Source organism: Sinocyclocheilus grahami, unplaced genomic scaffold (assembly GCF_001515645.1).
Source record: "Sinocyclocheilus grahami isolate Dianchi unplaced genomic scaffold, SAMN03320097.WGS_v1.1 scaffold514.1, whole genome shotgun sequence".
Classification (NCBI taxonomy): Eukaryota; Metazoa; Chordata; class Actinopteri; order Cypriniformes; family Cyprinidae; genus Sinocyclocheilus; species Sinocyclocheilus grahami.
The window spans coordinates 462235-534056 of record NW_015505693.1 but is presented as its reverse complement, the minus strand read 5'-3'; the positions used below and the strand labels follow the sequence as shown (position 1 = coordinate 534056).

General features: G+C 36.5%; 5 protein-coding genes across 10 annotated transcripts; 1 reads left to right on the top strand and 4 right to left on the bottom strand.

The window, feature by feature from the left end:
* Positions 1–2775: 2775 nt before the first annotated feature.
* Positions 2776–8104, top strand: LOC107554817 (cold-inducible RNA-binding protein B-like). Of its 6 annotated transcripts, XR_001605104.1 has the most exons (8): positions 2776–2873; positions 3492–3604; positions 3687–3793; positions 3998–4115; positions 4289–4514; positions 4616–4674; positions 6861–6966; positions 7898–8104. XR_001605104.1 is itself a non-coding variant. In XM_016237444.1 (7 exons), the coding sequence occupies exons 2-7, from the start codon at positions 3505–3507 to the stop codon at positions 5027–5029; spliced, it is 618 nt and encodes a 205-aa protein (XP_016092930.1). In that variant the 5' UTR covers positions 2776–2873; positions 3492–3504; the 3' UTR covers positions 5030–5981. The 6 variants fall into 6 exon arrangements, 5 of the variants coding, with proteins under 5 accessions (XP_016092930.1, XP_016092927.1, XP_016092932.1 ...); XM_016237444.1 differs by lacking the exons at positions 6861–6966; positions 7898–8104 and adding an exon at positions 5016–5981 and having other exon boundaries at positions 3998–4109; XM_016237441.1 differs by lacking the exons at positions 6861–6966; positions 7898–8104 and adding an exon at positions 5016–5981.
* Positions 8105–8143: 39 nt separating this feature from the next.
* Positions 8144–11854, bottom strand: LOC107554807 (granzyme-like protein 1). The gene is made up of 6 exons (XM_016237422.1): positions 11822–11854; positions 11511–11613; positions 10848–11000; positions 9260–9381; positions 8934–9074; positions 8144–8185 (listed from the first exon to the last, which is right to left on the bottom strand). The coding sequence occupies exons 1-6, from the start codon at positions 11852–11854 to the stop codon at positions 8144–8146; spliced, it is 594 nt and encodes a 197-aa protein (XP_016092908.1).
* Positions 11855–12789: 935 nt separating this feature from the next.
* Positions 12790–14663, bottom strand: LOC107554811 (mast cell protease 1A-like). The gene is made up of 5 exons (XM_016237430.1): positions 14531–14663; positions 14140–14296; positions 13547–13670; positions 13160–13387; positions 12790–13068 (listed from the first exon to the last, which is right to left on the bottom strand). The coding sequence occupies exons 1-5, from the start codon at positions 14583–14585 to the stop codon at positions 12871–12873; spliced, it is 762 nt and encodes a 253-aa protein (XP_016092916.1). The 5' UTR covers positions 14586–14663; the 3' UTR covers positions 12790–12870.
* A 21561-nt stretch (positions 14664–36224) lies between these two features.
* On the bottom strand, positions 36225–50343 carry LOC107554806 (cartilage intermediate layer protein 1-like). Its single transcript, XM_016237420.1, has 8 exons — positions 50299–50343; positions 48485–48572; positions 43712–43864; positions 43312–43629; positions 43108–43216; positions 42862–43019; positions 39275–41703; positions 36225–39192 (listed from the first exon to the last, which is right to left on the bottom strand). The coding sequence occupies exons 1-7, from the start codon at positions 50341–50343 to the stop codon at positions 39287–39289; spliced, it is 3288 nt and encodes a 1095-aa protein (XP_016092906.1). The 3' UTR covers positions 36225–39192; positions 39275–39286.
* A 1440-nt stretch (positions 50344–51783) lies between these two features.
* Positions 51784–64408, bottom strand: LOC107554805 (yjeF N-terminal domain-containing protein 3-like). The gene is made up of 6 exons (XM_016237419.1): positions 64377–64408; positions 62617–62725; positions 56373–56483; positions 54574–54687; positions 54306–54456; positions 51784–52294 (listed from the first exon to the last, which is right to left on the bottom strand). The coding sequence occupies exons 1-6, from the start codon at positions 64406–64408 to the stop codon at positions 52098–52100; spliced, it is 714 nt and encodes a 237-aa protein (XP_016092905.1). The 3' UTR covers positions 51784–52097.
* Between the last annotated feature and the right edge of the window lie 7414 nt (positions 64409–71822).

The window sequence follows — 71822 nt, the reverse complement described above, 5'->3', positions numbered from 1 at the left end:
TATGTACGTTAGAGGTTTTGAAATACTATTTATTACTTTTTTAATTAGTGTCATATATATGTCATAACAATAAGTAGATGTTTTATTGTTGCATTTATTAACAATAGTTTTAATCTCTGTCTCACTCACACCAGTTCACTTGAGCCAGCACAATCCTGATGTAGTTGATTGTCCTACATTAGCACATCTAGAAGTACTACCCGACTGTCCTGCAGAGATAACCATCTCTCCACAATCATCTTGGTAATCTGCATCCAACTGTTCCTGGGTGGGGTCATCACTGCCCTGCAGGGGTCCTCAGTCTGCCACATTGTTTAGAATGCTAAAGAGGAGCATAATAGATGGGTGATAGATAGTGATGTATTGAAAGCACAATGGAATTCTTTGATGAACCATTAATGAGTGATACCAATGCCAGTATCTTATTTGTAGAATCTGTGCTGATTTTGGCAGTAAAAACTGCATTTAATGCTAGTGAAATTGGTACTATATTCAGTTTTAGAATGATCACATTTCTGAGATTGTATTTTAATTATTAAAGCAGAGAGCAGAATTGGTTTAAAATGTTTCAACTTCTCAATATCTAGTTCTTGCACAAACATGCAAATCTTTGTTTTTCACATTAATTTTTTTTTTAAATCAGAAATAACCATGTTTTTTTTACTCCTTTTACTATGAATCTGCAGTGAATCAGAATTTCATGACACTTTTAGCAAATCTGCACATGACCCTGGTTTACACATTATCTAAAAACCTACAAGTTTTAGTTAACAGAGATTTAAAACAGGTTATAATCAGTTCCTTATAAGGCTATACAAATACAATCAGATGTATAATCGTGTGCTCCAAAGGAAACATGAATTTTAATCTAAATGTTTAAAGTGGATTCAGCATGAATAAGTAGCCTAAAAAGATAATCAAATGTATTTAATATTTTAATTATTAAAGCAGAGAGCAGAATTGGTTTAAAATGTTTCAACTTCTCAATATCTAGTTCTTGCACAAACATGCAAATCTTTGTTTTTCACATTTAATTTTTTTAAAATCAGAAATAACCATGTTTTTTTACTCCTTTTACTATGAATCTGCAGTGAATCAGAATTTCATGACACTTTTAGCAAATCTGCACATGACCCTGGTTTACACATTATATAAAAACCTACAAGTTTTAGTTAACAGAGATTTAAAACAGGTTATAATCAGTTCCTTATAAGGCTATACAAATACAATCAGATGTATAATCGTGTGCTCCAAAGGAAACATGAATTTTAATCTAAATGTTTAAAGTGGATTCAGCATGAATAAGTAGCCTAAAAAGATAATCAAATGTATTTATATATGTTTCTTGCAAATATTTGAGATTGTGAAACAATGATTTCACTGCAGATACATTTAGTGGCCTTGTATTCCGAGCTTATGTTGATATAATCAACCTCTCATGTCACACATTAAAAAAAACAAAACAAAAAATCTCATGATGCCCACAGATTATGCCATATCAGTTAATGATTTTTGCATTTGGTATTGACTGATTCGGTTATGTTTACATTGAGCTTAACTGGCACTACTTTTTTATCGTCGCAGACAAATAGCCTACTGGCTATAGTACAAAGTACAATAAATAAAGCCTATTAGGCCTATAGAATAATCGAGCATTGCACATCCACACAAAAAAATACACTAAAATAAACTATGTTTTCAATCAAATTTTTGAAAACATATCAGTGTTGTACCTTATTCAAATATTTCCTAAACAAAAAATCTCATGATACCCACAGATTATGCCATATCAGTTAATGATTTTTGCATTTGGTATTGACTGATTCGGTTATGTTTACATTGAGCTTAACTGGCACTACTTTTTTATCGTCGCAGACAAATAGCCTACTGGCTATAGTACAAAGTACAATAAATAAAGCCTATTAGGCCTATAGAATAATCGAGCATTGCACATCCACACAAAAAAATACACTAAAATAAACTATGTTTTCAATCAAATTTTTGAAAACATATCAGTGTTGTACCTTATTCAAATATTTCAACAAATGCAAAAACAACAACAACACATTTTTGTGCACATTTTCCTTATGATATTGTAACCATGAATCTAAGACCTTTAGGCCTACGTAAGATTATATAATATCTTTAGATAAATTAAAATCGTATTTTTGTGTAAGAGCATAATTAACATTCACAGTGACAAAGTTAGGCTTTTTTTATTGCAAGAAAGCAAACAGTAGGCTACTGCATTGAAGTACAACAAAGGTAGCAATTTTTTTTATTTTATTGTATTTTTTATTAATACAAAGATATGCAACAGAATGACAGTATAGCCTATTATATGCAAGGGAGCAAGACAATAATGTAGCCTACCTTTTGAACAGATTCACAGTTTTTACTTTCTTATTAGTAGAGTCAGAAATCAAACACATACAGAGTTTTAAATCTTCACGAAAATTTCTATAGAAAGGCTTAAGCTTGCAAAATGTAGAATTATGCATAAAATATTAAGCCAGGAACAAGATAAGATTGAATAAATAAAAAACATCTGACTGTTTCTCTCACGTGTATATCCTATAATAACATTTTCATATTTCAAAGAGATATCAGGAATTACACCACGAAAACACTCGATATGTTTTTCCAGAGATTCTTAGTATAATCTCAATACCAAAAGAGATGAGACAAACAACAAAGGTAGCCAAATCTTTATGCATGTACAAGCCTGTGACGCAACGCGTTGAGAACACGCCCTCAGAGGGCTGCAGTCACGTGAAGCCTTTAAACGGGCGCCATTTTCTGTGTAGGCTCCTGTTCTGCCGCAGCCGGCGTCGCGTCCTGCAAGCTTTCTGTGTGGTCGAGATAAAACTGAGGTAAGCAATACTGCACTTCTTCGAATGTGTTTGGGCTCAAGTGAAACGTTTTATTCTGATGCTGCTTTATATTGATGTATAGTTTGTAATGGCGGTTCATTTGTTGTATGTATACGCTTTTTAAAATGTATTTATTGAGAAATTTAAGTAAAACCATTTTGTAGGCGTTTTGTGTTGTAACCGCTCTTTTACTTAATTCTTCGAGTGCGGTGTATAAATAGAGCTAATTCTGTCGGAATTTATAGGTTTCTTTGTTCCTCAAAGCACAACGTGACCTAGTTCTACTGACCTACTTTTAACCAAATTTGTTAATTTAAAAACGAATGGTTATTTATTCATGCGATATTTAATAAGTAACTTCGATGAAGGTCTGAAAACGTTGAATTCAAAGGGGTGTAATCTGTATCTGTGGCAAAATGGCTGCAGCACGCTGTGAAGAAGACGGGTAGAAAATGGCGTTTCCTTGTTGCGCACTTTAAAAAAAATAATACCACGCATGTTAAGCCGGGCGATTCAATTTAGTCTCTTCAGAACTTATTTGGTGTTTTAAAAAAAAACATTTTTTTTTTTTTTAAATATTGTAGTTTTTATGTAACTTATTGTTATAAATTTTTCCAGTAGGTGATTCAACATGTCTGACGAGGGAAAGCTCTTCATTGGTGGTCTGAGCTATGATACTACAGAGCAGTCATTGGAGGAGGCTTTCTCCAAATATGGATCAATTGCCAAAGGTTTGTTTTAAGCAGTTTAAGTGAGGTTTGTTTACATTTTCACTGCTTTATTCTTGATTATGTGGTGGTGTTTTTGCTTCAGTTGATGTCATCCGGGACCGTGAGACCGACCGTTCCAGAGGCTTTGGCTTTGTGACTTTTGAAAATCCAGAGGATGCAAAGGATGCCATGGCTGCAATGAATGGAAAGGTAAGATCAACACCCTTTAAGGACAGAGAAATTTGTAACCAAATGTTTGTTTATTTCTAGTCCTGTAAATGTAACCGTTTTGATACCTGAATGTGTACTGATTGCTACATTTTTAATGGTAAACTGCAGGAAGTTCATCAAGGCAAACTGGGTGGAGGCCTAAAGTGAGTTTCTAACAATAAAATGCATTTTTTTTTTTTGCAGTCTGTAGATGGCCGCCCGATTCGCGTTGATGAAGCTGGCAAATCTGGTAGACGGTCTGGTGGTTTCAGAGGAGGTTCTGGAGGTGGCAGGGGGTTCTTCAGGGGAGGCAGAGGTAGAGGTTGGTGTTCTTAATCTCAAATGCAATTGTACTAACAGATGGCTGCATTTGCATTTGAAGTAGCCTTGGCGGCTTGTAATTATCATGACAAAGCTGGTCTGAATGGGTGCATTTCGAGTATCTTGCATGGGTTTTATTTCATCTGTTTAACTTTTTTTGTTGTTGTTACATAGGTGGTGGAGGATATGGTGGAGACCGAAGCTACGGAGGTGACAGAAGCTTTGGTGGTGGTGATAGAGGCTATGGCGGAGGTGACCGATCCTATGGTAGTGGAGATAGAGGCTATGGGGGAGGAGAGAGGAGCTATGGTGGAAGTGACCGATCCTACAGTGGTGGCGGATACTCCAACAGGAGTAGTGGATACTCCGGTGGCAGCGGCGGTGGATACAGGGATAACAGGTAAGGGATTTAAGCATGGAACAATTTTGCACAATTAATGATTTTATGATCATTGTAACCATGAACACTTTAAATATGGCAAATAATACTTTTGGTTTTAGAAGCCAGAGTGGATATGACCGTTCTGGTGGATCCTACAGAGACAGTTACGACAGCTACGGTATGTATTGATTGTTCAGAATTACTCATTTTACTAGATAACTGCACCAATAGATCTCAGCCCACTTGTGTTTTAGAATAATGTCTAGACCAAAGCAGAAAGACAAAACTGCCATTTTCGAACTGAGTTCAGTCAACTTGGTTGCCTTTATCTTGGAATTGATGACCACAATCCAAAAAGTCATTTTACAATAGTAGTGACTAAAGTCGGTTTTGTGCACTTCAGAATAGTCCATAAGACCTTGTTGGAAAAGAATCATGTCTTGGTGTCAGTTCACTGTTTGGAATGGATGTACACAATGCTCCAGTGCCTTTACACTTTTGCCTACTTCTTGTCCTCAGCTTCACACGAGTAAAAAAAAAATCCTGATTGCAAGATCATCCCTTCGCTGGCTGTATATAAAAAGATGCGCTCTTGGAAGACCTTTTTTTTTGTTTTTCCTTTTTTTTTTGTTTTTCCTTTACGTTTTGTGTTCTGGTTCAAATGTTCTATTAAAGACAGACTCCTTTTTTACCGTGTCAAGTATCCGCAGGATGTTCCTCTCATTGAGGAGCTGCCTAATGTCCATGAGCATTCACTTACTGTAAGAGTTTCAAGCCCTGTGAGGCTACCTGTATCTGACATTTTTACCTTGCGATTGTGTTATAGATGCTCACAGAGGTTTGAAATTGTCCTTTGTTTTCCTTTTTAGTGTGTGTTTAAGAAACTCTGTCTCTGAAACCATGCGTGAAAATTGACCTGTCCAACACAGCCTGATAGCTTCTAAAACCAATTTCCTCAAAGATCTTTGGACCAATTTCTTAATATCGGCTCACTGAAAGTGCTTCAAGGGGCATTTGCATTTAAACTATTTTAAAATGGCACCTGAAAATATTCTAATCTGATCCTCCAATAGAAGCTTGATAAGCTGTGATGTGTTCTTTATTGCTCCTTGCCACCTCCATTTTGTGATGCATTCCTTTAGTGAAGCAAGGCAGGCATGTTGCATTGGAGTTGTCTCCGGCAAACCTCCTTGATGTTGCTAAAGATTTGTAAATATCCATTATCAAAAGAGTAAACCACTAAAGTGGGTCATTCCGCCTCACGTTAGGACCGATGGCCCAAGGTACTTTACTCTTTGACCAGTCTAAATTTTTTTTTTTTTAAAGTATGCTCTACTGTGGACTGAACTTATCCTCTTAAATGTCAAGATTTTGTTCCTCCTTGGAAAGAAATGTGCTCTGTTCTGTATATCAACACCTCAGAATCCTTTTTCTTTTTGTATTAATCTGGATTCATGAAGCTCATTAAAAAATGGTTGGAAAATGCTCTCTTTTGCCTTCGATATTAAAAAGCTCCATACAAGCCAGGTGAATATCTTGGAGTGGATAGCTGGGGTTTTAGCATCTGGGATCCTAAATATTTTTCATTGGGCAAATAAAACTTAGTATTAGATAAGCTAACAAAGATGAAACATTGCTGTTGTGGTTTAGCAAGCAATGGATCTGTATAATGCTTCATTGGATCCAAGAGTTCTCTGCTAGCAATTACGGAAATCAACAATGTCCTTGGAGAATGAAGTGTTGTGCCTTCCGACTCAAGAATCCTGAGATGAAAGCTGCTCTCTTGACTAGGTCATTTGTGGAGCTAGGCCTGTAATGTGAGGTAAAACCTTTTGCTCTCCTGTACGCATCCTACAACAGTTCTCATTGTCCATGTTTTCTTCGAATGTTGCCTCGACCAGTGATTACATCTCCAGAATCTGTTCAATCCTCTTCCACAACCCCTCCCCCCCCCAAAAAAAACACTTCCTGTTCCTCTAAAAAGCTGCATGATGACTTTTTTTTTTAGTTTATATATTGTGCTCGTGTTTGGTGGACAGTACCTCATGTGGCTTTTGAAATGAGAGATTTTAAGTCCCTGTTCTGATCGCAAATTTGTCTGCACCAACTATAAAGATTATTTTTGGTCCGTTTTAAGTCACCTATGTCAAAAGATTTGAAATTGAAGAGATGTAGCTTTTTCGTGATTATGGAGACTCGTTTAAAGTTTGGCCCTTCATATTTGTTTTGTTTTAACACAATTTTGTACTGGTTTTTTGCACTTTAGTCTAGAAGTGTTTGTAGCATCTTATTTTGGAAGATATTTTAAATGCATGATTTGTCTTGGTTTACATCTGTATACTAAAATAACCTTTTATTTTTCAGATTGACTCCCTGGACGTGTTGTATTTGAAAACTAGAGAAGCAAGATAACCTTTGAAATGACTTCATTTTCATGGCATAAACACGGGTATGGATATCCATATAGGAGGTATGGATTTACTTGTAGAATCAAATACATTACTATTAGTTTGATGTGGGTAATGGACAGATGTTCTGTTGAAGATTAAAGGGTTAGTTCACCAAAAATGAAAATAGTCAATTACTCTCCCTCGTGTCATTCCAAACACATACACCAACACCTTCGTTCATCTTCGGAACACAAATTAAGAATTTTTTATTTTTTTTTTAATGCATCCCATGAGCTCTTGGACCCTCCTATAGACAGCAAGGGTCCTTACATGATCAAGGTCCAGAAACGTAGCAAGGAGATCGGTAAAATAATCCATGTGACCTCAGGGGTTCAACCATAATTTTACAAAGCTACGAGGATGCTTTTTGTGCAAAGAAAACTTAACTTTATTCAATTCGTCTCCTGCATCACGCGGATACGTTTGCGCTTTGATCGGAGCGTAAACAACGTAGCCGCGTGACGCAGCTGATACAATAGCATATGTCGTTTATGTTCAGTGGATACTCCAAAATGGTGCTACAGGGTGATGTGGAGGAGATGAACTAGTGAATAAAGTCGATTATTTTTTTTATGCACACAGTATTCCCATAGCTTCGTAAAATTATGGTTGAACCCCTGATGTCACATGGATTATTTCAACAATGGCCTTGCTACGTTTCTGGACCTTGATCATGTAAGGACCTTTGCTGTCTATGGAGGGTTGGAGAGCTCTCGGATTCCATCAGAAATCTTAATTTGTGTTCCGAAGATGAACTAAGGTCTTTCGGGTTTTGAATGACATGAGTGTGAGTAATGACAATTGTTTTTTGGGTGAACCATCCCTTTAATTTCTTCAAACAATTATTGTATGTGGTGTTTGGCTGTTTGAGTAGTATTAATTGACTTGCATGCTTGTTGTTAATGTTCGCTTTCTAAGAAGACCTTTTGTTACTTGGCTTTGCTTTTTCAGAGCTCATGGAAATCCCTGCTGTGCAGATGAACCCATCTCTCCCAAAAGAAAAGCAGAGAAAGTGTCAAAATACTTGCAAAATATGATCAATCTTCCATCTAGATTGAAGTTTGATTATATTTTGCTTAAAACGGTTTCTGTAGAAAGGTGTTAACTTAATGTGTGAGAATGTCAAATCAATTCAATAAAGCTTTTTTTTACATCTGTTTTGTTCAGTACTTTGCATCGTTTATTAGCACGGGTTATTTAGTGGCAGTACTTTAACCACAAGGTGGCAGTGGTGGCCAGCTGCACAAAGGCCACATAAAATGAAATGCTTATTAGGTTTTGGCAGTACGAGTTGGGCTTTATACTTAAGTTTTCAAGTTTACACAGGTTAGTTCTTAAATGCGTTTGAACTTGCATTAAACTGATCAACTAAGGAAGTTTATCTAGCTTGCCCTTTGAATGATTCTTTATAGTTTTTTTTTTATCCTTAAGAGCAACCATGTTGTTTTCTTTTAATATCCATTTATTGTTTTGAAAGTTACTCAGTTTAATTATGAATTAAACATTTAATTTATGCTCTCATTGCTGAGCTGTTCATTGTTCAGAAGTTTTATTTTTGTTGCGGTTTAATCTATGGCTTCCTTAGTCAACATTTTGGCTGAATGAAGACTTAAAGGCACAATATGCAATTTTTGTCGCTAGAGGGCGTGTATTGAAAATGAACACATGGACAAAGGTATAGTTTGGTGACTGAGTGTGGAATCATGGGAGTTGTCATCTTCATCCCCTTAGCCGATGCAATCCGACGGGACTCGGGCAGAAATCATGTTCATGGATGAGCTAGTTGAAGCAGAGTGAGGCTGAAAGCCGTCGAAGCGAACAAGTCTGCAAAATATATAACGCTCTTCTAGTGGTTTTTGGATATTTTTATTAAAAAAATCTTACATATTGTGCCTTTAATACTGATTTGGCTACTAGGCTAAATGTTGTAAAACAATTTTTGGTACTAGACAAGACTTGGTATTTATTGGGGTTTGGGTAGGCCTACCAGACAATTTGATGGAGACGCGTGATCGTATTTCTTCCAGCCCCAACCCATGACCATGCAGGCCTTTGAGATTTCTTCATTCTCAGGTTTTGGCAAAGTGATTATATTCACAGTTCTGTTCAAAGTTGCTGGGGTTTTGAGCTGAAAGAAGATGTAAAGTTCTTGCTTGAATTAATAGCACCTATATTTCTTGCAGTTTTTTCTGAATTGTTCTTAAAATTTCAAGTAGAGCAAAAGTGTATTCTGTAAATGCCAACCATTTCCTACCATGAAAGGCCATTTTTCTAGTTGTGAGGGTAATGAAATTGCTCAGCATTATTTATTACCTTTAGAAGCAAGATGTCATGACCTGTTCTTATACTGAATTCTGGATGAGGAAGGGGATCTACCTCTACACAGTCCGGTAAAAAGTTGGTGTCATCGATCCCCAAATATGCCATAAGATAACAAAAAATTACAACAAAAAATAAATACATCATACAGGCCAGGTTTACAATATTTACAAAGTTATTAATATTTAAAATACCGCGATATGACTGCCACTTCGGACGTCAGAAGTCACCAATGTAAAAGACACTCAATATTCAGGAATATTGATATGACTGCACTGACACCAACAGATGACAAAACTTAAACTGAATTAAGCTGAATAATGACTTGTTTTCTGTAGAGCTGCTTTATGGCTGAATCACATCTTACAACATCAACCCTGTTATTAAACTACAACTAAGTTCATCAACATTGGAGTGACTTTAGCATATGTATTTACATAATACTTGAGAAAGAGGCAATAATTAAAGGTGGAGGATGAATTACAGAACACAGGTAATGATTCATGTGTTAGCTTTTTAAGCTGGAGATGGCATGGGGGAAAACAGTTTTTATGCCTAGAAGTTTTAATGCATGCCTAGATGTTTTAGTGCACAGAGATCCGTAGCGTCTGCCTGAGGGGAGATGTGCAGACAGGTTGTGTCCGGGTTGAGAGGGGTCTTTGATGATGTTTCCTGCCCGTTTCTTCACTCTGGAGTTGTACAAGTCCTGAAGGCTGGGCAGGTGCTCACCAATGATCTTTTCTGCAGTCCTAACAGTCCGTTGCAGTCTTCTTAAATCTGATTTGCTGGCTGACCCAAACCAAATAGTTATAGAAGAGCACAGAACCGACTCAATAACAGCTGAGTAAAACTTTTTTGAATTTTTTCAGCTGACGAAGGAAGTAGCCTACAACCTCTGTTGGGCCTTTTTCACAATGGAGTCAATGTGAATATCCCACTTCAGGTCCTGAGAGATGGTAGTTCCTAATCTGAATGACTCCACTGCAGCCACAGTGCTGTGGTGGTGAGAAGGGGGAGAGCAGGGGGGGTTCTTCTGAAGTCTACTATAATCTCCACAGTTTTGAGTGTGTTCAGCTCCCGGTTGTTGTGATTGCACCAGACCGCCAGCTGCTGAACCTCTTGTCTGTAAGCAGACTTGTCGCCGTCCTGGATGAGACGGATGACTGGTGTCATCTGCAAATCTCAGGATCTTGACAGAGGGGTCTTTAGATGTGCAGTCGTTGGTGTAGAGGGAGAAGAGCAGTGGGGAGAGAACACAGCCCTGAGGAGCTCCAGTGCTGATGGTCTGGCTGTTGGATGTGAGTTTTTCCAGCCTCACTAGCTGCTGCCTGTCTGTCAGGAAGCTGTTGATCCACTGACAGATGGAGGTAGATGAAATTTACACTGTTATTAAACTGAATTGAACCAACATCGAACTGACTTGAGCTGAAAAACGACACTATATTGCTGCAAAATTTGCATCATCTCCATAATTAAGTTTGCATAACTAATTTTATTTTCCTGTTTATTACTGTGAAGCTCCTTTGTCAGATTGTACACCCTGTCTGATCAAATGATAAAATCTGGCAATTTAACCTATACCTTTGTTTACAGTGGGCAGCTGTCATCACATAATCCTCTGTTACTAAAAAAACACAACATGCTTGTTTTGATACTTTGTCACGAATGTAGACCATGTAGGGTCGACTGTGTGAAACGGAGACTTTACCACCAACAATGCCATGTATGAAGAAACCTTAAAAAAGAGTTTGGTAACACTTTACTTGAAGGGGTGTGCATAAGACTGACATGACACCTTCATAATCATGACATGACACATGTCATGAATATGAAGGAGGTTTTATGCATGTTTATGACAACTGTCATTAAGTGTCATTCGCTCAGTTATGTCATTTTTAATGCAAATATTACATTATTTGACCTAACCCTACCCCTACCCTTACCCCTAACCATAGCCCATAACAAAGACATCTCAAACAATGTCATCTTTGCATTAAAAATTACATAACTGAGCGAATGACACTTAATGACAGTTGTCATAAACATGCATAAAAACCTTCATATTCATGACATGTGTCATGTCATGATTATGTAGGTGTCATGTCATGATTATGAAGGTGTCATGTCAGTCTTATGCACACCCCTTCAAGTAAAGTGTAACCAAGAGTTTAGTTCTGAAACGATTCAACAGCATATTCTGAGAAACAGCCCGTTGTAATTACTCAAGTAGACTAGATGTGAATACCTGGGGTGCAGGAACACAGCAGTAGCAGACAAGTGATATGCCAACAGATGCTCATTGTAGACAGCTCAGTTACACTCAATGTGCACCACAGAGATGTTGGGTTCTACTTTTATAGAGAGATTCAAGGGACCCAAACCCGGAAGATAATAGCAAAAGCTGCAGCATGCTCTGCTTCCAGATCAGTTTCACTGATGTAACAGCATTTAAGTTAGAGAATGTTAAAGGTTGTTAGAGTCGATCACAGGTCGGTTATTATCATCTTTCGTTGTTTCACAACTAACACTTTGGTGATAATATCAGAAAGTGCTCACTAGGGGCAGTCTTGATAGTTGTGAGAATTTCATAATCTGTAATTTTTGCAACTTCTGGCACCTGGATTACTGTAATTTTTTTATGCATAGTGGACACTTTACAACCTTAACAAATAACCTGAAGTCTTTGTGGCATGGATTTAGCAAGGCGCTGGAAAGTTTTTTTTTTGTTTTTTTTAGAAAGTCTGGTCTCTGTTGAGATGGTCAGATGATACAATTGCTGCAGATTTATCAGCTGCACATTCATAATGTCAATCTGCCCTTTCTCCACATCCCAAAGGTACTCTTTCGAGATCTGGAGACTGTGGAAGTCGTCTGAGTACACTGAACCTCTCGAGTGTGCGTGCATGTTTTTATGCACTGAAATTTCTCGGGTGCTTCCTTGTTGCTCAAGCTGTTTCACGACTTATTCAAGTGTCCTCATCTCTTGTGGTGGTAGAGACTCTGACATTTAACCTCTTTATAAGACTTTTCAAAATGGTTAGAGTCCTCCTTACAAAGGTGGGGATTACAGGTCAGTTTGCTTGAACTAGCTGCTTGAATAACATTAATTGTCTATTTTGTTTCAGATGCATGATTTTTGTTCTCAGCGTTCATTTATTAGCATTAACATATTTTGGATAAGACCTTTTTAAGTTACTTTTTTTCCAGAGCAATAAATCTGATGTCTAGATTCAGGTTTGACTGTGCTATATTTTGCTGAAAGTGGTGATTCTGTAGAAAGGTGTTCATTTCAAATGTTGTGATCTTGTGAATTCCATGATTTTTCTTTATGGTATTTTGTCCAGTAATTAGCATTGCAGGTTTATTAGCATAGTTGTTTTCTAGGTTAGTTCTAGCAGTGATACAGTGCACTTTGTGGCCAGATACTGCACAAAAACTCAAGTAGATTTTAGCCACAGAAAATGAAATTCTTATTACACGTTTGTGAAAGGGTTACAAATTAGCCTTTATTTTAAACCTGCACATTTAAAACCTACACATCTACACATGATTGGTGTAAAACTAAACCCAAACATAAATGATAGAACTTGCATTGAACCAGACAACTACAAGACTTTATCCAGCTTGCCCTTCCATGTTTCATATTGCTGCTGAGTAGGTGGTTTCATGTTGTCATGAATCCATGAAAAGTAGTTGGAAATATGAGTGTACACTGTGAGGTAGTCTGCATTTGTGTGGTTTTTGTAAAATGACACAATTCCCTGTGCAACACCTCCACAAACAAGTGGACCCCCAGAGTCTCCCTGTGGATTATATCATTTGATTATTAGTATATCGCAATGCAACGGCACTTATACATCAGAGATCATTTGTGAGTGGTGCCACTTGAAATACCTGTGCTGGTCCAGTTGATCCCTCAGTGCACAGAGTGTCAGCCGTGCCACAGTTTTCAGAGTCTATCAGAGTCACGTTTGCTTCTTTGAGCACATTTGAAGGAGACTCGTTATGGTAATCTTGCCAGCCCCAACCTATGACCATGCAGTCCTTTGAGATTTTTTCATTCTCAGGTTTTGGCAAAGCGATAGTACTCACATTTTTGTTCAAAATTGCTGCGGTTTTGAGCTGAAAGAGAAGATGCAAAGTTCTTGATTCAGACTATAACCACATTTCATTCAGTGTAAAATGAGCAAAAGTATATTTGGTAAATGTTAACAATTTCCTATCATGGAATTATGTTTTTAGGCATGATACCAATGAAATTGTTCAATCTTATGTTATTACCTTTAGAAGCATGATGTCATGACCTTTTCTCTTCATATTGAATTTTGGATGTGGAATGGGATCTACCTCTACACCGTCAGGTAAATGGTTGTTGTTATCGACCCCCAAATATGCCATAAGATTACTAAAAAAAAAAAAAGACATGACTTTGGATGTTAAATGTCACTAGTCTAAAAGACACTTAATTTTCAGTAATATTATCAGTATACATCCTGATGCCAATGGATGAGAACAAAACTTGAACTGAATTAAACTGGATAATAACACTATTGTTTTATGTAGAGCTGATTTATAGCTGAATCACATCTTGCAACATCAACCCTGTTATTAAACTGTAACTAAGTTGAATTAACATTGAAGTGATATTGCTACCTTCTGTAGAACTGCTTATAGCTGAATTAAACTTGTAAAAGGTGAAATGATCTGTATTGTATAAAGCGCTAAAGAAATGAAGGTCACTTGACTTGAAAGTAGGTTTTTTTTTTTCATACAGTTGTAGACAATGAGTGCCTGCACTTAGTCAGTTTGTATACTCTAATTTCTTTCTGATTTTCAGATAAAAAAAAATTCTAAAATATGATAATTTCACCTACCTTTGTATGCAGTGGGCGGCTGTCATCACATAATCCTCTCTTACCAAAAAACCACCACATGCTTGTCTTGTAAACTTGTCACGAATGTAGACCATGTAGGGTCGACTGTGTGGAACGGAGACTTTACCGCCAACAATGCCATCATGCATAGAGAAACCTAAAAGAGTTTAGTACTATTCAATAGCATATTCTGGGACATACTCTGTAAAAAAATGACTGCTGCCACGATTACTTATCATATCTTAGTTAGATTTTTAGGAAACTTTAGTTAATTTGGATATTTAAGTTATCTCAACAAAAAAAGTTAAATTTAAGTTAACTAATTGCAGCAACTTTTTTTTTTTTTACAGTGAGACTGTTTTAATAACTAAAGTAGACTAGATGTGAATACCTGGGGCGCAGGAACGCAGCAGTAGCAGACAAGTGATATGCCAAAGGATGCTCATTGTAGACAGCTCAGTTACACTCAATGTGCACCACAGAGATGTTTGGCTCTGCTTTTATAGAGAGATTCAAAGAACCCACACCCGGAAGATAATAGCAAAAGCTGCAGCATGCTCTGCATTCAGATCAGTTTCACTGATGTAACAGCATTGTGTTAGAGACTGTTAAAGGAAGAGTTGATCATCATCAGCTTTAGTTGTTAAAATAAAATCAGAACTTGATAGTTATAAGAATCTTATTATCTGTAATGTTTGCAGCTTCTTGGTACCTTGATTACCATAATTCATGGCCATTTTTTATGCATAGTCGCTACTTGATCAGGTACAACTACAAACCCAAGAACAACCTGATTTGTTTGTGGCATGGATTTAGTAAGGGGTTGGAAATATATTTTTTAGAAAGTTTGGTCTCTGTTGAGATGGTAGGATGATACAATTGCTGCAGATTTATCAGCTGCACATTCATAATGTCAATCTGCCCTTTCTCCACATCCCAAAGGTACTCTTTCGAGATCTGGAGACTGTGGAAGTCGTCTGAGTACACTGAACCTCTCGAGTGTGCGTGCATGTTTTTATGCACTGAAATTTCTCGGGTGCTTCCTTGTTGCTCAAGCTGTTTCACGACTTATTCAAGTGTCCTCATCTCTTGTGGTGGTAGAGACTCTGACATTTAACCTCTTTATAAGACTTTTCAAAATGGTTAGAGTCCTCCTTACAAAGGTGGGGATTACAGGTCAGTTTGCTTGAACTAGCTGCTTGAATAACATTAATTGTCTATTTTGTTTCAGATGCATGATTTTTGTTCTCAGCGTTCATTTATTAGCATTAACATATTTTGGATAAGACCTTTTTAAGTTACTTTTTTTCCAGAGCAATAAATCTGATGTCTAGATTCAGGTTTGACTGTGCTATATTTTGCTGAATGTGGTGATTCTGTAGAAAGGTGTTCATTTCAAATGAACGTGTACGTGCATGTTTTTATGCACTGAATGTTCTCTGTGTTTCCTTGTTTCTTAAGATGTTTCACGACTTGTTTAAGTGTCTTCATCTCTTGTGGTGGTAGAGACACTCTGACATTTAACCTCTTTGTGTTACTTTTCAAAATTGTTGTATTCCTTGCAGAGGTGGAGATTACAGGTGTCAGTTGGAGTGAAATTGAGTTGTAATGGCCCCTCTTTCAAAGATGATTGATTTATCACTTGCTTAGTCAAGAAGTGTGTATGTAGCATCTTATTTTGGAAAAAGAAAAAAAAGATGTTTGCTTGATTTTTTCCCCTCCGTCTTTTGTAAAGTATAAAATACGATTTTATTTTTCAGACTGATGGGACATGTTGCATTTAAAGGGGTCATATGATGCGATTTCAATTTTTCCTTTCTCTTTGGAGTGTTACAAGCTCTTGGTGCATAAAGAAGATCTGTAAAGTTGCAAAGACTAAAGTCTCAAATCCAAAGAGATATTCTTTATAAAAGTTAAGAGTCAACCACGCCTACCTAAAACGGCTGGTTCTCACACGCCCCAACATATCTACGTCACGATGTGGGAAGATTTGCATAACGCCGCCCAAATGTTCACGCAAAGAAAGAAGGCGTAACTTTTATTCTCGCTGTAGTATTGTTGTTGCCGCCGCCATGTCGTGATGGCTCTGTGTGTTTCGTTGTGAAAGCGAAACTACTTTGTTTGGTCTTCCAAAAGAGAACACGACTAGAAACATCATGCCTAATACACCAAATAATGTTCTTTTTAGCAACATCAAATGACCCCTTTAAAATTGAGAGCAGCGATGATGAAATTACATGCATTTACTTTTAGAATCAAACCACTTACTATTAGTTTGATGTAGGTATTGGCCAGATGTTCTGTTATGCATGATGGAATATTTGGCAAACTGAGACCTTTTGTGTAGCTAGCTGCTTGAGTAGCATTAATTGATTATTTAATGCATGATGCATGGTTTTTATTCTCAGTGTCTTCATTTAGCATTCACATCTTTCTAAGACCTTTTTTTTTTTTTTTTAGAGCAATCAATCTGATGTCTAGATTCAAGTTTGATTGTGCTATATTTAGCTGAAAGTGGGGATTCTGTAGAAAGGTATTCATTATAAAATCCTGTGAATTTCATTCATTTTCTTTACGGTATTTTGTCCAGTACTTTGTATTGCAAGATTATTAGCATTGTTTTTTTCCAGGTTAGTTCTAGCAGTGATAGAGTCCAGCTACTGCACAAAAACTCAAGTAGATTTTAGCCACAAAAAATGAAATTCTTATTAGACTTGTGTGAAAGGGTTACACACGAGCCTTTATTTTAAACTTGCACATTTAATGTCATATTGGTATAAAACTAAACCCAAACATAAATGATAGAACTTGCATTGAACCAGACAACTAAATGAGTTTAGTCAGCTTGCCCTTCCATGTTTCATATTGCTGCTGAGTAGGTGGTTTCATGTCGTCATGAATCCATGAAAAGTAGTGTGAAATATGAGAAATATGGGAAATATTAATCCCTCAGTGCACAGAGTATCAGCCGTGCCACAGTTTTCAGAGTCTATCAGAGTCACGTTTGCTTCTTTGAGCACATTTGAAGGAGACTCGTGATCGTATTTCTTCCAGCCCCAACCCATGACCATGCAGTCCTTTGAGATTTCTTCATTCTCAGGTTTTGGCAAAGTGATAATATTCACAGTTCTGTTCAAAGTTGCAATGGTTTTGAGCTGAAAGCGAAGATGCAATGTTGAGTTAATAACCCCTATATTTCTTAGTTTTTTAAATTTAAAGATAATGCATTCATTAATTTTGCTATATAAATTATTCACTTGTATAGTCTGCAAATGTCAACCATTTCCTATCAAGAAAGGTCTTTTTTTTCTAGATGTGATGGTAATGAAATATATCACCTCCTGAAGCATGATGCCATGACCTGTTCTGGCCATAGTGAATTCTGGATGTGTAATGGGCTCTACCTCTACACCGTAAGGTAAAAGGTTGGTGTCATCAACCTCATAAAGTAGACTGGATGTGAATACCTGGGGTGCAGGAACACAGCAGTAGCAGACAAGTGATATGCCAAAGGATGCTCATTGTAGACTGCTCAATTATACTCAGTGTGCATCACAGAGATGTTGGGTTCTGCTTTTAAAGAGACATTCAAGGGACCCAAACCCGTAAGGAGTTTCACTGATCTAACAGCTTTTAAGTTAGCGACTGTTAAAGATTGTTAGAGTTTATCACAGGCCAGTGATTATCATCAGCTTTAATTTTTTTTATACTGTAGTGATAATATCAGAAACTACACACTAGGGACTTTATAGTTCCAATAATTTATATGAAATGTTAGCAACTTCTGGTACAATGACTACCATAATTCCTGGTAGTTATTTATACATAGTCGCCACTTGATCAGGTAGCCTACAACATTTACAAACCACACTTTGTCATGGGCTGTCAAATAAAAATTTGAATTTAAAATATTCGTCGAATTTAAAATAAAAATCCACATTCTAATGCAAAAACGTTGCATTCGAATTTTAGGTGTTGGTCAGGCAGCCTTATCAGTGGTGTATGAAATGTGATGATGGCAATGTAAGTGTCGTTGCTTTTTAATGTTTTTGTTAGCCTATCCAGTTGAACCCACTGGAAGTGGTGATGCTGCGTTGTTCATTCAAAATATTGCGGAAAACAGAACATCAATGCGGAGAAGATCTTGTTTACGTCAAAACTGAAACCAAGCCGTTCACACAGAGCACATTTTCTAGAGGGACATCTATCACAGTTGTACTTGCGTCTCGCACAAAATAGCCACTTAAGAGATGTTTAGAAAGCCATGTAAAATTAATGCAAGTTCAACTTTAAAAAAAACATGTCTCGCACTGCATCTCACATTTTTAAATGAAAAAAGTACTCTGTGTGATTGGCTTTCGTCCCTTTAAACTATGCATACATGATACTGTTTTGTTTATAATTGTTTAAGCAACTTAAGTATATTTGGTTTATAAACATGCACTTTTTCACAGATAATCATGTTATTTTATTGCTTTAATAAACGTACATTAGTAATATTTTGCTCCATGTCCCCTCTTGTGACCTCAGGAGAGAAGCCAAAAGCCTTTTTCCCCCTAACTGAAATTATGCCTTTTAAATTTGAATATAATTTGAATATTGATAATTAATAAGTGCAAAATTCAAATTTAGTTTTTCAGTCATTTTGACAGTCTCCAAAGGTGGAGATTACAGTTGTCAGTTGGAGTGAAATTGTCAAGAGAAGCAGACAGTCAAAGCTCAAGATGACTGACTTCAGCCTTGGATGTGTTATCCATGTCTTTTAGATGCACTTGTCCACAACATCCACAGTTGTTTGGTTTCATTGAGGTAAATCTCTGAACATCACGCTTGTCCCACAGACTCCTGTTCACTCTTAAAAATAAAGGTACTTAAAAGGTTCTTCACAGCGATGCCATAGAATAACTATTTTTGGTTCCACAAAGAACCATTCAGTCAAAGGTTCTTTAAAGAACCATCTCTTTCTTACCTTTTTATAATCTGAAGAACCTTCTTTCACCACAAAGAACCTTTTGTGAAACAGAGGTTCTTCAGATGTTAAAGGTTCTTTATGGAACCATTTAGACAAAACAGGTTCTTCTATGGCATCGTGAAGCAACTTTATTTTTAAGAGTGTTGTTCTGGTGGTTTGAAAACCCCCAATATTGCTTGTTTGTTTAATTTAAAGATCTTAGCTGCTAATTTTGTTCTAACCAATAATAGAATTTAAACAGAAGCCCAAACCCATTTCACACATGTAATCAGCAGCAACTCCAACAGTTAAATGTCTTGTGAGCCATATGTTGGGGAGTCTTTACCATTGGTCTACAACTGACGAGGCCACTCAGATAAAATGTAAAACATCTTGAAAAACAGGAAAGTGAAGTTTCATAAACTCAAGGACATTTACCTGTGCAAATAAATATGCAAATAATATGTTCAGCAAAAAAACTGTGCTAGCGGGTTGGCAGCGTATGCGTGATTATCCTTCAAGCATGCTTGTTTAAAAATAATGGTTCAGCTGCAGAGTTCATTGGGCCAGAGGTTTTGTAGCTCCTTGTAGAGTCCTCCAAAACAGGAAATCCATTTTCATGGCTTTCATTACACGTCTTTGATGGATGTAGTAAAATGCACATTCAACAAAAACGCTGTTTTGAATATTTGGATATTAGCGATGCGGTCACATAGTTCCTAAAGGCTGTAATACTATATGCTTGCTTTAGCCATGCAAATACGCCAAGCAGTAGCACAGGAATGCCCATTAAGAAACTTCCTACGTCTAGACTGAGGTATGTTCTTCTCATACCTGAACCACAAGACGTTATTATAATTATTGTGAATGAAGCGCAACCGAGGTTTCTGAGAGAGAAGGATGGTGGGGAGTGGGTTGCACGCAGAAGACTGGGTCGCGAACAGTAATGGGTATTACAGGAGGAGGTTTGGAGAGGCCGAGCAGAAGGGGGGTGTCCGAAAGGACGTTTACCGGCAGACAGTCAGCTTTATTAGAACCAGGGGGTTGACTATGGGATGGTTAAGCAATTAGACGTCATGATAGAAGCAGGGAATGAAACGAGAGTTGTAAAAAGTCCATCAATCACTGCGCAAATCATGATTATTAGGAATAAAAGGAAATGACAACAGTGTGCTTCCAAAGAAGAAGGTAACATGTGACACACTGCGAGGTCAGGATCTAGGATTGGGTTTGTGTAATACACTAAATCACCTACATCTTCTGGATTTGAGGGATCTCAGTTGATATATGTTGTTCCTAACTTCATATTTGCCCTGCTATCTTGCATCGCTTTCAGCTCTAATCAGTATCTCTGCTCATGGCATTATCTACCCACACTGAGGAGTTCGCAAGTTTATTTTGCAGTTCTCAGAAGATCACCAGATAAAGCCTCCATCCGCAGTGTTACGTGCTGCATTGAATATGTGTGAGTATGTGGTTTTGAGCAAGTCTTTTGATACACAAGACCTGTCTTTGACCATTTGTATGCCTCCCTGGAGCTCATCTCTGTCCCGGTTGAGACCAAAGGAGATAGGAATTAAGGCAAGACGAGCACTGACAATGGGTTCCAGACGTGGTTAAAAATCTGTTTGTCTGAGCACTAAATTCTCCTTTTGCTGCTTCCCCAAAAGGACTTTATAAGTTGATTTATCCTGTAAGTTTTTATGTACCTTTACTACATCATTACTCATAAAATGGATCACGAGCTTCTGTCCCAGAACAAAACAGAGGCCTTTATTTTGAGAGATGAGCCAAGGCAGTTTTAAAAGACAAGACTTGTGCACTATATTGCTAGTTAGTGTAAGAAAAACAGTTAAATTTATGACATTATTCATTGACAACTGCTTAAATTTTACTATGTTCCTCACTCAAAGCTATCATATTTGTTTTAAAATAGTGTTAATTTCGTTAATGAAAAGCATGTTCATTGGTGAGCTTTTTCCCCATGACGAGATGACAATAAGGTCAATAAACGATAACTGTGACTATATCAACATGCAATATTGTTGATGATAAAAGAAGATACTAAAATGTGTTTTAAAAAATAAAAACTATACCAAAATTTATTTTTATGTTCATCGACCGCTATACACGCCTCTACTACATGATGTTTCATTCTCGGGGTTCGGGCTCTATCCCGCGCTCGGAGCCCTCACTCTGGACAGCACGGCAAATATGCTATACTCTTAAGAAAAATGGTTCTAAACAGTACCAGAAAAGGGTTCTTCGGCTTGTAACAATAGCAGAAGCCTTTTTAGTGCTAAATAGAACCTTTTTTTATAGGGTTCCATATAGAACCTTAATGGCGTTATAAATAACCTTTTTAATTATAGTTTTTCATTAATATTAGCATGTGAATATAATTTAATATTAGTATTATTTGTATATATTATTTATTAATTGTTTTTTACCCCTCTGTCTGTCTGGTTTTATAATATCTTGAAGTGTCTATTAGGGTTTTACATAAAATCAACAACAACAACAACAACATTATTGAATGACAATGGACATTGAACATAAATAAATAAACAAAGTACATTTGACACCAAGACTAAGACTAATTTAAAAATGGCTGACAAAATGAACACTATTTTAGAAGTCTACATATAGCACACATTTTATTATTTTATTGTTTTGGTGGTGCAGGATGAATGTCGCTAGATTGACGTTTTCGAATGTGTGTTTCCTCAAGAAGAAGCCAGTTCATTTGAACTTGTTTTCTCAAATGCTAACTTGAACTTGCGTGCATTCATTTTGGCTCTTTTACTTTAAAAGAATCCAAATTAAAATGAATTTTTGCCTAAACTCTCATCCTGTCTCAAATAACACCTGCTGTTACTGTGCGTGCAGACTGAGTTCTCACGAGATGGATATGCAACATGGGAATATGCTCCCTTCCAACAAAATTATATCTGGTATTTTGATTGAGAATAAAACAGATGAGCATTTATTTTTAAATCTAAAAGCCAATGTACGTCTGACACAAAGCAGAAGTATTTTGCAGTTTGCTACATACCCAAAGTGTGCTGACACTAGTCAACCCTACATTCATCCAGCACACATGACCTTTGGTGTAACACATACACCAGAGTTTGATATGCCTTTTCACTTGGTCAGACAGCCAATTAGGTGCCTTTTCAGGTTTCTAGAGCATTTCATGAACACTGAGTGCCCTTGACTCGTGGTTCATGGTGACTGTAATTTGCATAAGTGCTGTGGTAAGCTGTGCAGTGCCGTGAATGTCACCAGAGCTACCACAAATGAAGCCAATACCATTGCAAAAATGTATTTCGTATTGGTTCTGTTTCAAATCCTAATACATACTATTTATTTATTTATCAATTTATGGTTATTCATATGAACTATTATTAATTTTATTGAATATATATATATATATATATATATATATATATATATTTATATATATATATATATACACTGTATATATCTATATATATATATATATATATACAGTATATATAAATATATATATACTGGTTCTAAACCGTTCTAATAATAGCAGAACCCCTTTTTTGCTAAAGAACTCTATAAAACAAGAACCATTGTTCTGCACAAGAACACAAAAAAACATTTCAGCAAAAAAGGGTTCTTCAGGTTGATATGATTCTAAACAGAACCTTAAAAAAACATCTATTTTATAGTGTACATTACAATAATGTAATGCCTAAATTCACTTGTATCATTTGGTACAATTATTTGTAGTTTCTATTGGTTTATTTCTTAACTTGTTTATTCAAAATAGTTCATAATTTCAATATCTGCCATTTACAGTTATCAGCCATTTCATGAATATAATCATCTTCCAGATCATCGCTACTCTCAGTATAAAAGCTATTCCAAAAGCATCTGAATTATGCAACGTCCTAAAGAACTTAATTAAGCAGTATTGCACGTTCTTCATAGAGAAGGTGATCCCAGAATACATTGCGGCTCAGGAAAAAAAAATATTCCAAGAGAATCACTGATTTAAATTATACTTATTAATTCAATATTAAAAATAATGCAAAATAACTTAAAATGTAAAATTTTTTACAAGTCTTCCATCAGCTACACCGTGTTGAGTGCTATTTTTTATGATGTGCAGACTTCCTGCACATGGAAAGTGCTTCAAATCACTCACTTACCGGGTTCCATTACTTGTGAGGCAGTAGGCAGCGAGGGAGCTCACTAGGTTGTGGAACAGAGCTATTAAGTTTATCCGGCACTCCGCCTGCCAGTTCGGTCATACATACCGAACCAGAAAATAAGATTTTCTTTTTTGAATAGGTTTCTCAACGATACCTGGGATACATTCAGAAGCTATGACAGAGATGAAGCAATATGTGGGCTGCACTATCAGCCAAAGCACACTGGGACGATTTTGTACATTTTTATTACTTTCCTCTGGACCAAGACACACTTTCTCTTATTCACCGATCTGTCTTTCTCTCTTCCTCTCAGAGCGATAAGACATCCATCACAAACTGCGGTTGAAGGTCTGATGTTACATGAGCACATCAAGTGCATTTTAATTAGCTCTGGCAAGGATCGAATGTGCAACTGTGCATGATTTCATGGCGCTGTAAACAGAGAACCCGCTTCATCTGGTTTTTCAAACTGGTACACCGGGTCCAAAATTAACAGTCGCAAGCACCAAATGGAGTAAAAACTGGCTTTTGTGAGTTACTCGCCAATTGGCTGGTAGGAACTTTAAGGAAGTCAAACTGTGAGAATGATAGTCTGATCCTTGCTGCCTAACTCATGTGAGAGAAAGTCGTGACTTTTTCCTCACTGGAAAAATTGACTTATATAATTTCATCTAGGAAGCCTATACTGTAAGTATCTTATAAGTAAGCTTGTGGTGATACATATATGGAATATTTCTTACATTAAAACTAAAAAATAAAAATATGAGGAACAGAAAATAATTATATTGTGCTAAGGACAAAAATATATATTAATATTATATTTTAATAAAAATACTGCATTATTATGAAATAATGATTTATGGCAGTAAAACATTATTTATGGCTGGTAAATTTTCTCAATTCCAACAAACTTTCACGGTGAGTCAGAACTATTTTTAATTTAGCGAACTTGTGGTAAATCCTTATGAATTTGTAACTGCATTCATATATTTTCATAGACACACACACAAAAATCAGCTAACGCCCCAGTGATGGTTAGCGGTTAGGTTTAGGGGTGGATCTTCATTCTTTCTTTTTTTTTCTCTAAAAAATAATACAAATTCATAAACAATATTTACCTTTTATCATGAGGCTGGATTACTGAATTCACATGACAATGGCAGGAGGGGCAAAAAAATAATAATTTTGGACCCTAGACTTGACTTACATAGTCAAATTAGCTAAATTTGGTAACACTTTATTTTAAGGTGTCCTTGTTACTCATGTTACATGTACGTACTATTATAATAACAATGAATTATTCATATTACATGCAAGTAACCCTAATCCTAATGCTAACAATATACTAAGTACATGTAGTTAATTAATATCCCTCAGTGCTTAAATATATAATTACACTGTAACAGGGACACCTTAAAATAAGGTGTAACCCAGAATGTCAGTGAATTTTCACATCCATCAAATGTAAATAGCGTAGAAATGTATGAAGCACAGCTCACACAGAGGTCAATTTTAAACCAAGCATGGCAAATTAGCAAAATTCCAGATTGCTTAGATTCCTATTTCACCTTTGAAAATTTGCAGAACGATCTGCACCTTTACAAAAGTTGGACCGGCATCTGTTCCACTGCTTGCTTCAACTGAAACTAACAGGGCTGGTGTTGATCTAATCACATGGTGCCAATCATTTTAAACTGTGAACATGTAGAACTTCATGACCTGCATGCAAGTCCTGACAGTGGTTTAAGGCAAATGTTACATTCACTGGAAATAATGATGCTCAATAAAAGAAACTCCTGGCTTTGCCAAAATGAAGCTTTTCTAGAAAGCCCTCGAGACCACGAACAGAGATCAATGACATGTTAGAGTGGAGAGGTATAAATTATGCCGAACACTTGGATGTTCTACTCTTCCGAATTTGATTCATAAAACATATGGTGTCTGCCCGCATCAAAGAAGGCCTTCATTTTAAAAATCACTCAAATGATGACCAAAATGACATATTGCAAAACAATTCTCAATCATAATCCCAAAGCCTATTGAATTAGCAAGACTCAAAGTCTCCGACGAGCCCCAACCTCTGCACCGAGACGCACGCACTCAACTAAGGGAATGTAAAAATCGCCAAAAAAAACCTCCCCTCATCTTCCTGCAGATGTTGTTCTTCTAGAAGGTGTGGGTTGATTAGAAGCACGGAGCTATGAGAGAGTTGAGATAAGAGACAAACTGCCAAACCTTCAAGCATTGCTCTTATGTTTCAACTTAATGCGATAGACATGGAGATGAAACACACTCATCTCGAAACACAAGATAATGGCTCAAAGTTCAAAGTCTGCAATGTGCAACTCGCATTCATTCCTGCGACAGACATACAGCAGTCTACAATGAGCTCTCTTTTGAGTTTACCTTTGTAATTTGTGGTTTCCCCCTTTTTGTGTAGTTTGTGAAGCATTGGATCATTATGAGCCAGACTATGGAGAAAAAAAGTGGAGATAGGGCCTGGATTTATTGTAGGGTTTATTTGAGTCACTTATCTATTAACCAGACTGACTGTGGGCATGAGCTTGTAACTGGAGGCGTGATAATCAATTGTTGTATTTTTAGAAAGTCTGCAAGGAGTCGCTGGCAATTATTTGGTAATGTAAGCCGATATTTTTAGACAGTTCTTTCATCACTGTTCGGACCAGGAGGGTAATTGTTTGTCCAGATGTGGTCTGGACCAAAAGAATGTGATCGGTAAAGGATTTATATGTATGGAGGATAAAGCTATCGCTAGTTAAGCCAAGGCTGCTGTACAGACAGCATACTGTAACCTATGACTCAAGCACATCAAATGACACATATCATAATATATGTTCAAATGCTGGGAACTGGTGGATGAGACAAGCTAATAATGTCAAAACTGCTTTGGTTAAATTCAGTTTGATAACATAATGTTGTTGCATTGTGCAAACCCTGTCCCAACCCAGCATTTCCTGTGACTTTCACACAGGAAAGGCAGATAACAGAATACGATTTTTGCTTCATTTTTCATTAATAAATATTTAAATTATTTTAAACTAGAAAGATTTACTTGAGAAATAAAATTAAGAAAACGAGACATTAGAGAATGTCTCTAATTAAGTTTTTTTTTTAAGTAGATTGGCATTTTTCTTGTTCTAATTATAAATCTAATACACTCTAATTTAAGAAATAAAGGTTCTTTATTGGTTTTGATGGTTCCATGAAGAACTGTTAACAACCATGGAACCTTTCCTTGGCACGAAAGATTCTTCATAGTGGAAAATTGGTCTTTAATTGGTATTTCAAATGTTAAAATTTCACACTAAATTATTTTAAAAACTGCTCACTGAAAAGTTCATTTTTGGAACCTTTATTTGAGTTCATAGTGAGTTCATAGTGGCCCCAAAAAGCATTTGGACACTTTAGCCACACTTCAAATTTTCATTCAGGATTTCATGCATCATATAACACAATATCAAGCTATATTTTGAAGGTTTATCAAAATATCACGATATTTTCTGGTTGTCAAACATTAGTGCAAGTTAGTTCTGAGAAAAGCTTGAGTTTATTTATTTATTGCAGAGTTTGGCACTTGGTGGAATGCTATATTATTACTATTAACTAACTATTAACTATGACTTCTGCCTCAATAAACTACTAATTATTACTGCTTATTAATAGTTAGTAAGGTAGTTTTTAAGTTTAGGTATTGGGAATAAGGATAATAATATAATAATATAATCATTGCTGTTAATAGTGTTCGTCGTCTGTTTGATTACGTCATTAACTGAATTTTACCGTACATTTCTGCCATATGTACATCAATATGACATAATCAACAAGCTACTACTAAATATATTTTAGAAACTTAATTTTCTGTAAAGCTGCTCTGCAATGATTTGTATTGTGAAAATATACAAATAAACTTGAATTGAATTGAAGGATGTAGAATATGGTCATGTAGAATATGTGCTTTATAAGTACTAATAAACAGCCAATATGCTAGTAATATGCATGCTAATAAGCAACTAGTTAATAATGAGAATTGGTTCCTATGCTGAAGTGTTACCATGTTTAGATATTTTTACTGTAAAACAAAAATGTGTTTATTTTCAGTATTATATTGTAAATATATATATTTTTGTCAGCGAATGTTATCGTCTCAACTTAATTGCCTAAGAAGAATCTGTTTACTCAACATACCTTTTTTCTTTTTTTTTCTTCAGTTTCCTACAAGTATGTTCTCATTTGAAACAAACAAAACCATATTTCTTTTTCTTAATGGGGTCTTTTACGTGGGAAATCCAGGGAACAGGTATTCTAGGTATTTGGACAGGAAGAGCAGATATTTGGGAATAAAACGCGAATGAGTGAAACAAAGAAGAATGGATCATGGTATTGTTGGGGGCGGAGGGAGGGGTCAGGCGAAGCAGACAGTCTGCATTGGTCATTAGAAGAAGGAGCGGATGGAGAAAACAGACTGACACCTTCAGTGGACAGTCCTTAAAGAGTCTGCTGATGGGAAGAATGCTATGTGCTTCAGTTGCTCAGCAGAAATCTCCCGATCACTTCCCTTAACCTTGTTATTGTCGTTACGATGGACGAAAACATGCTCATGTTTCACTTCACAATACATCAATCAAATCACACATCCTAGACTTTGAAATGCAGTGCGTGACGACGATGAGGTCTTAACAAATCACTTATTTTCAAAGCATTGACAGATACTGGGGATGATCCTTGAAAAAAATATATGAACGATTGACTTTTATGCCATTTCCAAGAATGACTGTCCGTTTGGACCATGACAAAGAAAAAAAGACTTCATTTACCCTGTATGTGGTAATCGACAGCAGCTCACAGATTCTGTTGAGATTACATCGTATTTGACTTGGAACTGATTTTAGTCTTTAGCCTTTATTATAGGTCACTTTGGTAAGGAATTGTCTGTGAATGTAATGCTTTTAATATTACTCTACACTTAAAATGAAAAGCAATGTTTAAATTTGAAAATTACATGGCCACGTATTGTTTATGGAAGCTTAATTCAGTGTAACAATGTTGAGGCTAGACATCGGTCCGACAAGCCGTCACCATATGTAAGTGCTTCTGTATTCGATTTCAGCGGGGTACTTCTTGTTCATAACTTTCTGTCCAGAGCACCCAAACCTTTGACCAAAATAACAACTCTTGTCCCAATGGAAGGACATTGGAGAATCCATTATTTTATACTGCACTTAAGAGACTTGTTGCCTCAGGATTATCAAGCATTTTGCATTGCCTGTTACTGAGGAGTGGTATATATTTCATTGGTGTTATTGTTTTATTTTCTAATTTTTACTACGAAACTGTACCCCGTTTTGTCATTTAATGATTCATACCACAGATGTTTGGAATTGCTGTGTCTCACTGGATTTTCATTCCCATGTTGATTGGGGACAATGGTATTAGATTCACACTGTGTCAACACATGACGCGCCAAAACGTTCTGAGGCTGTCTACACTGAATGTTTCAAACCAAAGTTACAGAGCGCCAGATGTTTGGAAACTTCAGATATAGAGCAGGGCATCCGATTACATTCAGAGCTTTGAGAGCAATGCAACGCATCCAGTTTTAGCATTAATCCAGATACGTTCGAAAATGCCGTCCACACTAGCATTTTTATGTGCTTTCCCAAAGTATGAAAATTTTAGAAAGTAACATATTTAACATCTTTAGCAACACTGTAAGTAAACAGCACATAACAGGCACATGCCGGTATAAATATAGATGCATGAATAAACATGCATCGTTGTTTTCAAATACCTTAATTTTCGCTTGTTCACACTACAAACGCAAAAGAAAAGAAGGCCAATATATATATATAAAAAAGTTTTCAACTAAAAACAGAAAACGTTTCATGCGTTTTTGGCCGTTTACAACAATGCCGTTTTGGGGGCCTGAAAACACAAACTTGAAAACGACACAGTTATTGTCTCAATGTAAACTACAAAAATGTGAATTTGTGAAAACGTTGCTGTCATGCGCATGCGTATTATTTGTTTGCATAGTGTTACTTTATGAAGTGACATCGCCAACTACTGGCCTGGCATGCGTAATACAGCATTTTAAGATATTTTCGTGACTCCGTGTGAACAGGGATCATTTTGACAATGTTGTCTTCTGTATACAAAAAGCATAGAGGAAGAACATTTCTGTTTTTTTTAGCACATCATTGTTGCATTTATTATTATGGATTTTATTTGCTTTTAGTGTGATGCAGACCTTACTGGATATATTCAGTCACTGCACACGGTTTTGATGAAGACGATGCTGGTATTGTAAATGTTGGTAAAGAAATTTGTGAAAAAGGTCAAAGGTTCAGCTTAAGTTAACATGATGTAATCATGTAAGAAGTGTCTATGAAGGCATTTAGATGAAAATATATCAAATAAACAATGTTAAACTAATATTTTTGTTAATTATTTGAATGGATGGATGAATTAATTAATGAAGTTGATCAAATAAAAAATTTTCTAGGCATTTGCAAATGTCAAAATCTGAGAAAACGTCAGCAACCAAACAAACCCTGACCTTTTTTCATACAGATAGTCATGTCTTAATTTAATCTAGTACTGAATAATGAAATTACAAAAGATTCTTTGTTAAAACAGGAGCCAACGTGTCTCTGGTGTATTCAAATTTTGGTTTAGTCAGCATTATGTGGATTAACATCAACCATTTGATCAAAAGGTTTCGAAACGCTCTTTTCAAGGGGAAAAGCTATCGTGCTCGATCTCAACTCATCAGCAACCTCAGATGCTTTCTTATCAGCATATCCTGTAATGATGATGCTGATAATACAAAGGAAACGTGCTGGGTAGAAAACAAAAACAGCTGCGTTCAAAAAAACTATAGAGGAAGTTAAATTTGATTCGTTTATTTGATTCAGTACAATTTGGGATATATATATATATATATATATATATATATATATATCCTGACAAAACTTATTTTTATATACAGTATATCCATCAAAATGCACAGATACTTTATAAAGGCCATCAATAGAGAAGAATGATTTTTGCAGGCAGATGGTGTAGTTACAACATCTACCAGCAGGGGTTAACAGGACCTTGCTAACTAGTAAAATTTGACCCCTTGGGTAAGACAAGTAAGAAAACTGTGCCTCATTCAAAAATGATGAATTGCATAAAAACATACATATGTTAATGCTATTTGGGAATTTAACAGGGTGTAACTGTCTGGAAAGCGGTTCCAATATTTTTCAGGGCATGTTATAAAAATGGTCACGGTGACTTTGCTTTGTACCCCCAACAGAGACGAACTGTTATTTGGGTGAGTGGATCTATCTGTCATTTAACCACATCTGAGAGTCAGTAGAAGCATTTGTCATTCCCTTCATCTTGTGCTGGTTTACAACACTCCTCTTTTAGACCCCTTAAAGCGTGAGATTCAGATAGGCCGAGCACATTGTTCTCCACATGTCTCTGGGGTTCACTGCGATGATCTGTGGCAGCGTGCAGGTTTAAAATGAACTGAGGCGGGGGTGAAAATGTAGAAGCTCTGGCCGAAAAGTTGCCCGACTTTAGCAGAGAAAGACCTGTTTTGACATCTGTCTAAGGCCTGAGAAAAATGAGCTTGGCAAGACCACTGGAATCAAATGAAGAAGTAAAATAAACTTTTGAGGCTAATGTCCTGTCATTCTCAATTAAGTGCAAAGCATGTCATGTCACAATGGAAGATTATTCTGATTGACACAAGGCTGTTCGTTCGGGTTTATTTTGTGGAAGATCCAGAACAGAGAGCAACAACACAGGCAGTTTTACTCACTGTTTAAAATGGGAAGTGTTTAGGAGTGTACCTCATTAGTGCACAGGGACGAGATGGGACTAAGGGATTATTAGAGCATGAGGTAGGATAGAAAAGTAATATACTAAATATAGTTAGAGGATAAAATAGATTAAAAGTTAATAATTTAGAAGTTAAATGTAATTATTATTAATTATTTGCTTTGTTGAAGTATCTAACTTTACTGAAATGTTAATATGAAAACATAAAATATATATATATTTTTTTTTTTTTACAAATCCCAGCTTAACGTAATTAAGTTACTCATAAAGCCAAATGGCAGGAGCGGATCAACCGGGGTGGCACAGGGTGCTAACTGCCACCCTAAGAAAAAGCTGTACAATGCCAAATGCCACCCCAGAATTATCACAGAATAAAATATAAATGTAAGCAGTGTTTCAGTAGTTTCAGAGTAATGCAAAATAATGGCAAAAACACGTCTTTTAATAAACTGTGCGATGGTTGCACACACACGCAGCGTGCCAGTGTAGTCGGCTTCATTAACAAATGGCTCTTATGAACCGGATCTTTTTGAGTCAAAACCACAAAACGCGGCCCAGTTCACTAACAAATTGTTTTTACATTTGTTCGTGAATCAGACAATTACTGCTTTTTGGGTAACTCAGAAGTCCTCTGAGAAATCTAATCCCGTATGATCCCGATATGTCTGAGATTCATCGCGTAATTGTTTGGTGATCCGATTCTCCGACCGCTACACTTTCATCATGGATATAAGCCATAACAATTACATGAACTCAATAAGAAGATGCCGATCACAGAAACTAATAGCAGAGTTAAAGAATCTAGTCATATTGCAGTTTTCTCGATTGTTAATATAACTGATTTTAGTTGGCACTTTTTTCCCCCAAACGATTAATTCAGTTTTCAAAACAAAGACACATTTCTCAAAAAGTTTAACAATGAGTAAGTTAAACATTAGGTAGCAAAACTGATGACACACCAATCAGAATCTCTGCATGCTAACAACGGAGAGAGGAGAGAGCTGAGCCAATCATCTACAGGGGTTTTACACTTACACATACAGTATAATTACAGTACAGTACCAGTACATTAATGGAAATTTCACTATAGTAAACTGAAGCTTTGCTACAGTGTTATTGATCTCAGTGTTCACTGGGCAGGAAAGACATCTGTGTATTTGAATTGTAAGCATTTACCATTTTTTTCAACTGCTTACACACAAAATCTTTACTTGTCACACAATTTCTGAAACCTGACACTCAAACACCAGAACCATACACCAAATCTGCAGAACCATACACTTATTCTCGGCCTTTGACTCAGTTTTCAAAGTTTTGAAAAGTTTGAAAGACAAATTTATGCTGGCTTGTCTTAAAGTCTTGTTTAAAAAACGTAAATGTTTGGTCAGTTAGATGTTCTAGATGTTTGCTAAAGGGTTGCTAGTTGGTTGCTAGGATATTCTGGGTGGTTGCTAGAGTATGGTTGACTTTGATAGAGTTTGTTCTGGGTGATTAGACATTCCCACCTCTGTTCATAACAGAAACTCAAACATTGTTTTCAAAACTGATCCAGTTTCAGTGCTTTGATATTATTGTATTTCTTTCTAATGTCAGGAAATTCAAAAGTTTTTGTTGCTCTTAAACTTGCACTAAACGTGATTATACCATCTAAGTAGCCTATGTAATTGTAATAGAACCGCATATCTTCTTTAGTGATACAAGCTCAGAAACATTTATAACCTGTTGAAGTTTTTTATATATTGTGTATTGACTTGGTGTCATGATGGATATTGAAATACTGTTTATTTTTCATTTAAACAGTATAGATGATTACTTAATGGTAATACAATATTTGTGAACACAACTGTGTATGTCAGACCATAAATCCCCAAAAACTATGCATGGGGGCTTTCTTTGGTGTTGCCACCCTAAAAATTATTTTCTAGATCCGCCCCTGCCAAATGGTTTGTAAATACATTTAAATAGAATAAACAGTGTGATATAAAACTTTTATAAATTAAACTAAATTAATAGTTATTTACTTTGTTGAAGTATCTTATTTCACTGAAAAATTATTTGCAAACCTGAATCTAACATAATACTTAAGTTTTACATTAAAAACCTATTACTTCGTAAATAAAAAATAAAATAAGCTGTGCGATAAATCATTTAGAAATTAAATTAATAATTTTTCAGTTTACTGAAGTACCTAACTGCGCTGAAACGTTAATATGCAAACATAAAATATTAGATTTTTTTTTTTACAAACCCCAAAGTAACAATTCTTGTTACATAAAAACCAATAGATTTGTAGAAATAACAATATAAAATAGTGTGCAAAAATAATTTCAAATTAAATTCAATGTAATTATTTATTATTTAATTTGATAAATTAGCAAATTTCCTTGAAATATTAATGACAACATAAAATATTGTAACTTTTTTTTTTTTACCTCATACAAGTTATACAGAAAACTCAATGGTGTGTAAAATAAAATACAATTACATTAGTTTAAATTAAATATACAGTGTTCAGTAAATAATTTAGAAATTAAATAAATGAAATTAAAAACAGAAAATAAATTAGTCACATAATGCCAGAATTTATTTTTATATATATACAGTATATATATATATATATATATATATATATATATATCTAAATATATAATATACATAATAGATTTTAAAAATAGCAGATAAAAAATTACCACTTACACCATGGCTCAACTGGGTTCTGAAAATTCTTCATTTGAGGAGAATGAGAATGTGAAGTGCTTTTAATTATAAATATTCTTTGAGTGTTTGTCTAGAGCTTGGATTTAATTGACCAGAGAGCCTGTTAGCCTACATTTAATGCTCATGCTGTGCTGTGTGAAGCTGTCTTAGCATTTGTTCAGAATGGTTCTCTCATTTAAGTAGGTCTATTCCGCTCACTCACTATTAAAGATTAGTGCAGGAAGAGAGACAGTACAAAGCTTATGTGTGTGTGTGTGTATATATACACACCTTGCTACGTGTACTGCGTTAGGCTAACCGAGACTTGTCATTTGCAGTTATATATTGTTGCTCTTTTGTTAGTTTTGACTGCTTTTATTGTCCTCATTTGTAAGTCGCTTTGGATAAAAGTGTCTGCTAAATGACTAAATGTAAATGTAAATTAATTGCAGTGGCGACAAATAAGAAGTTAGCACAGTTTGTTAGTAGTCATAGTGTCTTAATATGAAACTGATGCCTTTTTATGTTTTGATGTGATTAAAGGTAAATTTTTGTAAGATTTTAAACATTCTGTCAGACAAGTAGAATTTGTTTAAGTGTTCAAATGGTTTGACTTTCAGGAGGTCCGCTGTGTGATGGAGATATCGAGGAGGCCGATGGTGTTCTTCAGGTGTTCTGTCCTTGGCATGACTATGACTTCAATCTCAAAACGGGGAAATCAAGCACAGGTTTACAGGTAAGACACTTTTTGTTTGACATTTTAGCTCATTAAAGGAATATTCCAGGTTCAGTAAACGTTAAGCCCACTGACAACATTTGTGGCATATTGTCGATTACCACAGAAAATGATTACCTAAGCAAAAAAAAATCAGTTTCAGTTACAATGGAAGTAAATTGGACCAGGCAATAAACATTACATTAAAGTACACACTTTGTGTTTTTTAGCCAAAAATATTGCTAAAATATTATACATGTTAAAATGAATATGAGGGAATCACTTCATCATCTTGTCCAATCTTTCATGAAACCTTCCATACAAGGATACCAAGAAGGATAGTGATGTTACTCTCTTGCTTACATGGAGTTAAGTGGGTAATTTGTTCTCTTTAATAAGAAACACATTAAACTTGTCTTCTTTTACATTTATACATATATTTATATCCAAGAACGAAAAACAGAAGGCAAAAATGGTCTTCAAAATACCTAATATTTAGGCCAACACACCTCTGTTCAACACCCACAGATATTACATTGCTGATAAATAACTAGGCCTAGAAGTTTCATGTAAAAATTAAAAAATGTCTAGCTTTTTAAAGGAAGAATTAAGTTCTTTAACAATAATATGAGCTTCACATTTCACCCTTTAAACCCACCATATGCTGGCACTGTTCACATAGTTTTTTAAAACTAAGGGATGAGTCAAAATAATTGTATGTGGTAACTGACATTATACAACAAATGCAGTTGAATAAGCCTACTTGGTATTGATTCCAGAAGATTCACTGAAGTTAAATCAGATTAAAGACATGATTATGTTTTGATAGAAGATCTATCTTGCTTTTTGTTATCATCTTACATGAAGTAGCATTCTCTTTAATCAGTGAATCAGCCTGAATGTTCCTCCTAAATGTTAAATGTATACACCAAATTTCATTACTCAGCAGTAAAGGGGCAGTAGGCAGCCAGATGAACAAGTTAAGTTAGCCAGTGATTCAGTCGATGATTCAGTGTCCCCGAAAAGCACTTGTATTTTCGTATTAAAACCACATTTGTTGTGCCGTCACTTTAACTCAGTATGACACCAAACATTATCTCACGCGGTAATGGATTGCACATCACCAGAATCATACAGAAGTAGGTATTGCCAAACAGACAGACATTTGGAAAGTCTCGTTCCTAAGAATTAAACTGCCCTCATTTCGGCACGTTTCAATTTAGCCACACGTCTGCTTTTTTAATAAGCAGATGAAATGTGTTCTCTCATGCTGCGAATATAAATAATAGGGCGGTTGGAAGTGACAGTGAGCTTGGGCCAATCAATATAAGGCAAAGACTATGTAAAACAATCCGTAATTATGACAGTCATCCTGGGGGACTCGGGACACCTTGAAATGTTCAGTAATTAGACACTATTCCCACCACCGCTTAACATCCACCATGCTCGTATATCAAAGTTCCTTCCTAGCTGTAGGCTTTTACAGCTGTCCAAGCAGAAATAGAATCAGATTCATTGCAGGCGTGCTTAGTTTTATTTCTTTGTCAAAATGTAAAGTTTTCTCTTTTCTTTTTTTAGCAACAAGTTTTTGAAGTGAAATTGGAGGACGGCAATGTATACATCAAGCACGCAAGTGAGCTCTCGTTACAACCTTTCGGCCAGGTCAAGGAGAACTGAAGTTCTTGGTTACGGCAATGTTTTGATCCCTCGAACTAAAACATCTGCTTGGATCTCGTAATATTTGAAAAAGATGCAGAATTTTAGTTGAATAAACTTTCCTGTTCCCAATGGAGCAGTTGTTAACATTTGTGACAATTTGTATATATACACTACGAATCAAAGATAAATTGTTCTTTAATGTTGTACGCAAATTACTTCCAATGAACTAAAATGAACATTGTTTTCTGACATTTAGATGATATATTTTATGATTTATTTAAATTGTGAATATCTTAAAATGTAAGTTGGCAAAATGTATATGCAAGATTGATTGAACTCAGGGAAAATGGGGTCACAGACAGTTTATTTAGTCAGCTGTACATTTCAGCAGCTCAATTAGTTATAGTTTTAGATTCATAATTGTTAGCACTCCAGAGATGTTAATGTGTTTCTCTCTAGGGCCATAATAAATGTTTGCAGTTGTAACTTTCCTTAATTAAACCAGAGCCAACCCTCTTGAGTGTCAGGTAGAAATGACTTTCACCGCTGGGAAAAAAGAAAAAAAAAAACATCTTTTTTTATTTAAGTTTAATGGAATAAAGCAATGTCAACAGAACATGTTTACAAGAGCTCTTTATTTACATTCTAGTAAAATTGACAGACATTGTAATCCACAATTTACACATAAAACTGGCTTTTGAGATTGCAAGATGGGAAATTTCATGCAGTATAAGTTACAAAATGATTTGCATAGATTTTCAGGATGTGTTGTATGTAACATATTTGTGAAGCAAGCATGAAAAGAGATTTCTGAGAGCGCAAAGGCAACTATTCAACTCACTTTGTAGTGTAGTGGTAGAGTTATCAATGCACATTTTGCAAGAGGATATTCCTGCAAAAATTGTAGTCTCCCTGAGACCAGCCAGACAGTTGAAGCGAGGACAAACACTTTTGAAAGCTAACTGGAGGCCAACACATTTTTTTGCACCATATTCATCCAATATCCAACTCCATCTTTCCTCTGAAACAGAAATGTACAGTATAGCTAAATATGCTACATGTAAAAGACCAAAGGCTACTTTAACTGGATATATTACACAATCACAGAAGTTTAAATTTATTCAAGTTACAAATGTATGACTCAACATCACTTACAGGTGAGACTGTCTGGGATAGAAAAAAATATTTTAATTCGCTTGAAGTGTGTACTTGGCCTAAAATAATGTGTTTTATAGTTACATATTTTGTTTCTTCATTAGTCAGCCATGACTAAAAATGTTCCTGTTAATGACACATTTTAACATACTTTTTAAATATTGCAATGTTATTGAAAAATCTCAGATTTTAATGACTGATTACAGTTGGTCTGTTATGAAACTCAGCAACTTTGTGTTCAATCAAAAAATGTGCCACAGTATTATACATTTCTCTATTGGATTATTTCCCAAACACTTTATTCTGTTCATCTCAATTTTATTCAGACTGATTTTTCCAATTAATCCAATTTTTTTAGGTATATTTTTGTTTCTTTGAAGATTTGGTTTTAGAATATTATTTTAATATTGTTTATATTCTACCTGCATTGGGCCAGCTGTACATATTTGGATACACAGACAAAATAAGCTTTTGCACCATTATCTATTAAAGCATGCACTGTAATCCCTCAACTCAATTAACTTTCTGCTTTGAACAAATACAGAATACTGAAAGCGTAAGGGATTAGACAAATCAAATCAGAATTAACATAATGAAATCCTATTTGCAATGCTACCTACAAAATATACCTCAAAAGATACAAATGTCCAGCTTATGCAGGTCCACATGGTTTTTTATGGTCCATTAATTGTTGAAATCACACAATTGGATTTTTGTTACTTTAGGGTGGAGTTAAAATACTGCAACTGCATTTATGTTGCATTGTCAGCTGACTATATGAGAGGAGGTTGAATCGGATTAGCAAGCTTAAATTCATTAGTATTAGGTTTAAAAAACAGGTGCTATGTAATTTGAAATTCAGATATGCAATTACTAAGGGAATAGCCCAACATTTTAACAGACCTATGGTTGATTGGCTCATAACATAGGACGTTTTTGTCAGGACTCTCAAGTCATTATTGGAACACAATATTGCACTTTAGGAGACAAACAGAAACAAGAAACAAAATACAATCAGTTTACTCTAAGATCTAGACATCATACACTGAGATACTGTATTCGTTGGATTTCATATCAAAAGAAATTTTGATTAGGCCAGCCATATGGTCAAAAGAATGAAGAGGGCATTTAAAAAAAAAAAAAGAAACATTAATTTGTTTGAAGTTAGGGCCATTATATTATTCTTTGTCTCACCACAGATTTGTTTAATCTACCTTGGTGATCCATTCTGTTAAGGGATGCTATTCTTGGCAGGGGTCAGTCATGCTTTGGTCAGACCAATAGTTGGCCAAATCACAACTGGAATGGCGACGTGGAAAAGGAGGCGAGACAGAACGAGCATCTTTGCTGCCTCGGGTCTTGTTCATTACATCCAATAGAGTAGAATATGTGGTTGATGAAAGCATTAGCAGCTGTCACACTTGACCTCAACCCATACAGTCTTGTCTCAACTATTTAGCCTATCATCAATGGAAGACACTGATCAATTAGAGAAAATGAGTGAATAATTACAGATCTAAAAGTAGGACGCTCCACATAAGCAAGTTTTGACTTTGGAAATAAATACATGACATAAGTCTGTATGGACCTTGTAGAGTATTTGGCCTAATCACTAAAAATAAATGTCTTAAACAATGAAGTAAACTTTGAGGAAGTATGAGAGGACAGTTTTCCATACACATGTAGAAAGAGTTTAAATGTGTTCGGATAAATCAGGTGAGGATTTTGCTCTGTTAGGACAGAGGATCCAGTATCACCCGGCTGGCCAAGTTTGGTATTTCCATAGCAGGTTTTTTGAGTCTTTTTTCTTCACTCTCTTCAACCCAAAAGACCTGCATAAGGATGGAAAACATACACTTGATTTTCATCAACATCTTGAAATTATTTTTTAAAAAGTGCACTCTGAGAACTCACCTAAAGAAAGATCTACTGTCTTGGTTGTGTCCTTGTAGCTGGTCTCCTTCTGTTAGTGTTCGTGGCTCTGCGGTTCTGGCTCCTGCCCTGTTGGCCAAAAGGGTAGGCCACCATTTGGGTTGACCCTCTTCTGACTTGCAGTCCCTGGGACTCCCTCATCTCCCGTGCCATCTGTGTTAGTGTTAGGCCAGGATTTGTTTGCAAGCGCTGGAATAAGCTCTCACGATTCACAGTTCTTTTAGGGCAGCTGAACGTCAGTGCCACTCCAGAATCTGACTTCATCTCCCTGGAAAAACCATCTGAAGTTCCATCAAAGCAGCGGCCAATGGCAATTTCTTTGGCAACCCGTGGGTTCTGGTCGGTGACGGTGTATATTCCATAATTGTGTCCAAGTGGATCAACAGGAGCTAACATATTGAATGCATGAGACTCATTGTTTTGAAGAACAGGAGGATGCTTTATCAGATACTCTTGCAGGAGACCATTTATGCCTACACGACGGCAGTTACCTTGTGGGATGATAGAAATTAGTGACCGGTCTACAATACCTTGATCAAAGAGCATCCCACTGCACTTGAACTCAAGACAAGCAGCAGAGGTGTTAGGATGGTGTAAGTCGCGGGTACTACGAATGTCTCTAATGCCATACAACTGACCTCTTGTCTGAGGATGAGTGCCACCCAGGTTTCTTGACCTTACCATGATTTCTGTAGCTCCATGAATCTTAACTTTGATGTAGCAAGCCCTGAACTCTTGTGGATTTGGCCACCAGGAAAGATAGTCTCCAGTCCAAGATGTGAGGTCACTCTCCTCAAAGGGTACCACATTGTACTCATATTTATCTTTCTCGACACGGAAGAAACGAAAGTGGTTGGCATCAACAGGTGCATTTTCACATGCAATTAAACTCTGATAAGGATAGATTGGTCCGTTCGTTTCATCAAAATTGTTAGGGTTTGGTTTGGCTAGGTTGATTCGGAAAGCTGTTTTCTTAAGTGCTGGATCCTCATGATCGGAGCGCTGGTAATCTAACTTCCCTAAGTACGGCTGAGACACACCAATAATGTTTGGGTTCATTTTTGGCATTGAGGGGGCTGCTTCCAGTTCCTCACCTCCCATTATAGCCGTGACGTAAGCCGTGTATGCGTCAGACCTCTGGGCATCACAGAAAGCTGGAAGACAAGCACCGTTTGGTCCTGTTATCACACTATCAAAGCGTCCCCAAGCCCTCGGATTTGACGAGTAGCCAGGCTTAGGCTCCAGGTTTATCAAGTTTATTACCACTCCTTCTAGTTGCTCGTTGGGCAGGAACTTGTCGCTCATGTACGCCCTCACTTTGACATAGCACCGGCGATTCTCAGGTACATCGAGATTGAACAACCTACGCTCCCTGATTTCCATATTCCCTATCAGGAAGGTGCGCTCCTCTCGTTTGTTCCTCCCGCTGCCAGCAATAGTAGTTTGTGTGGGTTGAAAGTTACTCTCCTCCTCCCAAATGCCTGTATCGGGATTGAGGGACCAGAGTTTCATAGCAGGGATGTGCTCCTGCATTTTTACATGCTCCGTATCAAGGAGAACCTGGACTGCGCCGGCTCCTAGAACCTCCTGGTTTGCTCCATCTCGGAAATCTACTGAAAACATTCCATATGTCCTGAGAGGTAGCATGTCTCCTTCATTGTCTACAAAGTTGAGATCGCCAGGAGCGGCAGCAGCCATGGTAATGTTGCGTGGGTCAAGGAACGTGACACTGGCCTTAACAGTCCCTTCGTACACTTCCCCTGTGTTTTTATGGAAAGAGTTTGGAGGTATGACCAGTTGACCAATGGGGTCCTCATCTTTCATTTCACCTAGGTAAATGGTATTGCTTTCTGCAGCATTTATATCAACAGGTTCCTGCTTCCTCATCACTTTTACATCATGATAGACAGAACCTCCTCTCTTGTCAAAGATAAAAACCTTGATTGTATCAATGAACTTCTGAGAAGGGTCCACAAAGTTTACCACAAAACGCTGTGTATCTGGAGACACCTGGATTGTGAACCCACCCTGATATCCTGTGGTACCTATCCGTTCCTTCCCTATGTAAATATGTCCAAAGCGCAGGGATTCATCATTGTCTGCTGACACCACCCTGCCCCGTACAAGAATTTTGGGCTCTACACAAGTCTGGCAGCCACACTCAGTAACAACCTTGATAGGCAAGGTGTAACGGCCACATTTGATCTCTCTAGCATCCATTTGTTTGACCCCACAGCAGAAGCCAGATCCATCCCTGCAACGCATGTCAAAGTCCAACGATCCAGGGCATTTGTTGTGTGGACAGCGACCTGCATTGTAAAACTTGGATTCTGTTCCAGGCTGCTTGCAGTCTAATGGCAATTTGATCAGGTGAGTGTCAGGTGTTGAGTTGCATGCTGGTGTTCCTTTAGCTGTGAAATACAAAATGTGAAATCAGTGTGCTAAATTTTCAAAGAATGCATAATATTTATTTATTGCAAAAACAATGTTCTTGATTTTCAGTAAAACATTCAATTTACTTGAGAAGAAAAAATAATTTCAGAATAAAGGTTTATTTATTTTATCCCAATGGCTTTTTTCTTCATTTTCATAGATTTATGCTTGAAAGACAGAAAAAGAAAATAATTTTTATATATATATATATATATATATATATATATATTGTTATGAAGATACTTGTTTTAAAGTAAAAAGGATTTAGAAATATATGTTTAATCAGATCACTGTGAACAAATAAAACTGGGTCACTGAACTTGAAAAGGAAGTCTGATGACTTGCCAAAGTATTAGTTCTGATTAAAATGTATGATCTCATTGTGTCATCATATTAATGACTGCAGTCATTATTGTCACATTACCACTCTACTGTAAATGCTGCTCATTTATTCAAAAGAGCGCTGTGTTTCCTTTAAAATTACACTTATTGGAGAGAGCAACCATGTAATCTTATTTGAGGTTGATGAAGTTTAATTTATGGAAAACTTTTCTCCTGTAGCTGTTGTTTAAATGCAAGAGTGAATACAAAACACATTAATCATCCTCCATTAAGAACCCTGCTGTGACAGGTGTTAGTGTTTCATTCAGCAAAGCACATTTCATATGCCAAAATGATTAAGAAGCAAAGAGATCCCTCAGACAAAGTCTAAGGCTGATTGCTTTAGCACACGTTTCGGCAGACTATTTCTGACAATCTATAACTTGGATAACAAGCATCATGGGAATTTTCACAATGTGTAGTTATGTGTGCAAATGTGGAAATGCATACTTGTCTGAGGATGAAAAAACAGTATTTTTATTGACAAGGTTGGATTTCACATTAATATGGAAAGCGGGTGGGATTTAAGGATTTTAGTCTGCCCACCACGACTTCTTGCCAGTCATTCCTTGTTTAGAAAGTGGTAATTTCTACCAACTTAAACATAATAAAATATTGTACCGCAGATGTCACTAGACATTATAGACTTTAATAATTCATTGGAGACCACATTGGGGTTATTTTTCTTCTTTAGGGACATTTTGCAAAAATACTATAATGTTCCCTGTTGACTGGTAAAATGGTTTTGCACTTACCGAAAACAGTGAGGACGGCTGAAGTAGACTTTATGCTGCCTGTCAGACTAGTTGCTTTGCAGTGATATTGCCCTGACTGCTCTGGTTTCAGGTCCCGCAATATCAAATCTTCATCATACTTGTATATTGTGCGATTCAGTAAGGTTCCATTGTAATACCTTTGGATCAAACAAATAAATTTTTATGTAACTATAAGATTAACGGCATTTGTTCGAAAACCTATAAAGAAACTTCATTGCTTTTTACCAGTAATATTTGTCAGGTTTTGGTGATCCTGTTGCTCTACAGCAAAGGGTTGCACGTTGTCCCTCATAACGCACTTTGTCTTCTGGGTGCTTCTCAATATATGGCTTTTCTGGAAGACATAAAATGGAGAAACCAACAATGCAACAGTGCATGAAATTATCAATGTGGGATCATCCATATCCAAAAGTTTCTTCTTTTCTTTACCTGAGGATCGTAAGATGGCCCGTACCCAAAGTTCATCAGTGCTGTTGTTGGAAACAGGGAGAGTAACGGGTGCAAATTTATCCTTTCTTATGACCACTCGGGTCTGTGGGCTGGTGCACAGTCCATCAATCTTGAACTGACCCTTATCATCAGTGTGGGCGCGGACAACCTTGGCTTGGCTAGCCAGAGCCACTGTGGCGTTTGGCACAGGGACACCCGTAACACTGAAGACCGTCCCATGTAGTGTTTGCCCATCACAGATACAGTAGCTACAGTCCTTACTGGGACGTCCCCCAGGACAGACACGTTTGCATGCCACTGTAAAAATAAAACGGTTGTTTTCATTGTAGCAAAAAATCCATGGGTTTTCAGAGATTGTGTGTTTTGTAATACACAATACCTGGACATTGATTTCCACACTTTTGGACCTCCACATGTCGTCCTGTACACTGAATCTTAGTAGAAGATCTGTGACATGTCCTACGTCTTGTTCTGCGGCCCTTCCCACAGGTCACTGAGCAAGCACTCCATAAACCCCACTGGCTCCACACAGCTGTTTAGTCAAGATTTGGGGGGAAATAAGTGGTTAATTAACAATCATAGTGGCAAGTTTTCAGAAACTGTAAAAAAAAAAAAAAGATGAATACCCTACAAATGAAAAAGCTATTCTCTTTAATTGTGTTATTTTACTATTTAAATATTGTATATGTGTGTGTACGGAAATGTCAGAGTGCATTCTGACATCTTTGCCAGTGAGATTACATAGATTTTATGATCAAAGACAACAAAGCTCTGTACACACAGAAACATGTTTGGGTTTAGCCAAGCAGGTAATTGAGCACCACATGTGTCATGTAAATGTCAGCAGGATGTGATTGCTCTTGAGAACCATGAGTGGAAAATAAGCCTAATTTCTGAGTTTGAGTGTCAAAATGATTTAGGTAATTACAGATATTTGGACACATCTGATATAAAGGGCACACAATGAGCTTTTGACACCTCACTGCTCTGTCAAATCAAAATCTGTCGTTTTGCTCCTGAAAAAAGTTTTAACCATCCTAAGGTAAACCATGTTAACACTATCTAGTCCAGATTTGGAGATCATCTAAACTATTAAACCAACTAAAAACTATCTTTGGTTGATATAAGTGTTTTTTTAGGAGAGGCTCTAGTGAATTCTGCCAATGAAGGCTAGGGAATGCATATTATATCAGTAAATGTCATGAGCTGGGTTTGCTTCTCTTTCTCTCTCTCTCACACACACATACAGTGGGGCAAAAAAGTATTTACTCAAGGGGGCGATAAAGTTGACTTTAGTTATTAGAGACATACACTTATTATTCAGGTAGCTAGCTAGATTCATTCCAAGCACAATAACTTAAACAATATCCATAACTAGTTTGTTCTAATTCAGTGAGAATAGGGAAGTCCATACCACAGCTATAACGACAACAACACAGAGAACAATATAAATGGAATCACTTTCAGAACAGTGTGTTCCAGATGATGAAACATGTCACTTTACAGTGTCGCAATGACCGTCATTTGTCAGTGCCTCACTCCTCAAAGTTTAATGAGTGTGTAGATGACACAAAGCTGCCGATGTTAGCTACATTAAAAACAGATGGGCATTATTTGAATGGGTTCCTATGGAGACCGGAACAGAAGAGCATCCAATCGGAAGTTAGAATTCATAATGGCGGCACTCATCGTTTACTCAGGAAAAAGGTGTATAGAATTTAAAGAGGCACAATATAACTGCCACTCAAGGGGGCGATAAAGTTGACTTTAGTTATTAGAGACATACACTTATTATTCAGGTAGCTAGCTAGATTCATTCCAAGCACAATAACTTAAACAATATCCATAACTAGTTTGTTCTAATTCAGTGAAAATAGGGAAGTCCATACCACAGCTATAACGACAACAACACAGAGAACAATATAAATGGAATCACTTTCAGAACAGTGTGTTCCAGATGATGAAACATGTCACTTTACAGCCTCACTCCTCAAAGTTTAATGAGTGTGTAGATGACACAAAGCTGCCGATGTTAGCTACATTAAAAACAGATGGGCATTATTTGAATGGGTTCCTATGGAGACCGGAACAGAAGAGCATCCAATCGGAAGTTAGAATTCATAATGGCGGCACTCATCGTTTACTCAGGAAAAAGGTGTATAGAATTTAAAGAGGCACAATATAACTGCAGTGTGCGCTTATAATAAATGGAACGTTATCGTCCATTAGTGTGGATGTTAATATAGTTATCATTCTTGGTGACAAGAATGACAATATTCGCTCGTGCCTAAAACTGCATCATGTTGGTTGGTGAACTTTGCCAATTCGCAACAACACGTGACGTTGAGCTTGTATACCAAACATCTGCATTCATCTACTTGTATAACCTATGGCTTAAAGCCAAAATTATCTAAAATCTTGAACAATAAACCTTTATAACACCTACTAAGGGCACCAATGTAATTAGCAATAACCACATCACATACTTTAGTCTGCTTTATTCCAAGAAGAACTGTGTGTCCATGTCCATGTAATATCTGCACCCAGTAACGGCATTATTAGGATCAGGTGTTTAAAAAGCATTTACTTTGAAGTGGAAACTATAAGTTAACAACATCTAAAAATATACACCTATCTATATATCAGTGTCCTCCCAACATAGAATGACACCCTGCCCTCCCATAACAAACCACTCGTGCCAAGTTTATTTTGGGAGAGGGTTCTCAAACAAAAGGGTAATTTAAACATGGTACAGCAATTCTGTGATTATGTTGTACCTATCTTATTGCCAGGGGTTTTACCCCACAATATAAAGTGCAGTATCATTACCCTTTTAGGACTTCTCGCATCACCTCATAAAGTCTGCACAGTGTCCAATAGCCATCCTCAGACAATTAATCCATAAACAGTCTGTGGCCTTTTAATAAAACATTCCCCCTTTTTAATGTGCATTTGGAGAATTGCTACCCAAGCCAGAAGCTAATCAAAATACATGTGACGGTTGAGTTTTAATAAAAGAGCTACGTCAAAGCTGCAGCGGAGTGGTTAGCGCACATGCTTCTTATACGGGAATCATTTTTCGGTCTCTGCTGTCTGTAAAGAAAAGCCTTCAAAAAGGTTAGACACAAAAACATGCCCAAATTTAGCTGGCATTCAGCTTTCTGAAAGTTTTTCCCTTGTTTATCCGAAAAGGAAAGGTAAATCATTTTGGCATGTTATGTAATCCCTTTGACAAAGCGCTATAGTGCTAACCCACATACTCGTATGTATTAGGGCGAGTGCGAAAACACTGTGATGGCTTTATTGCAGTATACAAGTGTGGTAACAAGTAGGGATTTGTTTGAAATCAGAGGCATTTCATTTAAGAAGGCAGTGTGCCCGGGCAATGGTCTTAAAATTGCATTCCACATCCCATCGTGTTTTAATGAATGCAAATGAGAGCTCCAAAGTGGTTTTATCTGTGTGTTTATCCTGCGTCGGCAAACATGTGGAAGTAGTTTTGTGCATCTGGCACATGTCCTGGCTGAGGTGTGCTCGAATGGAAGATGGTGAGCTCTGTCTGATTGGGTTGAGAAGAAGATTAGGAGACAAGGACTGTTCCATAGACTCTGAAGTGGGCTGCATCTGTGCTCCATTATTCTAAACTGAACTGCTTCATTGTCACTGCATAATAATGAAACCCCAGCCAGATTTGTGTGTGTTTAAAATGATCTGGATTGGTTTTCCTTGTCTTTGAACCGTTTCATCCAGAAATTTGATCTCAAGCGTCGGTTTTAATGTAGAAATACACCAATACCCTGGAGAAGAGTAGTTTTCTAAATAAAAAGACATTAATTAGTCCTTTTTTAAAACTTGTTTTCTGTTAATAGAATACCTAAACATTCTTGAAACAATATAAAACTAGATCAATTATTATTAATAACTAAAATCTTGTTTTTAAAAGCATCTTGAATATTTTATATAGATTGTTTACACCACAAAATAAACTAGTATTAGACACCTTTGAAAACAAGTCTTACATGTGTTGCTTCTAGAGTAGACATATGTTTATATATTTTAACTAATTAACTTTTTCCTGCTGTGACTTTACCTCTATAAGGGGTGTAAATTGGAGTAAAATCACGGTAACCAAGAATCGAGTACTACATGAGGTTCGTTTTTTAACATTCAGTTAGCGCTCAGGTAGTGGCCGCTCACGGAAAAGAGCGAAATTGAGACATGTAACCTCGCATATTACCTTTGATCCCTCTTTCCACTTTCTTTTTCACTTCAAAGCATCAGAGATTGATGTACCGGGCAGCTGAACTTCAGAGCAAAGTGAAACATCTGGAGGATAAATCGTTTGAATGGAGCAGATTAGAGAGTGGCAATATTTACTTTGGAGCGTTGAAAATGGCTTCGCCGTGCCCTGGATGAAGCTGGCACGGACGCGCGGGCTTGTAGCTCATTACCAGATGACTGAGCGACATCTGGTTATTTAAAACCGAATTTTAGTCCTAAAGGTTTTTAAAAGGCTTGACTTAGAGCTCAGCAATGTCAGGTGCTATTTTCCGTGCCGGCTGTCTACGCGTGTTGGGAAACAGGTAATAAATTCTGTGGAGAAGTTGAGGTGGACCGGAGGCGAGATGGAGTGACAGTGAATGGAATAGAGGCAAATGAAACGGTGCTGCTCCAAATTTCAGTCTGGGTTGGTGGGCAGTTTCCCAGTATTCATGACAGTCAGTCATTCAAATAATGAATTCCTCAACAGTCCTAGCCTACCTTACTTTTCCAGTACGAAGACTTTTGGGAGGAATCAGAAATAGTTTGCATTACGTTTAAAATAATGGTGCTTTGTGACACACTATTTTGAATAAGACTTTTGAAAGGAAATTTCATAAATCACAATATGATAAGATACACTTACTTTCAAAGTGTCCATTAATAGCAGTGAGGCAAACAGAAGCAGTTCTGTATGCAACAACTGTGTGATTTACTAAACATCACTCCAGCCATGTAAGTTGATTAAGCTTTCACAAACAAACAAGCTCTCACTGTTTCCCCCCCCCCTTAAGTCTTACGTGCTGACGGCTGTATCCAAACTGTTACATAATGAATAACATCCTTACATGTTCTAATTAAGACAATTATGAGATTATTTAAATGACATTACCTTGTGCCAGAGACACAACAAAGACGGTAGACAGCACCAACGTCCCGACTGTGAAGTCCCACATAGTGCCACAGCCACAGATGGGCAGCTGTTGGTAACAAAAAATAAATTAAAGACACAAGTTGTCAAGTTCTTGAGTGGCTTGACCAATGAGTTTGTTTCCCCCCCGTCCTTCAAAATCAAGTCTGATAGTTTCGTGAACTTCCCAGAGTTTTAAAAGACAGGATGGAGTGGAGAGTGGTCCAGACCAGCCCCCTCCTGCTCGCCATTGGCTATTGCGCTAACATCTGTGTTCTTATATCATTCCAACAGACAAAAAAAGACCTCTCAGATGTAGAAGAGAGGTGAATGTTGCATCAGAAAAATGTTATGTTTGTGTTTTTAATCAAGATATTCTGGATTACTGGGTGTTTGAGCAGGACATTGTGTGTTTTATTATGCTCTGGCCATTTACTTCAATTCAGCCAAGAATGAAGATGTTAATGTGATGACAGCAGATTAATTTAATAAAAAATCTGTTTAAAAATCTGTTTATTTCACAATGGATTTTTCTTATTTTACTCACATGCAACTATGTCGAGCATTGCAGGAATGTTCGTCCAGCATTCATTGACGCAACAGACAGTAAAATGACTGTAATGTGACGCACCTTTTGCATACAAAGGGAGTTGTAAACAGCCAAAAGGTTTAAAATGTATAACTGTCACAGAAACTGATCCATAATAACTATTTCACATTGCTTGAAGGTGAAATGTGTAATTTTTTTTCTTTAAAGGAATAGTTTATCCAAAAATGAAAGTTGACTCACCTTCTGACCATCCAAGATATAGATGAGTTTATTTCATTGGAACAGATTTGGAGGAATTTAGCATTACATCACTAATGGATCCTCTGCTATGAATGGGTGCCGTCAGAAAGAAAGTCATCTCAATAATCCACAAGTTATCCACATCAATCCAGTCCATCATTAACTTCTTGTGAAACAAAAAGCTGCATGTTCATAATACAATTTTTAAAAATCCTTATTATATTGCTTTCCCCATGTGGCAATTCATATGAATCAGGAGAGAAATATGCACAGATCAAGCGCCATTTATGAGTAAAAACAGTTCTAAGCAAATATGTTGGTGATTGTTTTGTTGGGATTTTGATTTTTTTGATGTGAAAAATCTATTTCACATTTTGATGTTTTGATGTGAGAGGACAACAGGGGATGGACCTTTTTGCTGGAGGAAGCATTATTATGGATTATGGATATTTTGGCCAGAAACAATAATTTGAAAAACACATTGATGGATTTGTTTCTTACAAACTCACAGCTTTGCTTCACAAGACATTAACTGATGGACTAGAGTCATGTTTATTATGATGTTTTTATCAGCTGTTTGGACTCTCATTCTGACGGCACCCATTCACTGCAGAGGATCCATTGGTGAGCGAGTGATGTAATGCTACATTTCTTCCAACAAAGAATCAAACTCTTCTACATCTTGGATAACCTGATGATGAGTAAATGTTCATTTTTGGGTGTCATATTACAGCAAAGATAATCTAAATGTGAAATTAATATGCATAATGAAACATCCAATACTTACTGATAATAAACTTTTTTGAATTGCAGATATGGTATGAATATTGTGCATCCCATTCTAATGTCATTTTCAACTGTTTGATAGAGTAGTGAAATATAGGTTTCAAACCAGCGTGCCACACTAAAAGTGTTAAGTCCAAACTTTGAAGTCTAACTCATGGTTCATAAGCAAAGGTAATTGTGTTTAACCATTTGTAAATATTCCCATGCATGCTACATGTACAGTCCTGTTCCACTGTCTAGGATCATGCATGACCAGCACATCCATGACGGGGAGATGCATTCACACGCCAATCCATGGTGTCGTCCAACATTTCGAGTCATTTTTGCACAGCTGTTTTGAAAGCTTTGAGAAGCACAGCAAATATTTCACTAAATGGGTCTGACAAAAAAATCAGGATAAGAAGTCAGAAAGATGGTAGATTACAGGCAATTGTGCTATCAAAACAGAATAAACAGCCAAATTTGCAAAGAAAAGCACAGACCAATATATTTCCCTCAATTCGTTTGCAGTCTAAACAGATTTTCATATTTTCCTTTGTCACCATATTGAGTGCATATGGCTTCTTTTGCCGGTTACCTTTGTGGAGCTCTCTATGCGTGTTTAAAGACAATAAACATACTTTTTGGCCTTCAGTGGGGTGGATAGAAATGTAAAATGTTTATTGGCAGACTAAGAAATATGATCTCCGGATGAGTTCATGTCCACCTTTTGATGAATATATCTGAGTTTACACAATGTCCTAAAATGGCCTATAATGCGTTTGCGATGAATCATTACGCTGCTTCGGTATTCCTGTCCACATACTGTAACTGTTGTTGCTTTAGGCAGAAACATTCCTTTATATCACCCACGCCTTTTCCTGACTTTTGAATAAATCTCTGGGAAGAAATAATATACTGTATGGTCTAAAGAATATCGTAGCTACCTCTTGTTCCCAAATATTGGCTAATGGAGCACATTTTCCAAGGTTTGGCTAAATAATAACATCCGTGGGTTTTCAACATCCCACGTTTCTTTAAACACCCGACTTTGGCATCTAAATGAATAAACTCGGTTTTTACATAGATAATTTATTCATTCAACCTATAAGAACTAAGAAAACACATGTACATTGAGCAATGTAAAAAGAAAATGATTTACACAGGTTTGTCATCCTGGGATTATTATTATACTATACCACCTTTCTAATAAAGTACAGATAGATAAATTTGTAATTGGAGTAAAATTCCAGCAGAAATGTGTTGGGTTTGTAGGTGTCGTGCACATTAGACTGGAGGCACTATCAGGGTAATGCACTTTGAATATATCTAACATTAAAAAGACTTATGTTTTAAACAAAACTGAATATTGGCGGTTTTGAGAACTCAAAAGTTAGACATACTGTAAATGTCAAAAATTTGCCAAATTGAATCATTCTAAACCCATCTCTTAGGACTGATTGCTTGTTTCTGCCACAAGATTAAACAAATTAAAAGGCAATTACGATTTTCTTGTAATTCTGAGGGGGGAAAAAGTGAGAATTGCGAGATATAAAAACAGAATTGTGAGTTTATAACTTGTAATTGTGAGATATAAACTCATGATTCTGAGAAGAAAAGTTACAATTCACAATTGTGAGAAAAAAAGTCTGAATTGTGAGATAAAAAGACACTAAATTATCATTTAGAATTAGTTTTTAATTCCGTAGCAAAAAAAAAAAAAAGAGTCAGAATTGTGTGATGTAAACTCTAAAGTGTGAGAAATCTTTTTTTGCTCTCAGAATTGCGAGTTTATACAGCCGGATTGTGAGATATATACTCAGAATTTCAAGACAAAAATCATAAATGTGAGATTCATTAGCAATTACCTTTTGCATTATTTCATTCTGTAAAAGAAACAAGCTTCCACAGAAAACTCACCTTAACTATCCAAAGTATCTAGTCATATTTGTCAGTAACTGAATGCCACAGAACAATCTATAAAATACAAAAGGGGGAAAAAACATCCTTGTTATTCAAAATACAAGTCTGTATAAATGGCTACAGTTCTATAACACATTCCGTGCCGGGGAATTCTGGCAGATTAAGTTCATATTTTTTCTGAATGTCATAGGGCAGGAATCGTCCCGCCAGAAAATGCTTTCCTGAGAACCCCGTTGCGCACTTTTTGGGAGCTGTCAGAGAAATGAGAACTTCTGGATTTATCCCATCTTTGGCGGGTTCGTCAACATCACAACCTTTAGGAAAGAGAGATAGAAAGAGTGAATCCTTTCTCACCATCACAAGCCACTGGTTTTTAACTGAAATATAGCAATGTTTCTATATTCTTCCAGATAAGATGTGGAAAACTGGCTCGTAGAGATCATTCATCACACTACTGTCATGTGGAAAGAGAGCACAAAAATTACAGTGTCAGCCATCAGACGCAATTTTCAAATTTGGTCTCCCGATGACATAACGGCTGTGACTTTTCTTTAGTTTGATAATTTGTCTGTTTTGCAAACACTTCAGGTCCAGTGCAAGACATTTGCACATTAAAGTCTCTGGTCAGCTCATTTATCAGAAAAATTGGTTACATAAATCAGATTTCATCAGTTGAAACATCTGGAGATGTTAGTAACCCATTTTTCAATAATATGCCAACTATTTTGCATGCTTACAGAAATGTATCAACACTTTTATTTTTTTAAGTTTATCTAGTATTCAGTTTAACTTATTCTACGTAATTAAGTAGGTAGCTAGCTATTAAATGTGTCAGTAATCCATTTCTCAACAATATGATGACTATTTTGCATACTTACAAAAATATATCAACAATCTTTTATTTTTCCAAGTTTTTCAAGTATTCATTTTGACTTATTCTACGTAATTAAGTAGCTATTAGTCTTGAACGTGTTAGAAATCCATTTCTCAATATGACGACTATTTTGCATTCTAAAATGTATCAACACTCTTTTGTTTTTTAAAGTTTATCTAGCATTCAGTTTGATTTATTCTAATTAATTAAGTAGCTGGTAGCTATTAGCCTTGAACATGTAAGTAATCAATTTCTCCCTAATATATAATTTGATCTAGTATGTGATTTACCATCTAGTATTTATTATCTAGCAGTTATTAGCGAACGCAGCTAATAGCTACTAGCTAATGCTAAAGCCAAAGTAATTTCTGTGCCACTACCATGACCAAACTAAATAACAAAATAATTAAACGTGTTTTCCGAACACTTAAACAACAAAATTTAGTGCATAATCATGCAAATGAACATTTTGTAGAATGCTAACATATGTAGCAAATCCGACTTTACAGTGCATATACTTAGCTGTGAAGAATTACACAAATGATGTTCAGTGTGTAAAAACAGGCACTTCGTATTTGTTTCGGTTGGTGTGTTAGAACTTTTTTTGAGTGTGTCGAAGATTGCTAAAGCTAATGCTTTTGGGCCCTATCATACACTCTGTGCAAGGTTTTTGCTAGTTTCAGCCCGACGCAGTTCTCATTTTCCCGTCCTGCGCCACGTTGTTTAAATAGCAAATGCATTTGCGCCCATTTGTGCGCCCATGGGCGTGCTGGTCTAAAAAAGAGGTGTGTTCAGGCGCATTGTTGGTGCTTTGCTATTTTGAGGAACTGAAAATAGACTGTGCCATAGACCAACTCAAACTTTGTCTAAAGTCTGGCGCAAAATTTTTTCTTTGTTATTTAAAGAGCGCGTTAGTAATATGCGCCTATAGGTGGGTGCAAACGTGTGTACACTTTGCTTATTACACAAAAATTTGTAAAAATGAAAAATTACATTCCGCCATGTAAATAGCGAACCCACCATGGCGCGAGCGCAACTGGCTTTTAAAGGGGATGGGAGATGAGACTCTGATTGGTTTATTGCACGTTATGCCCAAAAAAGACCCATTACTCATTAAAAGAATAGGGACAACCCGTTTAGACCATGCGCCGGGCGCGCCGACCGTTTTCCCGTCGTTAAACTAGCAAAAGTGGATTCGGACACGCCCTGAGTGCACCTGCGCCGTGCGCTTTAGACCATGCTCTTAGATCGCCCTTATGTCTTGATAAGCTGAGTCTGACAAAAATAATCAAAACCTTCCTCTGAACAGATTGAGCCCCTTTTCATGAAACGTTTTCTTTTTCTAGCAAGTAGCCACTGTATTTACTGAATGTAACATCTTTTTTCATTGTGCTACTGCACACTAAAGAATGCCACTGGCAAAAACACAAAAATGTTTAATGAGAAAATACCTGAGGGCACGTCCACACTAACGATGGGTATTTTGACCTGTTTGAGAGTCACCAGCATCCCAGCATAGGGCTCTTTAACCTCCTTGTGGTCGGTTTCTGGTCCCAGGATGGCATCGATCACCAGATTGTAGGCATCATTTAACAGCTGGACCTGATCGTGAGGTCAGACAGGATTCGATTAGGATTGACAGATGTCCAGAAGAGTGAACATCACATTGACATCTCTCTGCCGATGGGCTGAGCTTCATTATTCAAGATTGACACCTACCTCCGTCGGAAGATAGGACAGGAAAGGGATGTCCATTTTCTCGCACTGAACGGTGAAGTCTTGGTGCAAACTCTGAGGCGAACGCTTGGGATAGAAAATGGTGGGCTCATATTCCTACATTAAAAAGAGATGAGGTAGATGATTAACACATTTTTTTTTTAAATATGTCCTTTAGTTGTGAAAAACAGATATGAAAATGTGTTACATGATTGCCATACATGAACCAGACAGTTCATGCTTAGTGTCCAATAAAGCTTTCTGTTTTTTAAAGTAGTATTTTGTCATCCCTGTGGATATGCAGGGGGATTTTTGAGTTCATAAATCACAAAACATAATTACCTCATAATTTAATTTCAGAAGAACATTAGAAGTGATTAATGTGGACTAAAAGTTATGGTTTTGTACACCTCATTTGCTTGGGATACAGGATAAAGTGCATACAGTCTGGATAAGTTGCCGGGTAAGTTCATTACAATCCTGCAGTTAAACTTAATGTATTTCTTACATAATGTTGGTACGGACACAAGAGTCCATGCAGATGTACGGTGGGAATGTATAAAACAGCTGCCATCATGTGATGACCCTCTATTGTTAGTTTTTTTTCACTCCAAGTTTTTTATTCGTTCCAAGAATCTCATATTGTAAACTGGCCAAATCTGGACTGGCCAAGCTTCACTTTACAGAACGAAAAGAAGGATAACTTTAACAGAGTGTACGTTTATTAGACGAATACTGATGCTCCATAAATCTAGCATCACAGAAGAGCATGGTGGATCATTTTTTTTCTTATTGTTTTATTTTTTTCACTGCTAAAATCAGGAATTGGAAATGTTGTAAGCTAAATTTGAATGCCAAATGACGTGTTGGAGTATATTCCCTAACCGTTAGGCACAGTTGTCTATCACATCTAACATTTTGTCCCTTAGCCGATAAGCAAATAGTCCTAAATTAAGGTAATTGTGACTTTTAATGAAGCAATTTGAACATTTTTCGGATATATAAACTCAAAATTGTGAAATAAACTTAGAATTGCCAGATATAAACTCACAATTCGAAGAAGAAAAGTCTGCATTGTGAGATATAAACCTGCAATTGCAAGGGAAAAAATAAACTCAGGATTTAGAGAAAAAAGTCAGAATTGTGAAATATAATTTCAGAATTTTGAGATGTAAACTTGGAATTGTGAGAAAAAGTCATATCTCACAATTCTGTGTTTGTTTCTAATAAAAATAAATAAACAAAAAGGAAATTGCAAGTTTTTATCTCGCAATTCATTCCGTAGCGGAAATAGGCTTCCATACAAATTTCCTTTAATAAAGATAAAATTAACATCAACATAAAAAGCATTCGCACACCCATTTTACTTTTGTAATGTGCCGTATTTCTGGCTGAAACAGTATATTCGATAACAAACATTAAGGGCAGGGCTTGATTTTACTTATCAAATTAGAATTTGAAAAGTGGTTTCTATATGACAGAAGGGGAGGGGCTGAAAACTAAGAGGACTTGATGATGTCATCAGAATAAAAACTTGTTTCAGACACCAAGCAAGCTCTTATGTTTTGATGAACAATTACAAACTAAAGTAAAAATCTATACCACTGGCCTGACTGACAAGTAGAAGAAAAAAAACATTGAGCCCTGAATAAGCAATAAATCATACACAATAATACCAGGAAAGTGCATTAAGAAAGTAAATAGGCTTAATTATGATTTCTTGTTGACTTTAAACAACAATACAGCACCCCATTGGTATCCATTCTTTCTCCGTGCCCTTCGGCACAGTGCTCTATACTTACAAACATGCGCAGATGGCGGGCACACACCAGACCAATGGAGCCGTTCTGCTCAGGACCACAAACAACCAGCAGGGTGGGCTGCTTTTTACTCAGGGAGCTCAAAGGAAAAGCCTGGAAAGAGACAGGGGGAGAGAGAGAGACAGATCAACAGAGAGGGTGACATCTCATTTCAGTCCTATCTGCATTTGCAGAGGTAATGTTCATCAGAATAACCCAGCAACAGTTGCAACAATAGTAAAGAGCTGTGGAGACATTGCCACAGGATGCAGCCTTAAAATAACACACTTTCTGACAGGTTTCTAAACTGGACCAGTGCTGTTCAGATTTTCCGAAGCGTGTACACACTCACAAAACTATGTCTTTAAAGGTGAGGCGTGTAATTTCTGTTACTAAACAGAACTGAATTGTTTTCAAATAGGTTTCCATCTGCTATTGGTCAGCCAAACCAATAGCCACGCCCCAAATGCACGCCATTGGTTGAGCTGTTGCTATGCCTGGCTGGTTGTGAAATATAAACAAACAAGGTTTTGATAGAATCACAGAGAAAGTGTTTATTCCCTTACTCTCTTTAGGGAAATCAAACTACAAATGTCTTATAGTCATCTACGCATATGCTGGATTGTATTTTAAATATATATATATATATATATATATATTTAAAGTCTTTGCAGTCAAGTTGGAAATATATTTGTTACTCATTCACCTGATGAGTATCTTGCCATAAAGATGACGTTATGAACAGACGAATGAAGTAAAAACAAAAGGTAATGTGCATGTTATATTCATCTCCAATTAACCGCCGCTGAAATATGGACCGCGGCACAAGCGTGGGCGTAATTGCAGACTTCCGAGAAAGAGAGGAAGCCAGACGCTAATGAAGCTAATGGCACTTTGGAGAGAAATTATCAGCTGACATGGATGTTCCATTAGCGAGCTGATGAAGTTTAGATTACATTATCATCGCTGGTTCTCTTAGTCACAGCGCCGGGTGAACAAGAGTTGAATGCGTGTCTGAGTGTGGAAAATTTATGTCTATCTCCATCTGTTGTCATTTTAAGGGGAATCAGAGTAGGACATTTTCCTATTGGCCAAAAGTGAGCTTGTCAATGAAGTTGATTATGGGCAGTGTTTGGGAGTAACTAACTAAAGGTAGCAAAGCTGTGACTGTAGCTGTTTTTCAAAATGGTCAAAATTGGATTTTGAAAAGTGGTTTCTATGTGACCGGAGGGGAGGGGCTACAAACTAAGAGGGCTTGATGATGTCATCAGAAAGAAAACTTGTTTCAGGGGCGGAGCAAACTGTTATGTTTTGATGTTTTAACAAACTGTTATATTTGTCCTCTTCAAGCACTTGAATGGACAAATATACACAAAATTATTTCAAAACGCCTGTCTTTGTGAGTATCCTTGCAAACAGTCAGTAAACAGTTAATAGTAAAAAGACTAAACGTTTAAAAAGTCTATTTTTTATTCCTTTTGAATAATGTGCAATAAATCATACACAGTAATACCAGAAAAGTGTATTAAGAAAGTAAATAGGCTCAATTAAGGTTTCATTTGGACTTTACAAAGTGCAACGTAGACGATTATCTGATTTGCGCAACCCTGCACAGAATCCTTTTGTATTTTTTACAAAAAGTATTGTAAAAAAAAATTCTTGTCAAATATTTTTCTTGGTCACTTAAGTTTCAAAATTACTTGTTTTTGCTATTAGTTGCACTGTAATTTTATTGCACCGTTAGACATGGTTGTATCTATGAGGTGTCTCAATACGCTCCCTGGTTAAAATAGTATACTGTGCAGGAAACACTTTCTAGAGCTGTCCCATTGCCAAAATCAAGTGCACTACCAAGAAATTCCCAGAATGCACCATAAAACCAGTTAACATAATCAGCTAATGATAATGATAAAACATTTTTTTTAAAAGACTTCAGAAAGATACCACTCGTGGTGTTATTCAGCAGTATTCTTGATAAGTACCAGTTGCTGGTTGGGTTATTAGTTTCTCAAAATTTCATGGATTGAGGTCCATGCTAGTGCTCAAAATCGTGTTCACGGTAAACGGTCCAGAATAATTCCTAAAAGTTCAACCTTGTGATACTGACAATCAATTCACATGAAGCTGTATGAAATAACATCCATTCCCTTTGTCTGTGTTCTGTCCATTTCTTCTTCTCTGGAAAATGACATGGAATGGAGTGTTCCTGAGAGCCGTAGCCAGTGGTTGCATTGTTCATTTCTTTTACAGGTCTGCTGCAGCTGTGCTGGAATCCTCCATTGTGTCAACTCCTGCCAGGACTCTGGAGACCGCCGCTCTGATCTGCTCCTGTTCGGAGCCACTGAACCCCTAGATTTCGCTTCCATGCTTCCAGCAAATGAACTCTCTAGAGAGGGTCTTGACTAATTGCTCTTGAACTTTTTACCCTCAACCTGATGCACATTAACACCAGAGCTGTGTTTAATTTAGAATTGAATTGAGAATGCCTTTTAAATTCATATTAAATGGAGGAATTTGCAAACAGGATGCAGAATGTGAATTTAAGGCAGCAGAATTAAAGTACAAAGAAATGTCATATAATGATAAGAGGACAAACCAAGGATAAACTAAATTATACTTACCAACACACAACATGTCCAAACCAGATACAGTGTAATTTGTTCTGTCTACATTTACTTGATGTGAAACTGTTGCGTATGCGATGTTGAGTAAAGAGATTTCACAGTGGGCAGGGCTCCTCGGAGTGGCAAAGTGTTACCATTGTTGAAGAAAACGCAATAAAATAAAATGAATTAAAATAAAACTGCATAACTGGACAAAAATAATTGCACCATTTATTAACTGACAGCCCTAAAATACTAAAACTACATACAATTCTATGTACATACAATACATACAAAACACAACAACAATAGAGGAAAAACAAATACTGACAACTAAACTAAACAGACAAATTAAAAATAAACTGAAAATAAAAAGTAAATAAAAAATGCAGAACTATAAAATGGACACAGAGAACTTTTCAGTTAGAAAAAATCTTTATAATAAAAATCAGTCCGTTTTTTTTTTTTATTATTCTCAAAATGCAATGATTTTTAAATGAGACCAGTTCTTAAAACACGTTAACTTTGGCAGTCCTAAAATGCTAAAATTAAAATGTAGAAAAACTCTAAAAACTAAACAAAAACAAACAAAAAAACTAATACGGAAAGAAAACTAACAATGATAGAGTGAAAACTAACAAAAACTGACAACTAAACTAAAAAGATTAATTATAAATAAAATAGAAATAAAAACTATATTAAAAGTTCAAAACTATAATAACTGGTGTAGTGCTGCGAAATCACAGCCTGCTTGTCAAAGTCATACTTGGTTAGGACATGGTTTAACCCAAACCCTAATCTACACTTGAAAGAAAACATTTAGCATTTACTTTTTTTTATTTATTATTAATTTATGATTTTATAAAAAAAAAAAATTCATTTATTCTGTTTTATCATGTAGTCATGGTAAAATACAGAGAGAAAATACAGAGAGATCACAGACAGTGTTGTACGAGAGGTAATGTCAGTCTGCATGTTTCACTCAAAACACAAAGAACGTTTCATGAGCCATGATGACAAAAATATCTTCCTGATATCTAAAGCAGGGAATGATCACAGACATCAGCCTTGACGTAGCTTAACACCAAAGCACTGGTTTGAGATGTAGACGGATGACGTTGATCTTGGCATCCATTGCAGTGGATAGTTTGGTTGTGAAATCACAATGTGGTAAAATACAACCAAAAAGATTTCGTCCCCCCCTCACACACACACAAGCGTACTGATGTAATGCTCGTCTCAGAGCTACCGGCCGGCGTGTTTTCTTTACCTGCAATGTATGGCGACCTCACAGAGGTCACAGCACAGGAAATTTTGCTGATGTTAACCGTAGCAGCTGCTGGTGACCGGGAGCCTTGGAGGGGCGGAAGGTTCAGTTTGTAAAACGCTTCTTAACAAGGGTTGAAAATTCACACAAGCCAAATCAGGAAACAATTTGGGGCTTTAACCGACTCTCAGGTAGGTCAAGAGGAGCCCTGCGCTGCCTGTCAGCCTGACTGAATCCAGATGGATGGTGACCGCAGTAGTCTGGTTTGAGTTGGCCTGGCTCTATCGCAACCCTCAGGCCGCCCTAAGACGTAAGGCCCGAGACCGCCCGGCCACAGACGGAAGACTTTCAACACCTTCAATGATGGTGCATTGGATTTGTCACAAGGGATTTTTAAGGAGAAGTCAAAGTGCAATTAGGAGGTGAATGAACCCAACTGGTGCTGATTTTAGTGCTCAAGGCAAGATATAACATGACCCCTCAAAAAAAGCTAAATCACCTTTTTTGTAACCCTTTTGTATGGAAGCCTATTTCTGCCTTAGACTAAAAATATATAAATAAATAAAAACAATTAAAAAAATAATTGCTATTGTATTTCTTTATATATTTGTGTATATATATATATATATTTATTTATTTATATATATATATATATATATATATAAATAATTGCTATTGTTTATATATATATATATATATATATATATATAGTGTGTGTGTATATATATATATTGTGTGTGTGTGAGTATATATATATATATAGTGTGTGTGTATATATATATATTGTGTGTGTGTGAGTATATATATATATATATATATATATATATATATATATATATATATATGTGCGCGTGTATATATATTTTATATCTCTCACAAAGTATTTCACAAGTGCACCTTTGTTCTCAGAACTGAAAACGTTTCTCATAATTCTGGCTTTTTGAGACTTAATGACTTAATTTCTTGTAAGTGCACATTTATATCTCAGAAATTCTGACTACATCTCGCAGTGTGACTTCATATATCGCAATTACGACTTTTTTCCTCAGAACTGCAACTACTTCACATAATCGTCACTTTTTTGCAACATTTCTTAAAATTGCAAATTTTGATATCTTAGTAATTGTAACTTTATATCCCACAAGGTTACTTCATATTTTACAGTTTAGGCTTTTTTTTATAGATTTGCAACTGTTATAATTCATAATTACGACTTTTTGCAACTCATTGTAACATAATTGTGACTATTTCTCGTAATTGCACATTTATATCTCAGAGATTGTGGCTATATAGTAACTCACGATGTGAATTAATATTTCACAATTGAGGCTTTTTCATTGATTTGCAACTATTTATTATAATTACGACTTTTTGTAACTCCTAATTGTGACATTTCCTATCCACCTTTTTCTTCAATGTGGAAGTAAGCCTATGGGCGAGACTTCCGGTTCATTAACCGCAAGAGGGAAATAGCGAGAAGAATAACAACATGCAGTAAACGGTAAAACGGTTTGCACTACAAACCAGTGTGTTAAGATAATACATTAAAATAATATGTTAAGACACACCAATTTTCAATATCAAGCAGCAAATGGAGAGGTTCTGTACAGATAAAAATAGCTGGACGCGGATGAGACCGGAAGCTAGACCCATAGAATTTACAAATGCCGCGCCCATTTTTACGGCAAGAAAAAGGTGGATAATTGCGACTATTTCTCGTAACTGCAAATTTATGTCTTAAAGATTTTGGCTTTATACAGTCTCTCACAATGTGAATTAATATTTCACAATTGCAACTTTTTACTCAATACTGCAACTATTTCGCATAATTACAATGTTTTGTAACTTATAATTGCAATATTTCTTGTAATTGTGACTATTTCTCACAATTGCACATTTATAGCTCAAAAATTGTCATTATATTACGTAACTGCAATTTTTAATCTCACAACATCATTTTGTTCTTCATAATTGCGAATTTGTCTTGTAATTGTGACTTCATATCTGACATTTACGACTTTATGTCTAACAGACAGATACGAAATCTTTTTTCGTTGTTGTCTGTTTTGAAGCGAAAGTGCCAGATTGCTATTCTGGATCATTCTTTAACCCCTTTTCATGAGAAAACCCCCAAAGCAGCAGATGTGGTCAAACCCTCTATACAGAAACGGCGAGATCAAAGATTTCCCGCTGTTTTCATCATCAAATGCAGCAGGGCCTCGTCTCTTTAGAGGATTGGCTGAAGTTCGGCAAATGCCAACAGACGCTGGGAGCGGTAAATGCAGAGAGTTGTGTAAATCACAGCAATGCTTGTGTACAGTAAATACAGGATTGCCACTTCACAATAGTGTAATTCGTGTTCACTTGTCGGACAAACCTTCGTGATGGCAATAGCGCAAGCATGGCCCCATATTTCAATCAGCTGCTGTTGTCCAAAGTGATAGTCCCTGAGGAGCTCCGTCTCAACGGTCGCCACCTCCGTTTTACTATAAAAGACAGACAAAGAGACAAAACGCATTGACACAGAGCTCATGACATGCATGGTATTAGCTTGGGACGATAAATAAATCATGCTTTATGTTTCGGCATGAATGCTAACAAGTGCCAAGATGGAAACTGGGTGGGTTTGATTACATGGAAACCAAGGACTGCAATACATCACCTGACATTTACATGTGTATTCTGAGCACATTGTATTAGACATGCCATCCATTCCAGGCATGGTGTCTCGCTGCCTAATGCCTGTTTAGCCACACTCAGAGCTTATGTTACGGGGAGTTTAATGTGGGCTACAGGGAGCACAACGTAATTGTACAATACAGGCCCTTACTTCACGACTCAAACACGGGGAGCCTTTCAATAACTACTGTATGGTCGTAACATCAGAGCCCCCTGCTGGAAGAACACAGAACTGCTGTCAGGATTAAAACTAACCCTACATTAATGCATTATTAATGAACATAAATTAATAAACAACACAGTGTATTTAATTTCCCATCAATCTAGATATATTTTATGCTAATAAATGTAAATAAATGCTGTAAAAACTGTTGATTGTTTATAAACAAATCAAATCTTATTTTAAAGTGCTACTATTATTTACTGTAATTATTATAATTATTATTATTAGCTGCTTATTATTATATTTTCAAAGTATAAAAAAGTTGCGCACATCCCACAAACCTACACAGGGCTCAGGTGCAAGACAAAAGTCAAACTATAGCAAAAATACAAACGTATTGTCCGCACACTGATATAACTACTCCATAAAAATTATTTGTTGCAATAATACAAACAATACGTTTGTATTTTTGCTATATTATTATATTTTCAACATGAGAAAGCTTATATTATTTTCATAAGAAAGCTTATAAGTTGCTCATATTTTTAACATAACAAAGGTAATAAAGTGTTGGGGAACAAAACCAGCCAAGGCACACACACACACAAAAAAAAACCTTGTGAACACTGACTGAAAATTAAATAAAATATAAATAGGCCTATTAAAAAAGAAATGCTAAAATAACTAATGACTCAAATAAGTTGAAGTACTAAAATGACTAAAAGTCAAATAAAGCTATATAAAATATATAAAAAAAATACAAAAGAATATAATAATATGAATAAAACAAAAATGTAAATTAAAAATGTAAATATACAAATTAAAGCTAATTCACAATATTAATAAAAACTCTAATAGTGCTATAATATTGTATAAAGATAGTATAGTACAATAGTACTATAATGGGTTTTAGACACCTTTCTGTCTTGCTGATTTATTGTTGTATTTTTCCAGTATGTTTCCAAGACAATAGGTTCGCTTGTATTGTGTCTGTTTTCTCTTATTGCTTTAGGCACCAGAATAACAGAGCAAAGAACCATTTATGAAAATGATTATCCATTATTGAGTTCTCTCAACTGTATGCATGAAGTTCCCTGGCTGAATTATCCATTTCAATGCAAAGCAATTTTCTGTCACTATCTAGTTCTCACTATCGCTTCAGAAAAACCAATAATGAGTTTACTAACAAAAATAAACTGTAAAGTCCATATTTATATTTCATACGATGGCGATCTCAAGTCTGGACTTCATCAGTCATATTTTTGCCATTGGTCAACAGGTCACCAAGCGTTTACCCAGCTCTGATCATTGCCGTAACCCTCAACATGGGGTACTCCAGCTTTCTGGCATTTACCGTCTCCAATAGAGCTCCACAGCCGTCAAGCCGTGTTTGCAGGGGGAGATTTCCTGGCGTACTGTGACACACTGATATTTGTAAAGTTCAGCCGAGTCTAGCGCTTTTGATATTTCCATTCCCATCGACCTATTCAGGGAAGTCCTGACAACCATATATTTCCAAAGTTCTCTGAAAGGTTCCAGGGACAAGATAAAGCCCAGAAATCTCAAGCCTCAACCTTGTAATGTTTCCAGTATGTAGAAACGGTTTTTGGCCTGCAAAGAAAAGCTTCACTTAATATCTCTTGAGCATTAAAACAATTTCAATGCATCCCTGAGTCTTAAGTTAGGCTTCTTTGTAGTGGATCGATTGCAAAGAGCAAATCTCACCACTAGGGGACAGCGTGGCTCAGAGTGTTCGCCCAGCATCCAGATCACCCACCAGTCCAAATCACATTACATTATTAGGTCACTTAACATATATCAGCTCATCTACAGTCTTAGCAATTAAGGCTTCAAAAGGGTTTTTTGCAGTGATGCCACAGAAGAACCATTTTGGTTCCTCTTTTGGAATATTTTAGTAAACAGTTCTTTATATTTTATCTTAGTGTGAATAAAGTCTATTAAAAAAACCTAAAGAATCTTTTATGTAATGGAAAGGTTCTATCTACACCCTTAATAATTTATTTTCCAAAAGGGGGTGTTCACAGTGATTCCATATAAGAACGAGTTTTGGTTCCCTGAAGAGGTTTTCAATGAATAACTCTTAAAGTTTGAAGAGCATTTTAATAATCTAATCTAATGAATATTTTTCAACTATAAAGAACCTTTTGTACAATGGAAAGCTTAGCCTGTAAATGTTCCAAAAGGAGGCCATAGAAGAACCATTTTGGGTTCCCCAAAGAACTTTGGGTGAACAGTTCTTAAAAGATCACTTTTTTAGTGTGAAGAACATTTTAAAAATCTAAAGAACTTTTTGTAGAATCGAAAGGTTTCATAAAGGTTCTTCATCGAACCGCAGATGTAAAGAACCTTTATTTTTAAGAGTGTACAAATGGGGGTTTTCACAACAATGCCACAGAAGAGCCATTTTTGGTTACCCAAAGAAACTTTAAGTGAACAGTTCTTAAAAGAACAATTTTTTTTCTCAGTGTGAAGAACCTTTTTCCACTATAAAAAAACCTTATGTGCAATGGAGAGGTTCCATGGATGTTAAAGGTTCTTCAATGCAAATAAAGAACCAAAGTACCAGAGGCTCTAAAAATGACAACAGGTTTGTGTTAGCATCTCCCCCAGTATATATATATATATATATACACACACACACTGTATTTCTCCAAATTTTGGCTTTCTACAAATAGTAGAGTTGTCCCCAAAAAGTTGTCCCCATAATTGCAACTTTATATCTCTCTATGTGACTTCATATTTCACTATATATATATTTTAAAAGTATTACTTTCTGCGACTCATAATTGGCACATTTCTTGTAATTGTGACAATTTCTCATCACAAATTTATATCTTAGAAACTGAATCCACCTCACAAAGTGACTTCATATTTCACAAGTGCACCTTTGTTCTCAGAACTGAAAACGTTTCTCATAATTCTGGCTTTTTGAGACTTAATTGCGACATTTCTTGTAAGTGCACATTTATATCTCAGAAATTCTGACTACATCTCGCAGTGTGACTTCATATATCGCAATTACGACTTTTTTCCTCAGAACTGCAACTACTTCACATAATCGTCACTTTTTTGCAACATTTCTTAAAATTGCAAATTTTGATATCTTAGTAATTGTAACTTTATATCCCACAAGGTTACTTCATATTTTACAGTTTAGGCTTTTTTTTATAGATTTGCAACTGTTATAATTCATAATTACGACTTTTTGCAACTCATTGTAACATAATTGTGACTATTTCTCGTAATTGCACATTTATATCTCAGAGATTGTGGCTATATAGTAACTCACGATGTGAATTAATATTTCACAATTGAGGCTTTTTCATTGATTTGCAACTATTTATTATAATTACGACTTTTTGTAACTCCTAATTGTGACATTTCCTATCCACCTTTTTCTTCAATGTGGAAGTAAGCCTATGGGCGAGACTTCCGGTTCATTAACCGCAAGAGGGAAATAGCGAGAAGAATAACAACATGCAGTAAACGGTAAAACGGTTTGCACTACAAACCAGTGTGTTAAGATAATACATTAAAATAATATGTTAAGACACACCAATTTTCAATATCAAGCAGCAAATGGAGAGGTTCTGTACAGATAAAAATAGCTGGACGCGGATGAGACCGGAAGCTAGACCCATAGAATTTACAAATGCCGCGCCCATTTTTACGGCAAGAAAAAGGTGGATAATTGCGACTATTTCTCGTAACTGCAAATTTATGTCTTAAAGATTTTGGCTTTATACAGTCTCTCACAATGTGAATTAATATTTCACAATTGCAACTTTTTACTCAATACTGCAACTATTTCGCATAATTACAATGTTTTGTAACTTATAATTGCAATATTTCTTGTAATTGTGACTATTTCTCACAATTGCACATTTATAGCTCAAAAATTGTCATTATATTACGTAACTGCAATTTTTAATCTCACAACATCATTTTGTTCTTCATAATTGCGAATTTGTCTTGTAATTGTGACTTCATATCTGACATTTACGACTTTATGTCTAACAGACAGATACGAAATCTTTTTTCGTTGTTGTCTGTTTTGAAGCGAAAGTGCCAGATTGCTATTCTGGATCATTCTTTAACCCCTTTTCATGAGAAAACCCCCAAAGCAGCAGATGTGGTCAAACCCTCTATACAGAAACGGCGAGATCAAAGATTTCCCGCTGTTTTCATCATCAAATGCAGCAGGGCCTCGTCTCTTTAGAGGATTGGCTGAAGTTCGGCAAATGCCAACAGACGCTGGGAGCGGTAAATGCAGAGAGTTGTGTAAATCACAGCAATGCTTGTGTACAGTAAATACAGGATTGCCACTTCACAATAGTGTAATTCGTGTTCACTTGTCGGACAAACCTTCGTGATGGCAATAGCGCAAGCATGGCCCCATATTTCAATCAGCTGCTGTTGTCCAAAGTGATAGTCCCTGAGGAGCTCCGTCTCAACGGTCGCCACCTCCGTTTTACTATAAAAGACAGACAAAGAGACAAAACGCATTGACACAGAGCTCATGACATGCATGGTATTAGCTTGGGACGATAAATAAATCATGCTTTATGTTTCGGCATGAATGCTAACAAGTGCCAAGATGGAAACTGGGTGGGTTTGATTACATGGAAACCAAGGACTGCAATACATCACCTGACATTTACATGTGTATTCTGAGCACATTGTATTAGACATGCCATCCATTCCAGGCATGGTGTCTCGCTGCCTAATGCCTGTTTAGCCACACTCAGAGCTTATGTTACGGGGAGTTTAATGTGGGCTACAGGGAGCACAACGTAATTGTACAATACAGGCCCTTACTTCACGACTCAAACACGGGGAGCCTTTCAATAACTACTGTATGGTCGTAACATCAGAGCCCCCTGCTGGAAGAACACAGAACTGCTGTCAGGATTAAAACTAACCCTACATTAATGCATTATTAATGAACATAAATTAATAAACAACACAGTGTATTTAATTTCCCATCAATCTAGATATATTTTATGCTAATAAATGTAAATAAATGCTGTAAAAACTGTTGATTGTTTATAAACAAATCAAATCTTATTTTAAAGTGCTACTATTATTTACTGTAATTATTATAATTATTATTATTAGCTGCTTATTATTATATTTTCAAAGTATAAAAAAGTTGCGCACATCCCACAAACCTACACAGGGCTCAGGTGCAAGACAAAAGTCAAACTATAGCAAAAATACAAACGTATTGTCCGCACACTGATATAACTACTCCATAAAAATTATTTGTTGCAATAATACAAACAATACGTTTGTATTTTTGCTATATTATTATATTTTCAACATGAGAAAGCTTATATTATTTTCATAAGAAAGCTTATAAGTTGCTCATATTTTTAACATAACAAAGGTAATAAAGTGTTGGGGAACAAAACCAGCCAAGGCACACACACACACAAAAAAAAACCTTGTGAACACTGACTGAAAATTAAATAAAATATAAATAGGCCTATTAAAAAAGAAATGCTAAAATAACTAATGACTCAAATAAGTTGAAGTACTAAAATGACTAAAAGTCAAATAAAGCTATATAAAATATATAAAAAAAAATACAAAAGAATATAATAATATGAATAAAACAAAAATGTAAATTAAAAATGTAAATATACAAATTAAAGCTAATTCACAATATTAATAAAAACTCTAATAGTGCTATAATATTGTATAAAGATAGTATAGTACAATAGTACTATAATGGGTTTTAGACACCTTTCTGTCTTGCTGATTTATTGTTGTATTTTTCCAGTATGTTTCCAAGACAATAGGTTCGCTTGTATTGTGTCTGTTTTCTCTTATTGCTTTAGGCACCAGAATAACAGAGCAAAGAACCATTTATGAAAATGATTATCCATTATTGAGTTCTCTCAACTGTATGCATGAAGTTCCCTGGCTGAATTATCCATTTCAATGCAAAGCAATTTTCTGTCACTATCTAGTTCTCACTATCGCTTCAGAAAAACCAATAATGAGTTTACTAACAAAAATAAACTGTAAAGTCCATATTTATATTTCATACGATGGCGATCTCAAGTCTGGACTTCATCAGTCATATTTTTGCCATTGGTCAACAGGTCACCAAGCGTTTACCCAGCTCTGATCATTGCCGTAACCCTCAACATGGGGTACTGCAGCTTTCTGGCATTTACCGTCTCCAATAGAGCTCCACAGCCGTCAAGCCGAGTTTGCAGGGGGAGATTTCCTGGCGTACTGTGACACACTGATATTTGTAAAGTTCAGCCGAGTCTAGCGCTTTTGATATTTCCATTCCCATCGACCTATTCAGGGAAGTCCTGACAACCATATATTTCCAAAGTTCTCTGAAAGGTTCCAGGGACAAGATAAAGCCCAGAAATCTCAAGCCTCAACCTTGTAATGTTTCCAGTATGTAGAAACGGTTTTTGGCCTGCAAAGAAAAGCTTCACTTAATATCTCTTGAGCATTAAAACAATTTCAATGCATCCCTGAGTCTTAAGTTAGGCTTCTTTGTAGTGGATCGATTGCAAAGAGCAAATCTCACCACTAGGGGACAGCGTGGCTCAGAGTGTTCGCCCAGCATCCAGATCACCCACCAGTCCAAATCACATTACATTATTAGGTCACTTAACATATATCAGCTCATCTACAGTCTTAGCAATTAAGGCTTCAAAAGGGTTTTTTGCAGTGATGCCACAGAAGAACCATTTTGGTTCCTCTTTTGGAATATTTTAGTAAACAGTTCTTTATATTTTATCTTAGTGTGAATAAAGTCTATTAAAAAAACCTAAAGAATCTTTTATGTAATGGAAAGGTTCTATCTACACCCTTAAAAATGTATTTTCCAAAAGGGGGTGTTCACAGTGATTCCATATAAGAACGAGTTTTGGTTCCCTGAAGAGGTTTTCAATGAATAACTCTTAAAGTTTGAAGAGCATTTTAATAATCTAATCTAATGAATATTTTTCAACTATAAAGAACCTTTTGTACAATGGAAAGCTTAGCCTGTAAATGTTCCAAAAGGAGGCCATAGAAGAACCATTTTGGGTTCCCCAAAGAACTTTGGGTGAACAGTTCTTAAAAGATCACTTTTTTAGTGTGAAGAACATTTTAAAAATCTAAAGAACTTTTTGTAGAATCGAAAGGTTTCATAAAGGTTCTTCATCGAACCGCAGATGTAAAGAACCTTTATTTTTAAGAGTGTACAAATGGGGGTTTTCACAACAATGCCACAGAAGAGCCATTTTTGGTTACCCAAAGAAACTTTAAGTGAACAGTTCTTAAAAGAACAATTTTTTTTCTCAGTGTGAAGAACCTTTTTCCACTATAAAAAAACCTTATGTGCAATGGAGAGGTTCCATGGATGTTAAAGGTTCTTCAATGCAAATAAAGAACCAAAGTACCAGAGGCTCTAAAAATGACAACAGGTTTGTGTTAGCATCTCCCCCAGCATTGCTATTCCATAGGGCTAGGGCTAATTATTGTTGATCGCCCTTACAGCAAATACACACATGAATGCACAGTCAAATGAACAACAGTATCAGCCCAGGAACCCGCCCCGAGTCTTCCTAATTTCCCCACGAGGAGCCGCGCTATCTGTGAGTCGCAAATTGTGCTGATCAGCTGTAATAACAACTCTGCTAATGAGGTTGTTTACCTCCAGTTCGCTAGCTTGCTCAACACACAGGAGTGTTGAAACGGTTGTGCCTGTTTGCAAGAGGATGCATGGATGTTTGTGTTAAGCATAGCACAAAATGGGGGATACTTCTCAATATCCTTTTGGTTACATTTTCCCTATTTTTCTTCATTTTCAAGCACTGTAATTACCTCAACACACCACGACAACTAAATAACCACCTCTCTCGTTTAAATCAGTGGGCTTGTTAATTATTTGGTTAGTTTCCTGTTCATGTCCTGATTAGTTAAGTTCATTAATCCCAGGTGTTTCCCTTGATGTTTCATTGCTCCCAGGTGTGTCTCGTCATCCCCTCCTCCTGTGTGTATTTAAAGTGTTCCCAGTCCCTAGTTCTCGGTCTGCTGTTAAATGTCTTCCTGAGTTCGTCTCCCTTGGTTCCTGGAATTAAAGTCTTGTTAAAGTATTCTCCAGCGTCTCCTCGTTCCTCTAAGTGTATTGTGACAGAACAGCGGACCAAAACTGAAAGTGAGCAGCCACTTTTTCCTCACGTTTGTTTTTCCCCGCCTTTTTGACAGTTTTTGTTTCCTGTTCCCCCCCCCACGGCGATGGAAATTGCCGCTCGCCTCGCCGCCCTAGCTCGCCTTCATCTCCCCTTCTACGAGTACGCCAGGGAGTTCTGCAAGCTCGCTGAGGTGACGGCGTCAGGGGACGCCATCCTCAATCAGCTGTTCTGGCTTGGGGCAAACTACCATCGCCCCGTGGACCTCCCAGACACCACTGGACTAACTTGGACGGAAGGAGTTTTCCGGTGTCTGGGAAGTGTCCGGTCCCGAGCCAGAGCCAGTCCACCACCGTCCGCGGCTTCCCCAAGTCAGCCGGCAGTTAGTGTAGCAAGCCCCAAGGACGTTAGTGTGGCAAGCCCCACGGACGATAATGTGCCAACCCCAGAGCTCGCTCCAGCCCCAGAGCTCGCTCCAGTCCCAGCTCCCCGAATGCGCTTTGCTGTGCCTGCTCCTCCAGAGCGCCCTCCAGTGCCAGCACCACGGAAGCGTTACCCTGTTCTCCAGTATAG

Bases quoted from the DNA above. Each gene is read 5' to 3' on its own strand.
- LOC107554811 (XM_016237430.1), bottom strand. From the start codon at position 14,585: ATGAGCATCCTTTGGCATATCACTTGTCTGCTACTGCTGCGTTCCTGC. The intron at 14,297-14,530 runs GTATTCACATCT...AAACTCTTTTAG, and splicing joins GCTGCGTTCCTGCGCCCCAG to GTTTCTCTATGCATGATGGC. The intron at 13,388-13,546 runs GTAATAACATAA...CTTCTCTTTCAG, and splicing joins ATGACATCATGCTTCTAAAG to CTCAAAACCGCAGCAATTTT.
- LOC107554817 (XM_016237441.1), top strand. From the start codon at position 3,505: ATGTCTGACGAGGGAAAGCTCTTCATTGGTGGTCTGAGCTATGATACT. The intron at 3,605-3,686 runs GTTTGTTTTAAG...TTTTTGCTTCAG, and splicing joins ATATGGATCAATTGCCAAAG to TTGATGTCATCCGGGACCGT. The intron at 4,515-4,615 runs GTAAGGGATTTA...TTTTGGTTTTAG, and splicing joins GGTGGATACAGGGATAACAG to AAGCCAGAGTGGATATGACC.
- LOC107554806 (XM_016237420.1), bottom strand. From the start codon at position 50,343: ATGGATGTGCTGGTCATGCATGATCCTAGACAGTGGAACAGGACT. The intron at 48,573-50,298 runs GTACATGTAGCA...TGTTACCAACAG, and splicing joins CTAGACAGTGGAACAGGACT to CTGCCCATCTGTGGCTGTGG. The intron at 43,217-43,311 runs GTAAAGAAAAGA...TATGTCTTCCAG, and splicing joins GGCCATCTTACGATCCTCAG to AAAAGCCATATATTGAGAAG.
- LOC107554807 (XM_016237422.1), bottom strand. From the start codon at position 11,854: ATGAAATTCTCACAACTATCAAGACTGCCCCTA. The intron at 11,001-11,510 runs GTATTCACATCT...CTCTTTTTTAAG, and splicing joins GCTGTGTTCCTGCACCCCAG to GTTTCTTCATACATGGCATT. The intron at 8,186-8,933 runs GTAGGCCTACCC...GCCTTTGTGCAG, and splicing joins CGTCTCCATCAAATTGTCTG to CTGGCCACCACTGCCACCTT.
- LOC107554805 (XM_016237419.1), bottom strand. From the start codon at position 64,408: ATGTTGAGGGTTACGGCAATGATCAGAGCTGG. The intron at 54,688-56,372 runs GTAAGTATAGAG...TTTTTAATGTAG, and splicing joins CCCGCCATCTGCGCATGTTT to GAATATGAGCCCACCATTTT. The intron at 54,457-54,573 runs GTAGGTGTCAAT...CCTCACGATCAG, and splicing joins TGTCCTATCTTCCGACGGAG to GTCCAGCTGTTAAATGATGC.